This window comes from Pholcus phalangioides, unplaced genomic scaffold (assembly GCF_987345545.1).
Source record: "Pholcus phalangioides strain wild (caught in Gottingen) unplaced genomic scaffold, Ppha-v1.0 ptg000008l_1, whole genome shotgun sequence".
In the NCBI taxonomy this organism is placed as follows: Eukaryota; Metazoa; Arthropoda; class Arachnida; order Araneae; family Pholcidae; genus Pholcus; species Pholcus phalangioides.
The window spans coordinates 46,228,259-46,285,716 of NW_028301601.1; the positions used below are offsets into that span (position 1 = coordinate 46,228,259).

The window sequence follows — 57,458 nt, forward strand, 5'->3', positions numbered from 1 at the left end:
AGTCAATGAAATCTCAAACTTTTGCTTCATTTCATAGACTGAACGGGTTCCTTTTATGTATTTTATATTTATTTGTATTCAATTACATTGATGTCATATTAATACTTTATAATGCGCACAACCTGTTTTAATGCCTTTTTCTTTTGAAAATTTACAAAAAAAATTTGGTATCAGAGAAATGAGAAACTTTATATGTCATAGGATAGCGCATGCTATCAAGAACATGTGTAAAATATTTGAAATAAACCAATAGTCAAACAGTATTTTTAATGATATTTCTATTAGAGCAGAGGGGTTCCCAACCTTCAGAAGGGTATCTGATGCGAGCTCTAGCGATTTCTCCTTTTCTAGATTCGACAATGAGAAGCCGCGGTTCAAAATACTCTTCTTTGAAAGTATTTGATATCCACCGATCACTCCCATTTCCGGCTCTGAAAAATAATTTTCAAACAAGGATTTTAATCCTTCCAAGTGACCGACTGTTAAATTTAGCTCGGCTTGTGACAAGAAATCGTGAAGTGTTTCAAACACTTCCGAAAAAAAAAAGGGCTACCTCGTGCCGAAGTTCGAACAGCAACGTCCGGACTTAACCCCGGGACAACCACCTAACTTCGGTGTGCAAAAGCAAAGCGCGTTGTGAAGGCTGTCCAGTCTTCATATAACAATTTATAGTTGGTAGGATTCACCTTGACAAAGTTGACAACCTTGACCGCTTCATCAAGAACGTTTCGCAAATTTGGAGGCAACGGTTTCGATGCAGGACTCTGTCTGTGATTACAGCAGTGAGTCCATTTCATTTTGGGAGCGACTTCTGCCACGCGTGCACGACACCCTGGGTAGGAGCAACCTTCCGTGGATTTTCCTCCATCTGTTGTGAGCCCAATGCATTTTGACTATTGAATTCTTTTTTTCGACGAAATAATGATTAATTACTCAGGGCCGTCATTTCAAATTTTTCCGGGGGGGGGGGCAAAGCACATGTACTCAATGTATGTATATATATATATTTGTATATATATACCATTTTTAGTGTATTTTCAAAAGCCAGACCCCTGTTCCCCGCCCCTAAATGACGGGCCTGCAATTGCTTCAAGTAACTCTTAAACAGTCATACGACCCCTTCGATGGGTGCCAAATAAAAAGATTTACTTCGAATTCTCTTTCAAGTACTTACCAGTTACAAGTAGCGCAGAATATTGCGCAACGTCGGTACTTTCATTGACTTGGATAGAAAAAAAATCCACAACCTTTAACGTGACCTATGACTGTGCTCTCAACATCGTCTGACATATCCTGTATAATTCGAGACACCGTATTATTTGACAGAGATATTAAACTCATTATAAGAGCACGTTCCTCTGCAAACATGCATCTGAAAGTATCTTTTCACCAATAGTGTGATTTTTAACTCGTCTCGCAATACGATAGCTAATGTAGTAGGAAGCTTCGGTAGCTTTGGCAACACACCTTTTGGAAGATTCAAAATATGTTTTCACGTTTACAGAGGTGCACGGTATTTCATTTTGGTGTTTCAGTCAACTTCCGCTTCCACACAGATCCAGTTTTTAGCCACTGATCCATAGCGCAAATCACGTGAGTAGTAGGTGCTTGGTAGAAAAGTTGAAGTATAGAAAATTGTGGGATAATAACACAACACGAATTAATTCTTTGCTTTTATGCACAGTCCGGCGTTGTCAGCAATCAAATTAAAGTTCACGAATTCCGATCATAGGTTGGGCGCGGGCGGGAGGAGGGAAGGCCGATCCTTTCAGCGGACGCAACCCCTCTGTTATAGATGATTTTATTGATAGGGAAAGTCAATATATTACAACTGACAATATTAGTAAAAACCTCTGTACCTACCTTTTTAAAATTCTTTTTAATCTTTTTTAATTATTTTGTTCTTTTTTTAGATGAGTGGCCGCCATTACCATTTTCTTTTCGCGTACCCCCGGTTGGGAACCACTGTATTAGAGCAAAGTTTTTCGTCATGTTTAAAGGTGTGAGACCCCTTTCGGGCATGAAACCTTCGGATATTGTGTGCTGCATGGGAGGAGATACGGAGGGGGGCGTGGGGGGCATTGCACCCCCCCCCCCCCAGCGCTAAAGGTGAAGTTGACTGATCTAATGTATATATGCATATATGAATTGACATCATCATCGTGCCCCCCCCCCCAGACTTCTAAGTCTATCTCCGCCTATGGTGTGCTGTAATTGTTGATATCCGATTAAGAGGGGCCGATTGTACGTCTCAGGAAAACCCTCGGGCAGCGGATCTCAACCGGTGCTCCACGGAACCCTTAGGGTGCACCTCTTCATCGCTTAAACCGCGGCAGTTGCAAATAGCGAGATGATCCCGCGTGATGCTAGCCAGTGGTAGTGCACCGCTCACGGGAGCGTCCGCCTGCATGATCAGTTGGCATCATGGAGCTATTATATGGGGAATCTACACTGAAGAGCCAAAAAAACTGGTATACCTGCCTAATACCGTGTAGGGCCCCCGCGAGCACGCAGAAGTGCCGCAACACGACGTGGCATGGACTCGACTAATGTCTGAAGTAGTACTGGAGGTAATTGACACCTTGAATCCTGCAGGGCCTGTCCATAAATCCGTAGGAGTAAGAGGGGGGTGGAGATCTCTTCTGAACAGCACGTTGCAAGGCATCCCAGATATGTTCAATAATGTTCCTGTCTGGGGATTTTGGTGGCCAGCGGAAGTGTCTAAAGTCAGAAGAGTGTTCCTGGACGTGTGGGGTGTCGCATTGTCCTGCTGAAATTGTCCTAGTCCGTCGGAATGCACAATGGACATGAATGGGTGCAGGTGATCAGACAGGATGCTTACGTACTTGTCCCCTATCAGAGTCGTATCTAGACGTATCAGGGCTCCCATATCACGCCAACTGCACACGCCCCATACCATCACAGAGCCTCCACCAGCTTGAACAGTTCCCTGTTGACATGTAGGGTCCATGGATCCATGAGGTTGTCTCCATACCCGTACACGTCCATCAGCTCGAAGCAATTGGAACCGAGACTCGTCAGACCAGGCAACGTGTTTCCAGTCCTCAACCGTCCAATGTCGGTGTTGTCGGGCCCAGGCGAGGCGTGTCGTGCAGTCATCAAGGGTACACGAGTGGGCCTTCGGCTCCAAAAACCCATATCGATGATGTTTCGCTGAATGGTTCGCACGCTGATACTTGTTGATGGCTCAGCATTGAAATCTGCAGCAATTTGCGGAAGGGTTGCACGTCTGTCACGTTTAATGATTCTCGTCAGTCCCGTTCTTGCATGATCTTTTTCGGCCGCAGTGATGTCGTAGATTTAATTTTTTACCGCATTCCCGATATTCACGGTACACTCGTGAAATGGTCGTACGTGAAAATCCAAATTTCATCGCTACCTCGGAGATGCTATGTCCCATCTCTCGTGCGCCAACTATAACACCACGTTCAAACTCACTTAAATCTCGATAACCTGCCATTGTAGCAGCAGTAACCGATCTAACAACTATGCCAGACACTTGTTGTGCTATATAGGCGTTGCCGACCGCAGCGCCGTACTCTGATTGGTTCCATACCTCTTTATTTGCATACGCATGCCTGTATCAGTTTTTTTGACTCTTCAGTTTATTATGTTTTTCGTTGACAACTGATAATATTTATAATAAAATTAAACATGGAAGAATAAAGAACGTCGATGAAATGAATAGGACTCGCCTTGAAGTTGTAATGGATTTAGTGCAATCGCTAATTAATTAATTAATTAATTAATTGATGATGAATCAGCGATTTCGCGCGTTTACTGTCATAACTAATTTTCGATTAGATAAATGACAATTAATCGTTACAAAATTCCGTTGCATTTAGTTTCATCGTTAACTAATTAACGATATCACTTTTATTATGTCATAGCTAGTTAACGATTAGTATTAACAATTAACCATCGCAAAAACTCCGTTAGATTCATTATCATCATTAATTATCGTTAATTAATTATTAAATAAAGATTTCGCTTTTATTATGTCATAAAAAAAGTATTATGAATAACACCTTTTATACGTTAATAAGTATAAAATAATGATTAGTAATTATGATAATTAATCGTTACAAAAACTAAGCCGATTTACTATTCCACTCATAGGGGGAGATTGACCTGGAAGTCTGGGGGGCGGGCACGATGATGATGATGTGTCAATTCATCTATACATATATACATTAGATCAGTCCACGTTAGACTCTGGGGGTGGCAATGCCCCCCCCCCCCCGTATCTCCGTCCATGATTCCACTGTAAAACGAATACTTAGACAATTCAATTCAATTCGCCGACAATAGCCCCGGCAAATCGTCTAGGGACAATTTACTGCCGAATCCCTTTCGGGGGGGCTAATGCGGGTTTTTTTATTGTTTATGAAAAAATATTTACAAAGCAAGACAAAAGAAAAATATTTACATGATATATACATTATATACATAAAGATTTCACGCCGCTATGTAAACCGACATTTTTCATTTTTTTTTTTTTTTTATGCACAACCATTCATAGCCCTTGATCACAGTTTGTCCCGGGGGTCTCTTGGGCCGTGACTTGGTCGCTAACTTATTGTTCAATGGCGCCGTGTTGCTGCCTGTGCTGCCAGTCTGCTGGATCTTCTCGTAGGCTGATCTGGTCTAGTTGTGTGGTTGCCAATGTGAAAAACTGCAGAAAAATTGACAATAGGGATTTTGTACACGACCAAAGCCGATTGAAAGATGCTCTTAATGCAGCTTAGGTACACGACGGATCACACACAACACGCGTTCCCCTTGCACAAAAGGTCGCACGCACAAAATCGCAACTGGTTCCAATTTTTTACATGTTTTTCGTCAGTCGGAGTGGACGCACGAGAATTTTATCACGCTGCGATTCCCTTTTTTATCCCCTCCATTTTTCTTCTTTTTGCCAGAAGTGAAGCATTTGGATAGCGAGTTGATTATTATAACTAGAGCCCGGATTATATGGCCTTTTTTGGCCATATTTTGGCTTTTTTTTTGCATTAATACATATAAATGCATAAAATAAGAGAATTTCCAGAATTTTTTTCCCCGTAGGAAGGATTTGATGAATTAATAGAGATGTTTGCAATGCGGTATGTTCAAAATATCAACTGTTTTATTGTACCGTATTTTCCCGCGTATAATCCGCGGTGGCGTATAATCAGCACATCCTAGAGATAGAGATCCATCTCTAGGAGTTACTGGCATAATCCGCATGTGAAATTTGAAGAAAGAAAAACAAACCCACGTATATCATCCGCGGCAGCGTATTATCCGCAGGATTTAAAAAATAATAATAATTAAAACTTACCTTTTGTGTTTCAATAATCAATCCATTGATAATGAAATTTATTTACGAAACAACAGCCTTATTTACAGTTCAATCAAAAACCTTCAAATTCAGACTCATCAGTAGAGACCGGATTATATGCACTAAATAGTGGAGAAATATGTTCTAAAAATATGCAAATATGCACTAAAATATCCTGAAAAACGAAAAATTCCGAAATATGTACCAAAAATAAGAAAATACCCATAAAAGCAGCTTTTTTTTTTTTTTTCAAACCGAGCACAACTCAGGTCTATTGCCATAGGCAATTTACTACCTAGTGAGTTGTGCCGGAATTATGTGTGTACCTAACAGTCTGAGTGCGTATCTAGTGTTGTGTATGATTTTTCAGTTACGCCATCTATATCTCAGAAGTGAAGTGAGTGATGTGTAGTGACTGAATATTTGTACTGTTTGTAGGCCTGTTGCTCTCTCTTTGTGGCGAGACTTTTTAACGGGGAGATCGGCTCGCATTTGCGCCTCGAAGTTGGGAACCACAGAAAACCAACTTCAGCCGACCAACACTGTGGCGACGGTGGGGCTCGAACCCGGATCCCCGCCCATAAAAGAAGCTGATGAGTAACAAAATATCAATAACAAAATAATTTCGACGCTATTTCTAAAAAACCGAAAACCGTAATCGGTGAGACAGGGTTCCAATGGGTAGTTATAACCCATCAAACCCCCTTCATCATGACTCTGCCAATTCCTGTGCAGTAGTGCGCTTTGCAATGATAGTTAGATTCTAATAAGGTAGGTGAAGACGTAGGTTCACCCGAGACCCAAGGGTTTTTTTTTTTTTTTTGCTACAATTTCGTAGTTTTCAATTTCTTTAAAAAAATTGAACATTTCTGACATATCTCTGGAAATACAATAAAATGATTGATATTTTGATATTTAGAAAATACTGTATTATACAGTAGCCACATCTCTATTAATTCATTAAATTCCAGTTCCGGGAAAAAAAAGATGTTATGAAAATATTATGAGAGAGAAAAGCAAATAGTTACTTGAAACATTATTAAAAAAAAAGTGATTGAGCTTAAATAAACCTTTAAAAATATGCACTTATATTCTAAAATTCTTTGATTTTATGCATTTATATGCATTAATGCTAAAAAAGCCAAAATATGAAAATGTATATGTACATATGTATTTGCATCTAAGCCGGACCAGGGTATGAAAAAAACATGTTTTTTTTTTTAAATAAAGGAAAAATCGGATTTTTTTTATTAAAACTGACTGCTTATTAAGTAACTATAAATGGCCATAATTATCTGAAAATATACGACAACGCGTCGATGACTCCGAATCATAGGACTCTATATAGGGATATATAAGGATGGATATATATACGCACATTGCCATAAACATTTGCGCACCCAGAAGAAGTCGTCAAAATGAAACGAAATTTTACACATGTAAGTACTACGTTGATATAAGTAAGTGATTAGAAAATCCAAGAAAAAGGATCATTTATTGCAGAAAAAAGTACAGATGAACAGAAGTTTTAGTACTCTGTTGGACCCCCTCTAGCGCGAATGCACGATGCGATACGAGCGGGCATTGAGGCATACAAGTTCCGTATGATGTCCCGAGACATCTCGTTCCACAGTTGCTGTAAATGCGCCTCTAGTTCGACCAACCTCGTAGGGTGTCCAACTTGCCGTCCCAAATGATCCCAGATATGCTCGATTGGTGAGGTAATGTGGCGGAGGCAGTCTTGCGACATCCTTGCTGTGTGTGGCCTAGCATTGTCTTGTTGAAAAATGGCTCCTGGGAGCCCTGCCATGAGTGGCAACACATGTGGCTGAAGGATGTTATGGACGTACCGCTGGGCTGTCATTGTGCCATGGATCAATATTAGGGGTGACCGTGTATCGTAAGCAATGGCACCCCATACCATGACACCAGCTGTGGGAGCGGTGTGTCGCTGTAAAGCGAAGGCAGGATTGAAGCGTTCACCACGGTGCCTCCACACACGAACACGATTGTCATCACTGCTCAAGTTGAATCTCGATTCGTCGCTGAAGACGACCTGGTTCCATTCCGTTGTAGTCCAATCCCGTCGTGCTCGACACCACTCCAAACGGAGGCGTTGGTGGGTGGATGTCATTGGCAGCACACGTAATGGGCACCGCGATACCAGATGTCCCTTCAGCCAGGCGCCTTGCGATGGTTCGGGATACACAGGGGCCCGTAGTGAAGCTGCTGCCTGTGTCTGGATAGCGGCCAATGAGGCAGTTGGCTCTACGCGTGCGTTTCTGATGATGTGACGGTCTTCTCGACGACTGATCTGTCGAGGGCGTCCTGAACCTGGTCGCCGTGTAAATGACGTCTCTTCTGTCCACTGGTCCCAACACCTCCTCACAGTAAAATCAGAACGGCCTAGTTGACGAGCTACTCGCCGAGCTGACCACCCAGCTTCCATCATCCCGATGATTCTTCCCCTATCGAACTCTGACAGCTGCTCATATGGTCTTCGACGGCGGCGTAACGGCATGCCTACTTCAGCATTTCCTTTGCAAACGATTAAATACACTCCAGCAAGCTCTGCTTACCTGTTTTATACTCCAAGGAGAACGAAGTTCAACGCCTTCTAGTGGCATTACGCAATGCGCAATCACGCTGCATTTCTAATCATTTGCATATCTACCCGACATGTACCTTCAGGCCAACTTTCGCTTGGATCCCACAATTATTTCTTGGTGCGCAAATTTTTATGGCAATGAGTGTATATAGGGACCGGTGAAAGCCCGAATTTCTGACATTGGCTGGGTCAACTGGGCTGGCCCCTTCGTGAAGGGGCAGCGTCTGCCTGTCGTAATAATGTCGTAATGGTCATAAGGCGCTTATGCCTAGAACTCATATGAAGGCGTCTTACTTAAGATTAAGGAGTGTATTAAGGAGTTCTAGTCTTACTTATGCCGACACTGTGACGTCACAAAACTTGCGTTCGCGTCCGAAATATGGTCTCGTACGACCAGGGGGGTTAAGCTGCTCGAAAACAGGTTTGCGTCCAGCGGGAAAACTCTCCCGTGTGTCCGTAGCCTTAGTAGGGCTTTGTGCACTCCTCAGCGGTTCCGCGGCCGCTCGAGAAAAATTAAAAAAAAACATTAAATTTGATAAAAAAAAAATTATTATGAATATTTTTAAATAACAAAATCAGTGACTTCGATGAATAAACAAAAAATAGGCCAACGGGGCTCCGCCAAGGGCGTAGCGAGGGGGACTTGGGGGTTTGGTTTCCCCCCCCCCCCCGAAATGGGAGAAAATGACCGAAAAAAAGGGGAAAAGAGGGCCAAATCTATTGTTCTATTACTTTGGTCCCCCCCCCCCCGAACGAAATTTCTGGCTACGGCCCTGGGCTCCACAAGTAAAAAAATGCTGAGAACCGCTGTCCTAGGGCTTTTTTTTTAATATGAGATTGTGGGAAGAAACTGCACATCCCCATTGTTCGATCTAATATAACAGTGAGGTTGCTCCTCACTACAGACCACTTCCATACCACAGACGCATGTCCGTCTTCCCACAATGGAGGGAAAAATTGACTGGAATAACAAAGCAACAAAGACCACATTCCAGAAAAAACGGAGCAACTAATGAAATTGAGAATGACCCTGATAAAAGACGATCACAAAAGAGACCCAATTCCTGCCTGGACCGGGCAGAGCAACAAGACTCAGGTGGTCTCCTGAGATAAAATCTCTCTGTATAGAATCCATATAGAAAAACTCGTTTTTTAAAGCCCTCACTTAATGATGACAAAAGACAACTGTCAAGGCATTTGACTTGCAAAACATGCGCAAACTTGTGAAACATGATACAGGCGTCACTAGTAGGAACCCATGGAGGAACCCATAATAGGAACTTGGACCACCTGAGTCCTTGTAAAAATGGAGAAGCTGAGGACCCTATATGAATATATAACAATCAATAAAAATAATATAATCACAGGCGAAGATAGACATGAAAGTCTGGAGGGGCGCAATGATGACTGCTGGGGAGGACATGATGATGATGATGATGTTAATTCATATACATGCTCATACATTAGTAGGATCCACCTTTGAAGATGGACACCCCATCCCCCCACCCCCCGTATCTCCGCCCATGTGCCTCTGATTTTCTAAGTTTCAGGACACGACAAGAGAATAAAAATGAAGCGATTGATTGACTTATAATGGACATCCTTCAGCAGGGACTTTAGGCTGGGATCTTTGATGGGTCCTTGAAAAGTCTGGTCCCTCGGCTAGATTTTTCAAGGGCATCTCTCTGTAGTAAATTTACAGCGTGAAAAAAGAAAAGAATTATTAGAATCGTTCCGGACCCCGGGCTGAAGCTCTGTCAGCCGCGTGGTGGTTCAGTCATGACAAGGGATCTCTTGGATACCATGCCGTCTTCCCTATCCTGCAGCAGGGACCCAGGATGGATCTTTGTCTGACGCCAGGCCAGATTTTTTATTCCTCCCCCTCCCCGCCCCCTCTGTATAGTGAATTTATGGTGTGAAGAACAACGAAATTCAAGAATTGTCCCAGGATCTCTGGACTGGGGCATAGTCAGACTTACTTTAGGGGTGGGGGGGGGGACATGCCAACAGGAGTTGGTTCTGGCAGGGCTGTAGCCCGTGGTCCAAATTTTTTTTTTTTTTACACTGTAAATTAATTACGGAGGGGCCCATGAAATATTCTGGTCTTTTAGGCTAGGATGTGGAGGCCGTGGTTGGTTCCTCAAATTTTTCACCAACGGGTCCTCGAGTAAGCGTTTTTTTCTTCCTCAAAAACTTAACGCATTGACGCCGATTGGCAAGAAAACTTGCCGTTTGACACTGATTCTTTTTTCTTTGCCAATAAATGGTGGGAGTGGTGTTTAAAATTTAAATGAAAATTCTTGTATAGCTGGGCAGTTCAAATTTGTTTCTGCAGATGGCAGCACTGCAAATAAAAAAGGTCGCAAAAGTAGTTTAATAACCGACTGAATATCTTAGATCAGTGTTTTTTTTACCTTTTTTTTTTGCCCATGACCGCCCCCATTAGAACCATATTTTAGTCTCGTTGCCCTTCATCTTATCCAGGGCCCCCATCCGCATCCAGGAGCGAAACACTTTCAATTAATTAAATTGGATTTATTGTCAAAACTGTTAGCGACATGGCTCTCTCTATCCGTAGCTCACTAGCCAAATGTGGCCCTGGTGATGTGGCTCGCGACCCTCAAACCTAATTTCGTAAAATTCAGCTGAACGGAACATTTATAAATCACTTACGCAGGAACAGTTTCAGAAACCACTAAAGCGGCACATTCCTAGCTCACTTAAGTGACCCTCGGCACATTTACAGATCATTTGAGTGACGTGCGGCACAGTTTTAGATCCCTTTAAGTGACTAGCCACACTGTGTCGATCCAGGGCCGTCTTAATAGCATCATGGACCTCACGGGCCAAGTGGTTTTTCTGAGGCCCTACCTGGTAGAGTCTAAAAAATTTCAACCGGATCTCATTTTTGTGAGGCGCCGTGTGCTGTGCCCTGGTGGGCCCATGTGTTAAGACGGCACTGTCGACCACGTGTCCTGCGACACATTTTCATATCATTTGAGTAAACCCGTCAGTCACGGGTGGAACTGCGTCAGTTCCAGATCATGCAAGCGGCTCGCGGTACTTTTCGACATTCCCAGATCGTTTGAGTGACACGAGGCACAGATCCATATAAATTAAGTGACCCCCCGGCACATTACGGGAAGGAGGGATATCATCCCTGCGAAGAGCCTGTTTATGTTGGAGAAATTGATCTGCCGTAAAATACGGGACGATGCAACAAACCCACACGATAAATCAACCCTTCTAATTGCATAGGATGCAGCACAGCAACTTTTTTCTTATCCTATATGCGCTACATCCACCCTAGCACGACCCGGAGGGGATGGGGGGCCTCAACTGGAGGGGTCTCATGAAAATGAGATCTGATTACAAATTTCCAGAGTAAGCATGCAAATTGGTAAGTAGGCATTTATAGTCAGGTAGCGGGGTGGGGGGGGGGGGGGTGGTCAGAAAAATCACTTCTTCCGGGTGGCCCCATGATGGCCTATAATTTTCGAGGGGCCCCATATTCGAACAATATTCACTAAAAAATTGGTATCTTTCACTCTTACCATTGGACTCACCATGTTTACTTTGCTCAAGGATCCCCCCCCCCCCCACAAGTTGAATTTGGGACCTGCAGATATCAGATTTAATGATTGTTATGATAATCACTAAATCGAATAATCATTATAATCACACTTTATTAAAGTAGTATGAGTATTAAGTAGTTTATTAAAGTAGTATGTTACTATATATGACTATTCAAAAAACAAAAGCAACGTTTCCCTTCCCCAATACCTCTCGGAACCAAGAAATATCTTAAAATAACTAAAACTATAATAATAATGATGACAACGGGTGGGTCCCGAACTGGTGGGTTCCACACTTCCGTCCACACATGCACTTCCGTAGCAAGTTCGCCCCGTACTCAAACACACCACACAGACGTACACAGGTGTGCACACAGTACTAAACATCCCCTCAACCCCCCTCCAGTCTGCCCCAGTTTCCTAGAAACTCAGAAAGGCTTCCTGTCGGGCGAACGATTTCAAAGAAGAGAGAGAGAGACATTTGTTTGTTTGGCCCTTTTTGCATAACTGACCGACCCCCAAACGTTCCATTCTTCGAGGCTCCCTGGAGTTCATCTCATTCCAGTGGTAATCCTGTAAATGGAGCCCCCTTTCCCTAATTGGCACGCACGTGTTTGGACCTCCCGTTGTTGGAAAATGGATGTTTCAAAGAAGGGGGTAATAATCCATTCGGGAGACATTCAATGGAGTCAAATGGCAACAACTACAGGAGATTATAGAAATAATTACAACACAACATTTAGGAGATTATGGAAATAATTACAACACAACATTATAGGAGATTATGGAAGTAATTACAACACAACATTATAAGAGATTATGGAATGCACAGGTATGCGCCCCCCCCCCCCTCCCGGCCATGGCCGTGGGAGTTGAGTAAAGGTCAATGGAAGGTTGACGGGGGATGTCAAACTATCCGGCCAGAAATTTATGAAAAGAATGCTAAAGAAAGTGAAACGTTTAACTCTGGGTCTCCATCATTCGGGGCCCCGAAAAATTCATTATAACTTATTATTACACTAACACGGCATGTTCGGGTCCTGAGCAAATACGGCTTTTCGGGCACTTACATATATAGCATGAGGCCGGGGCGTACGCAGCGATTGAGAGGGAATCGTTTACTGAAATTTTGCCTCCGACATTTTGCTCCTGGAAATTTCGCCCTGGACATATTTCCCCTGCCCTGACCGTGTGAGTGACGAAGTGAGTGGCTGATTCAAACATATGAGGGACCAAGTGAGTGGCTGAGTGAGGGGGTGAGTGACCATATTAGTGAATGACCGCACGAGTAACCAAGTTAATGCGTGAGTGACTGCATGAGAGATCAGTTGAAGGGGATGAGCGACTGTGTGAGTGAACAAGTGAGTGTGTGATTACGAGTGACCCTATGGGTAGGTAACCGTATGAGTAACCAATTCAAGGGGATGAGTATGAGTGAACAAAGGAGGGGAGGGTGACCATACAAGTAAGTGACCATATGTGACTGTATGAGTGACAAATGAATGGCTGAGTGACCAAGTGAATGGCTTAGTGAGTGGGTGAGTGACTGTGTGAGCTAGTGAGGTTATTCATATGGTCACTCACCCAAGAACGTAGTCATTCACTCGGTCATTTATACTGTCAAGACAGAAGAAATGTCCTAGACGAAATAAACCGGGGACGAAACGTCGGGGCGAGATGTCGGAAGTGAAATTTCCTGATCAAGAGGGGAATGAAGGGCCTGATCCCTCTCCCAAAACGATCAAAAATTAATTATATTTGTTAATGTAAAAAAAATTGAAATATCGAAAGAAGATGCCTATTTTGACATCCGAATGGGGTCCCGAAAGTTTTTAGGCCCTGGGCACGCACCCCGTTTGCCCATGCGAGAAACAGGCCCGGATGACTAACCCAGTGGGGTTCCCCATCGGGAATGGTTATGGAATATTTGAAACGGGGTGGGGGGGGGGATCTCGAGTTAAATTAAGTAAGGGCAAAAAGATGTTGGGATAAAATTATCGAATGGTGTATGTGCGTGCGTGCGTGTGTGATTGAAAGACTTCAAATTTTTTATACGGATTATACGAAGGAATTAGACAAGTTCAAAGAAGACATGACGCATTCAATGGACTCCTAAACTAGGGTTACCATATTCGAAAACCTAGAAAGTAGAACGCCTGCGCGAGCACAGTGACATAATTTTCCCCAGTTTTCACAACAAGGAGGGGGGTGGCTATTCTGACCAATAAAACTCTGGCCACAACAATAATTTTTCCCCAACTAAAACAGAACCGCAAAACTGAAAAAATTCTGGTAATTTCGACGGCTACTGGTCAATGGACCTAAACACTCATGTTAATAAAGAGATATTTAGGGAAGAAAAATAATTCCGGAAACCCCCCCCCCCTGAAAAGGAGGACAAAAGAGTGAATTTTCCGAAACATATAGGAGGACGCTTGAAATGACATAAAAAAGGAGGACATCTGGTAATCTTACCCTAAACCAAAGTGAAGCATTTAATCTGTGCCTCCATCATTCGGGGTCCCGAAAAATTCATTATAACTTAATTACACTAACACGGCATGTTCGGGTCCTGGGCAAATACGGCTTTTTGGGCACTTACATATATAGCATTCTTTGAGGCCGGGGCGTACGCAGGGATCACCCACTCAGCCACTGACTTGGTCCCTCACTTTGGTGGACCCACCAGGACAGGGTTTTTCATAGATCTTTTATTTTTGACATGCCACCATTCACTCCTGCAGCAGGACCCCTACCCAGCGTCAAAGGTGGAGTCGACTGATCTAATGTATATATGTATATATGAATTGACATCATCATCATCATCGTGCCCCCCCCCCAGACTTCCAAGTCTATTTTCGCCTATGTGGGGGGGGGGGGAGGAAGCAGGTGGGTCTGGGGCTCTGGCAACACCACCTATAGTACAATAGTAATAATAATAAGTATTCCCCCCCCCCCACACACACACACACACACCCGTAGACTGAGTCTGTCCATTTCAGTGGATAGAAATATCATTGGCCCTGTTTCTTTGTACTGTATGTGGCTTCTTTATAATAAATGCAATGGTATCATAATTATATATATGTATTCCTCGAAATTTAGCGCTAAATGCATCTGAGGCCGTTATTGTGTGTGTTGGCGTAACGTTCACGAAGTACAATATAGAAGCCAAAATATCTGTTATCTCCCTGTCAGCGAACAAATGAAGTGGAAATACTGTACTTTTTTTTAATCCCGTCGTGAATACGATATCTTCCAATAGGAATCTCAGCAGGGGGCGAACATCGCGACGCCAAACTTGCATCGTAAAAGCCTGTTACACAACAACTCGATGGCCATAATCTCATAATCCCCAAATGTTTACTTTCAGACCATTCAGATTATCCTTTTTCTTTTTCAACGGACATTCCGGAGGTCTGTTGGGTAAATCTACATCGTTAGGATTAAGTCACAACTATTTATGAACGTAAAGTCACATATAACTTCGTGACACCTTCTCAACCAGTTTAAGATCAACGTGCCACATTCCATTTTTATGCATATGAATGTAGACTTTTCAGGGCATCAATCAGGCGCTGATTTTGGATGAGGTGAAAAAAATCGTCCACAATTTCACTGTCGAACGCTATCGCTAGTAATGGGCTGACGAAAACTGTATTAAAACTCCGCGAATAGTGCGTTTTCTATCCAGCACCTCCTAGAGATAGAAGGCCCTCCACAGTTTGCTTGTGACGCCAGTAAGTAGTCCATTTTCCCTGAGATTATTCAGGGAAAAAAATTCCCTGCTCGTGCCAGTATCATCGTTGCGCGGAAAAGAAATGATCTGGCTCTATAATATCTGGCTATCTTCTGTTTAGACTAGCGTTTCTTAACATTTTTTTGCACGTGGCCCCCTTTGAAACATATTCTTTTTCTCGTGGCTCCCCGTCTTACCCAGAGTCTTCGACCCTCATCTAGAAGCAAGATCCTTTATACGTATTGAATCGATTTTTTCAGTTAATTTATACTGAATGAAAATTTTGCAAATAAGATTGGCCTCCAGACCACGGAATTTATTGAGTTCCCCGCTAATCCGAGTTCTATTCAGGACCGTCTTAACATCATGGGCCCCCTAGGCAAAGTGATGCTATGGTAGTCCCATACTTAGCCGGAGAAATAAAAACAGCCTACATATTTCCGACTTTTATTTTCAAAATTTATTGTACTATACAAAATATCATAAGGTGGGGGTCACTTATGGACATGAGAACCCCGGACATGAACCCTCACAAGAGTGGGACTGACAGAGCTGCAGCCCGGGGCCTGATGTGGTTTTCATCATTTTTTGTTTTTCACACTACAAATTTAATATAGAGGAGGGGTCTGTGAAAAATCTAGCCGGGGGCCTGCGAAAAACCCAATCCTAGGGAACCTGCTGCAAAATGTAGGTGATGAGGCCTGGGTGGGTCCATGCCCTAAGACGGCCCTTGTTTTGGTGGATTCTGTAAGTATAGTCACTAATATAAAATCATTCTTTCTTCGCACCTTAATTTTTCTTCTCAGCTCTCTGCAGCCCTCCAAACGACCTGTCATGGCCCCTTTCTAAATTTTCTCCCGTGGCCCCCTTGAAGTCTCCCCAGTACCACTAGGGGGGGCCATATGGCCCCCGATTGAGAACCGCTGATTTAGACCACTCTAGAGAGAATATCGTGACTGATGCGCGATTAACGAGTAACTGTTTGAGAAGTTTGCTAGAATTGTTCAAACAGTAACAGAGCGCTATTATGGATTGACTAGGAAAAAGCAGTGTTGGTTGAACCCACAACTGTACAAATACTGAATCATCAAACTTCATTCATAGTTCGAAAAATAGATAGCAGGTGGCAGCACTCTAACAAGCGTTACACACAAAACAAACGTTAGGAAAACACAGAAACATATAGACGCACATTCCAACGTGTACTTTTTCGTTAGAAATTCCACGGAGGAATATGGTCGAAGTCTAGTAGTAATAGTGTTGGTTGCGCGAATAGCATTGCAATAATTTAACATTGGAACGCACAATGTGTCGTTTTTGGCACACAGGCGATGTTTATAAAAAAAAAATCTTCAATTGGGTAGATGAAAATTTTATTACATATAAAAATGGCAACATTTTTTACAAACGTGAAACACATGATTTCATAAACATGAAATTGTACAAATGGTCATGTATGGATCTTGTCGTCATCGTCGGATGCTGCAAATGTTGACATTGTTGGCGTTGGGCATCCGACGTTAAAGGGTACATAGGTGTCAAAGACCCCTCAGTGACCTTGACAACTGCAAGAATTGTATAAAAAAATACATAACATTACCATCATGTTCAAAGGATTCACATGAAAAATTTGAAAAAAAAGTTGCTTAGGGATTTTTATGCGGGGCCGCAACTGGGGGGGAGCAGGCGTGGCTGGTGCCCAGGACACTGGACCAGAGAGGGGCGCAAATTTCACTCTTTAACCCAGGGCCGCAACTAGATGTTTGGTCACTCGGCAAGTGCACATTTTGGCGCCCCCTGGTAATATTGAAGGAGAGGTTTAAGAATAAAATTTGCGCCCCCTCTGGTCCAGCGCCCGGTTCACGAGACCCGCCTGCTTCCCTCCCCCTAGTTGCGGCCCTGCTTTAACCACACCTCCAACATTATAGGAGGCGCCAAAATTTGTGCTTTCCCCGGCACACCAAGTATCTAGTTGCGGCCCTACGTTTAGAGACCCACTATTATAGCCCTGCATTGGAACCAGAACCAATTACAGAGCTTGAAGGGGCCCCTAAAGAAATTGATGGCAGATGGCAGCACTACTTATAACAAGCATTACACAGAAACAAACTTCATCTCAGGTTCGCAACACGTACACGCACATTCCAACATGTACCAATTCGTAAGAAGTTCCGCAGAGGAACGTGGATGAGGTGCATGTCTGGTTTAGTAGCGTAGTATTACGCTTAACAATCGATTGCGGTGTCCCCAGTGCTTTTCCAATGGTAAAGCACTGGGCTGTGATGCTGCACAGTGCAGAACGGTTTTTAAAGGAAAAGCTCACTCATCACACCAGCTACGTGTTAAGAAAAGGGTAGGGGGTGCCCAGTGCAATTGCTTTATCCATGGATCTAAGAGACCTACCTATATATTCGGCGTCTAAATAATCCATTAGGACATCGAAGTTTGACGGAACAATTTATTGAACACACAACAATCAACGAAGCATATTCTCACATGATGGCAAAGTCTTTTTCTTGGCATCCTGTTGGCTGTTGCTTCTGGGTCTCCTCTTCCTTTTTTGGATGCCTTCTTTCTTCATGGCCTGTGGTCTTTCCACCTTCGCCAGAATAGACAAAAAAAAGTAATCAAAAGCCGAGTACAATTTACTAATATATTCCGAGAAAATATTCGGTGTTTCCTCGAAAATAAGATCTCGTCTAATATTGATTTTTGCTCCAAAAGATGCATTAGGGATTATTTTCGAGTTACGTCCAATTTTTTCTGATGCAGAGAAATCACATAATCATCTGCAAATAATTAATCTACATATTTTGGCTAAAATTTCTTACGACTTCATAAGCCATTGGCCTTATTCTCTTATGTCTAACAAGGTAGCTCTTAAAATGAGCATTTCTTGTCTGTGGGGGCCACAGACCACATAATAATAATGACCACAAATTGGATTTAACCCTTGTAGAGTATAAATTTTAATTTGATCATTTATTTTTACATTGTCGGAAGCATCATGCGGCCCGCGGGCCAGCTGTTGGCTACATAAAGCATGAAGGAGGGAGATAGAGCTGGAATTTATTACAGCGAAACCTTGCTGCAACGGTACTCGACGTAATGATAAATCCCTCTGCAACGATATTTTATCTAGGTCCGCAGCAGGCCCGTACCCAGAAATTTCATTCGGGGGAGGGTGGGGGCGACCAAAATGATAGAACAATAGATTTGGCCATCTTTTCCCCTTTTTTCGGTCATTTTCTCACATTTCGGGGGGACACCAGACCCCATGTCTTCCCCCCCCCCCCCGCTACGCCCTTGGTCCCCAGAGTATCGTTATATCGAAGTTTTACTGCATTTCTCCCATCTACTCTGGACTCAGTTAACTCGCCTTGGGAAGAGGTTCAGTAAAATATAAATAATAATGATTAAACACACACACACACACATATACACATATATATGGAGAAAAAATCCATTTAAATCACAAAATGGACGTAAAGCAACAGTAGTTCTGCCTTTTGAAGAACCCATGTAAAAATGAGATGCCAAAATGGGAGTAAAACGTTTTAATCATTTTGGCGCCTTTGTGTAGAAGGAGTGTGATTATATTTTCGTAATGCATTGTAAGTTTGCAATTTTATACAGAAATGTCCCCCTAAAAAAGGATTTCTGAAATGTCACGGTTCTTATTACTGGGGGGGGGGGGGGTTCCACGTTTTGTCCCGGTTTCTCGAGCACCTCACCTGGCCACCCTAAGCCAACCAAACGGCTAACAGTGACTAACAAAAAACAACGGCCGGAAAGCAAACCGGGGGACGGCATCTTTCCGTACGGACGAGACCGGTGCGTGTGTGAAAGGGGCCCATAAACCATCTTTCCGCGGTGAGACAATACTTACGCCATGGAGCTTGAAGTAGAGGCCACAGGCATTGCAGACCGGTTCGCCGTTTCTATTCCGTCGCCACAGGGTCGTATTCGTTGTGCCACAATTCGAACAGGTCTGGTTCACTCGCCTATTCGTCGTCTATAAGGAAAAAAAAAAAATTATTACAATGTTTCGCAATTACTTCGTGTAACCAGTGCATTTAAGGGCACCATGGGTCCCGGGCAAAGTTATGTTCTATGATTCGGAAAATGCATGCTCACCTATACATGGGTATTCAGGAAAATCGCAGAACCAGAGTTCATATAATCACGAGATCCACCCCCATATTCATTTTAGATCCCCGGGCCGCGGCCAAGTGGTCCTACCCTGAGGCACGTGTTGAGAATCTTCGTCTTTTTCAAGACTTTTGATCATAGAGAAACGCAAGACCAGAATTCTCCGGTCATAGCCCTGCATCCTGCTGCGGGGCCCTAAGGGTTCCCAACTACGAGGCTCAAATGCGAGCCGATCTCTCCTTTAAAAACAATCACCTTAGAGAGCAGCAATAGGCCTAAACGGTACAATTATTCAATCATTACAATTCACTCATAGTTAAAAAAAATCGATGGCAGCACTATAACAAGAATTACGCAGAAACAATCTTCACGTTAGGTTCACAACACGTACACCCACACTTCAACATGACCAATTCGTTAGAAGTTCCGCAGAGGAACGTGGATGAGGTGCATGTGTGGTTTAGTAACAGGGCCCCCAGGCCAGATTTTTTACGGACACCTCCATAGGAAATTCATAGTGTAAAAAAAACGACAATTGATAATAATCGCCACAGGCCCTCTTAATACGGCCCTGGCTCGGATCTTGCCTTTATGGTCGAGATTTGGATTTATGAATCGACTTATGAAGTGAATTGAATTTCTAGGGGTGCTTCACCCCGTGTTACAATTTATTTTGGGTATTTGAGCACCCTCAGCAACCTCTCCCCCCCCCCCCACCTTCCCATGGATCAGTAAGAGGTCGTCCGCCCTCATGGATTCTAAATAATTTTACATTCTAATGTAAGATTTTAATTTCGAGTATCTCGTTACAATCCACCCCCTCCCCCCTCCTAGGGACCCAGGGATTTAAAGGAACTCCCTCTGAAATAAAAAACTTGTCTTGGTGCCCATGGATCCGATCTCCAATATTTGCCATCTCCATATTACCTATAAAAATATTAGGTTTGAGTTTCCCCCCCCCCCCTACAGGGCCGGAACTAGAGAGGGCAAAGAGAATAACTATCCTAGGTGGCAAACTTCTGGGGGGGGGGCGGCAAATTTTGAGAAGGAACAAAAATAACTCAATAATATAAACTCAATGATTTAATAACAATGTTTCTTTTGTTCCGGTCCCTCAAGATTTCTGAAATTGCTCCCACCCCACCCTTCCCTCCCCTCAGCTCCGGCCCTAAACACACACGGGTTGGGAATCACTACCCGCTAATAAATTAATACTTTCAGTACAAACAAATATCAACAAATTGTATAAAAATGACTCACCAGCCTTTTCTGCGGCTTGATCTGAGCACGAACAGTCCTTGAGTCCAGGCCACAGGCGTTGCAGAGGTAATGACCATTGCCATCTATTCGCCACAGTGATGTCGACATGGCGCCGCATTTGACGCATTCTCGATCCTCTGGCAATCCCACGTATTCTGTGCAATAAATTCGTAAATATGTAGTTTAAAAATTCATATAAATTGAAGGAATAGGGATACTCTCGAAGCGGTTTGCGAAAAAGTTATTCAAAAATGAAGAATGGTTTTTCTTTTGATAGAGGGCTCTTTACGGACGAAAATCGCTGGAAATATGCAAATCAGGGTCCTATAAATGCAGGGTGTGAGATTAACAACTCGTTTCTGATTTTTTCGTGTTTCTGGCACTTACATAAGGTAAATACTGTGATGTTGAACATTAGTGTATAAAAGACTATTGGAGGAGCTGTTTTAGTTCAGCGAATTTTACTACCACGGAATCCCCAGCTGAAGCTTTAAAAACGTTTCGGACACAGAAGATGTTGAAGAAATGTTCAGGTCCAGTCAGTAATGATCTGCTTTTGTGCAACGCCCTCTATGGTAAAAAAAATGAAATTGAAGTGATATTTTTTCTATAAAATACCCTTGTGAGAATAACTTTTACGTAAAACCACATTCAAATGTACCAAATTCCTTCAGTATTTATGAATTCGTAAACGTTAAGTTACGTTATTGTTGTTAACCCATTGTTAACTCCGTTAACAAAGGGTTATATACAGGGTGCGTCTCAAGAGGAATAAAAATTGCACTGGAACATGGGTGTCGCAAAGCACGTTGAAAGGATGAAAATCGCGAAAAACGCATGCGCTGGGGTAGGATCACGCGCTGCGGACGACGTAAATTAGCACTATTGCGGCAGTAAAGAACGTGTAGCAGTTATTCGTCTGTTTCAATGAGCATCGTGATGGCTGACTACACGAACGAGGAATAATACGCTGATATGCATCTGATTTACGGTCGAGCAGATGGCAATGGGCGCTTATCGCAGCGGATGTACCGACAGCAATATCCGATGAGGAGTTGTCCGCACCGTACTACCTTCGCCACGATCGATCGACTACTACGGGAGACGGGGACCTTCCACCCAGCACGGCACGAGATGCAGGGGGACCGCGCAATGTACGCACTCCTCAAATGGAAGAAACTGTACTGCAACGGTTTGCAATTCCCCGTCGACAAGTACATGAGCGGTTGCAGCTGAACTCTATGTTCGGCACCCGGCGGTCTGGAACCGCGTCTGGGAATCGTTTTTACGTCGTTGTAGACTGTGCAATGACACGTCAGTGGCCCTCCCTTTCAACAACTCTTATAAATCGAAAACAAACAAATCTTTTTGTAGTAATTAAGCCGGGTTTTCCTAGGTATAGGTGTTTTGCGCCGCGTGAAAGGAACAGTATAATTTCACGTCGGCAGCAACGTGTTAAGCGTTTGTGCTTGCCTACGGGGCGCATCAGATCAGGACGGCTATATTATAGTATATGGCCTTGGCATCAGCTACTCTGTCGTCTGCATGCTCCGGTTTGAAGGGAAGGGAAATAAAACACACAAGAGTGAAGAAAACATCGGGCAAAACGCGAGGCGCACGACGCATTTGACTCCTCCAGAAGCAGTCGGCCAATCACGCCCGACGTAAAGCGCGGTCGTGAGCCGTATTGCGCTCTGTAGGACTGCTTTTCTTATTGGTGAGTGGACGGTGTGTCACGCTGGGTGAATCACGTTGCGCGCGGCACAGGAAACCTGTTCCTAGGAAAACCCGGCTTTATTGTACTAACGTTCCAACCTGACGAATCGAAACCTACATGCGTTCTTCGCTATTTGCACCCTCTCAACGTGGTTTGCGACACCATGTTCCATTACAATTTTCGTTCCTCTTGACGCCTACTAACAACCCCCTGAGTTTTTCGGTCCATTAACAGAAACACCCCGTATAAATATTGTTACTGTAATTTGAATAAACTCACCCTGTCCCGGGTGATGACTCTTACCATCAGCGTAATAAGGCGAGTGCTGCAAACTGCTTACGGAATGATCTAAAAGGCCCCAAGGCGTCGTTGATGCGTCTGGGCTGAGATAGGGATGGCCGAAGCTAGCTCCTGTCCTGCTTGTATTATTGCGTTCTGGAGCGATGCTCTCAGTTCCAAGAGAGCTAAGACCGCACGCTAACGCTGGGATGCCGTGATGGTTGCTCCACGGGTGTCCGGTCTGTCCAATCACGGTGAGGTGACCAGAAGTGGATGGAACAGCAGGCCTAGTGTGGTGCTGGCCATCCTGCAACGTGGAGGCGTGCTTCTCTGCCAGCCAGTTCTCGCCATATGGATCCGTTTTGGGGTTCACTTCAAGCACCGTTAGATACGCCGTTTGAGCAATACTGTCGTGTATTTGATTATCTGCACCATCAATTTCTCCGGACCAGTTCTTACCGTCAGAAATCCCCACGCTATGGTCACTTTTAATTTTAGGATCCGGATCCTGAGCGGACGTCGGAACGACAGCTTCCGATTCCTCTACCTCGTCGTTGGAGACTATATTAAAATCAGATGGTTCAATTTTCACCCATTTCTCTTGAACGCGATGGTTCTCGAACCAGTGATGATGATGGTGATCACCTTGTTTCGCTGGCCATCGGTGAGCTTGGTGATGATCCTGATAAGAGTCCCGTTCAGGGTCACCATCATGTATTTGGTGCTCGCCACTGGTTGGATGCATTTCCCATAGTTCTAAAGAACTCCGGTTCAACAAGACGTGGTTTGTGGTGTTCTGAGGTTGTCCTAGGATCGGTTTCTGGTCTGAACCAGTGTCTGGATTTGGAGGGATCCACGGATCTCCACGTTCGATCTTTCCGTTAGAAGTTGAAGATATCTCCGTCCATAGTTTCTCTGTGTCAGTTTTGACTCGCGTGAGTTGATGAGACGACTCAGCCTGGTTTTGATGGTCCAGAGCATTGCAATTTTGCTCTGCGGGATGATCTGTTAGCCAAGATTTTGGCAATGGCTCCTGTATCAAGACTTCTGGGGGATGTCGATCGTATTTAGTTATTCCGAAGTCCATCAGTTTGATGCAATCGTCCTTATTCTTCGCCGGTATGTCTCTATTTATGGACGGACCAAGAAGTAGCTTGGGATCATGGACACCTTGTCCAAACCCTGAATTTTTTTTTTCGACATCGTCCGCCACAGACACTGCGGATGCATTTTCTTGATCTTCAGACATTTTATCAAGCTAAATGGAATCCTGCACATTCTTCCTGAAACATACAATAAATATCTCGTAATGACTCTGGATTAACTTCGCAAAACGAAAATCCTTTCTCAAGTAAGGAAAACAAACCCTTACATCTCTAGGATGGGATGGAATGTGAAACAAAATTTGTGAAACATATTCATTTCTGTTTTACGTTTCGTTCGGACACCATTGTGTCGTTACTGTACAGTCTCGATAATTCGAGTCCCCGGGAAAAGAGAAAACCGCGGATATAAAAGATAGACCGCGGATTATCCGGAGACCAGGGGCGTAGCCAGAAATTTCGTTCAGGGGGTGGCAACCACTTTCATTTCGGGGGGTACCCAAGTGATAGAACAATAGATTTGGCCATCTTTTTCCCTGTTTTCGGTCATTTTCATTTACTCACATTTCGGAGGGACCAGATCCCCAAGTCCCCCCCCCCCCGCTACGCCCTTGCCGGAGCCTCCATAAAGTTCGCGGTTCCGGATAATCCGCGGTGGTGGGGGAATTTTTTGAAATTCCTTCTCAAAGCGCTTTCCGTATTTCTTTTGTTTGATTTTTCTAACGAATGCAAGTAATTTCACTTTCGGGGGGGGGGGGTCTTAATCTCTCCAGTCTGGTATTTACAGTGGACTTTCAGGAGAGAATCTTCCATAGGCCCACACATGGGCCCCCCAGGAAAAGTAATTCTTTTGAGGCCCTGCAACACTAATTTACATGTATACTCCTCGAAAAATTTCACTCACAGTAAAACCTCTGGTTTGGTGGGGACCCCACCGTCGCCACAGTGGTGGTCGGCTGAAGTTGGTTTTCTGTGGTTCCCAATTTTGAGGCGCGAGTGCGAGCCGATCTCCCGTGTAAAAAGTCTCGCCACAGAGAGCAACAAGCCTACAACAGAGCAATCATTGCACTTCACTCACAGTTAGAAAAAAATGCCCAGATGGCAGCACTACACATAACAAACGTTACACAGAAACGAACTTCACGTCAGGTTCACAACACATATATGCACATTCCAAAATGTACCAATTCGTTAGAAATTCTGCAGGGGAATGTGGACGTGGTGCATGTGTGGTTTATATAGTAGTTGTAAAACCTCCTTTAACGGCCACCTTCGAACAACGGCCACTTTTTGTTGGAACCGAACGCGTCTGACCTTTCTGATTCCAAGTACCAGTAGAATGCCTGAAACAATTTGACGGACCATTTGCGTCCCGTATTACGGGACATCCTTCAATTTTGGTTTGTAAAGTTTTTTTATACATTAAATATTAAATATGTACTAAGGTCATGAATACATAACGTTTTCATAATATACAAATTATATTATGATAATTATGACAATAATTTTCAAATCAAATTTATACATTGCACTTTATAATTAATTTTTGTAAAACATATTTACCATGGGATGTTCATTTCACATATTAATGATAATTGGCAAAATGTCCCGTATTTTACCCCATTTAAGATCACAGTTTAATATTTTTTTCATTGAAATATGGTCATCTGATCATTTGAATTTTTTTTTTCTTTGTGAAATAAATTTTTTGTTTATAACGATTTGTAGCAGTCCTTCGTCTCCTCAACTTGCAGCCATTAGAAAATTGCATTTGAGTGGCAATAAATTGAATTTTTTTTTGACTGAAATTTGTGATACACCCCGTATGTATCGCATTTCGTAGGACCGCAATCCCCGACATTTTCCCGTATGATGTGTGTTGAACCCGAGTATGAAGGTATAATTTTTATTTGAACCCATATGTGGGGGAAAAAAAACTAGCATCAATATTACATAGGTTGAATAATTTTTCCTCTCATCCAGTTAGAATTAATTTTATCAAGTGTGCTTGAGGGTCATCGTCGCGGACCATAGGTTGAGAAACACTGGATTAGTTTGAAACGGATTCTTTTTTCAACCGCAATGAAAAACAAAAGCACGATCGCTAATCGAGAAAGAAACTTTTACTACGCAAATTTCGCGTGCCGTATTTCTGCAAGCGAAAGCCGAGAGACGAGGTTCATGGGCCCTGGCATCCTGGAGCAGGGCCCCTAAACTACTAAACCAGACATACATGTACCTCGTCCATATTCCTCTGCGGAACTTGTAACTAATTGGTACATGTTGGATTAAATTTATAGATGGAGCCCCCTTCTCATCCAATCTCATAAGCCCCCCCTGAAATCTCTCCTCATGGCAATAAGATGAGATCCAACTGACTACACCCCCGTGCCTATAAAATAAAAGCCACAGAACCCTTCGCAAAATAACATCCAAAAAATCATGGACACTTTTATCCCGACGACACCGTGAAATATATCCAATGAAGACCCAGAGCCTGTTTTTCACATAGGTGAACGGGGCCCATATATTTTCAGCAGCCCCAAAACCCCAAAATTAGCTGTCTTTTTGTATTTTAGGCACTTCCCACATGCCTTCCTCTCCCTGCGTACACTTCTAAACTACCCCAACAATAAATAAATAAATAAATAAATAAGTGGGGGAGGGTAAAAATTCACTTGCCCATGGCCCGAACTCATGAGAAACATGCCCTGCGTGTACCCCCTGGGTAAGCGTGAACCATCCTTTTCTAGACGGAAATTTTAGATGCTCAAAAAGAAGACCAAAAACTTACCGACATGAAACGGGGGTAGAGTTAGAGTTGGACCACTTCCTCAATGGCAACGCCGCACGGGCTGTTGATTTAGATTGACTTCCAAGTCCCAAAATGGGTCCCGATCCACTGATGTACCTCCAAACAACTCCCGTTTACACTGCAGTAAATGACTCCCTGATTCGGTTTGGTCTCTTGCGGTTACGCTTGCTTTCTAGTGGGTTGTCATGTGACGTCACGAGCACGTGGTAAATTTCCGAAGGTCAGGGGTCAAGGGGCACGTCACCCACAGGGAGGGGGGAGGGGAGCGCTACTTGTGGGAACGATTGGGGTTTTTTTAGACATATTTGTTTTCCTTAGGACATTATCCCACGAACCCGTTAAGACAAGTTATTGCCGGTGGTTGTGTTGTTATCACAGAGAGAGCTCGAGAGCTCAATCGGAGGGGGGGGGGGGTGAGCCAGGCACGAATCCTGGGGGGGGGGAGACGATCATCGCAGGAGCTGGATTAAATGCGGGCAATATTGGTCTATCCCGTAAAATACAGGAACCAAAGTACCTGAAATTATTCCCACTTTTATAGTAGTTCGACTTACAGTAGATGCACTGCACCGTCTTAACAGATGGTGCCCAACCAACCACAGACCGGGGGCCTCAAGTGCAGGGCCGCAATTGAGAGGGGAGCAGGTTGGTCATTTGCCCCGGGTGCCGGATCAGAGGAGCACAAATTTCATCCTTTAACCTCTCCTTCAACATTATTATAAGGGTGTACCAAAATGCGTCCTCGCCTCTCGCTGACCAAGCATCTAGTTGCGGCCCTGCTCACCCACGTGCATAATAATAATTTATATTTGAATAATTACATACAATAATTATTGGAGAAAATATAATTCCATAATTACATTGAAACAAATAATTTTCGAATTATATCGAATGAAATAATATCAGAATTATATGGAAAGAAATAATTTCAGAATTATATTGAAAATAATTATTTCAGAATTATATTGAAAAGAATTATTTCAGAATTATATTGAAAAGAATTATTTCAGAATTATATTGAAAAGAATTATTTCAGAATTATATTGAAAAGAATTATTTCAGAATTATATTGAAAAGAATTATTTCAGAATTATATTGAAAAGAATTATTTCAGAATTATACCAAATTCCCTCATTCCCATGCTTTTGGTCACTCACTAACCTGGCCCTATGCTCTCCGGGTCACTTTCGGTCATTCACTCATTCACAGCATTAACATGCTTGCAAACTGGTTTGATAACTCAGATACGTGTACACGCTTTAGGTCACTATTTTGCGACCTGGTCACTTGCTCTAGGTCGCTGTTTCGATCACTCACATGCTTGCGAAATCTCGTTTCTAGGTCACCCGTTTGGGCCTCACTCTCAAGGAAGAAGCAGTCATAGTTTTACCGCCGTGGGCAACACACAAATTTAGTCACTCTTCTCCCATTGTAGCATTGCCGTCTTAACGTATGGTCCCGGGGGGGGGGGGGGACTCAGAAAAACGAGAACAACTTGAATTTTTCAATAATTTTCAAGGTAGGGTCTCAGAAAAGTCACTTGGCCCTGGGGGGGGGGGGGGGCATGATGCTCCTAAGACGACCCTGCACTCAAATTCAATTTTATTGCCATTATTATTGTTACAAAAATATAAATCAAACAAAAAAAATCCTTCAAGGGATCATATAGGAATGGCACTTTAGTCTAATTTTCTTGACAGCTCATTCCTCAAATTTTTTGCTCCCCTCCGAACCATAGGCGGAGATAGACTTGGAAGTCTGTGGGGGGAACGGTCGTTATTGATGGGGGGGGGGGGGGCACGATGATGATGATGATGTCAATTCATATATGCATATATACATTAGATAGGTCGACTTCACCTTTGACGCTTGGGGGGAGGGGCAATGCTCCTCGCCCCCCCCCCCTCCCCGTATCTCCACCCATGCTCCGAACTAGCCACCTCCCCCCGTAAATACATCTCTGGCCCTGGTTATTTATGAACAAGAGCCTCTCAAAGAGCGCACCCACTACAAAAAAAATTTAATTGACGCAAATATAGGGCTACCAACCGTCCTCCTTTTTGATGTCATTTCAAGCGTCCTCCTACGTTTCGGAAAGTTCGCCTTTTGTCCTCTTTCTTCAGGTTTCCGGAATTATTTTCCCATTTTTTCTGGTGGGGGGGGGAATTTTTTCCCCTCTACCATGAAACAAATTTCTTCAATTTCTTCATTGATATGAGTATTTTTGTGTCGTCTCCCCCCCACCCACTCATCAACCCACCAATAGCTGCGTTGAAATTCCCAGAATTTTTCGGTTTCTGCCTTTTTTTTAGCGTTCTGTTTTAGAGTTGGGAAAGAAGATTATTGTTGTAGCTGATTTTATTGTTCAGACTAGTGGCGCCATCCATTGGGGAAACTGGGATAAGTGTCGGAACGTCAGTAAGATTGCGTGCACAGACGTCCTCCGTTCTCAGTCTTCGAATCTCGTAACCCTACCACGACCACCTAGATAACCGGTTATATAGGAGGTCGTGACCCTACACGCCACTAGTCACGAGCACTGTCTTGTACCTATCATCAAAAGAGCACCCTTACGCCAAGTTTGACATACAAATGCATGAAATCAGGATGATATCAATTCTTCAATGCAATTAGCACCAGGTTTTTAATTGGAACGTTGATCAAGTGCTCGCGAGCACGAGATCGGACACGAGCATCGAGCACTCTGGGTGCTTCAGGGAGCACCGTGGTGCTCGCGAGCAAAGGGTTGAAGATGCCTGCCCCACGCAATTAGGTATCTTGCCCCTCTCAATTTTGCCTCTTGAATAGGCCTCACCTCTCAAAATTTCAAATTAGAATTTTCGCTGTGTGTAGCGTCATCTATTATACTCTTTGCGAAGTTGAAATAAGAATTACAGGATTATTGTATTTATTGATTTATTCACTCTAAATTTTTTCCCCGCACAGTTTATTTTTATTAAAAAAAAAAAAATTTTAAATAATTTATGATATGTCTCTCTTTTTGACATCATTTCAAGCGTCCCCCTGCGTTTTAGGAAATTTTCTTTATATTTTATCCTTTTCAAATTTTTATATGCTCATTCTTTTACCACTTTCAAGCATACATCCTCATTAACATGTAATGAGTTGTTTTCCACTGAGGGTTACCAACCGTTCTTCTTTTTGATGTCATTTCCAGCGAACTCCAGCGTTTTAGGAAAAATTCGCCATTTTATCCTTTTTCAGGTTTCCAGAATTATTTTTCTTTCCGGTGAAAACATGTTTTTCTCCACTTTGAAACATATATACCGTATATACTCGTGTATAAGCCGACCCCCGAACTTCAGGACCACCAAAACAGCAATAAATTGAAAACCCGTGTATAAGCCCAAAAATTCCGTGAATTTCAGAGAAAAAAAAATCTTATATTTTCATGCAAAATGAATAGCTTACGAAAAATTTGCAATAGAAAATGATTCAAACTTTTTAATCCATTTCTTCTAAGTCTCCAAGCTCATGGTAATCCATCAGATCATCATGGAGGGTGGGGGAAGGGGGGGGGGGGTTGCAGCATCTTCGTTTTTATCTTCATCTAGGCTGTCATGGCCATTGTCACTTTCAAAGACGATATCATCTTCAGTTCCGTCCATCGCATTGCTGATACAACACTTTTTGAAGGATCGGATGATAATTTCGATGGAAACAATTCCACACGCCTCATGTACCCATTAGCACACTAGACCAATGTCAAGTTTCTTCAAGACACAACTTTTTTTAGTTTCTTTATCATCGGAACTCATCCATTCGATCCACAAACTCTTCAAATAGTCTTTGTTTGTTGATGCTTTACATCTAAAGGCTGTACAATCGACGTTAGCCACCTCCAACCAATGAGGTTTTCGATTTCTTTGCCTCGGCTTTGACATTACCAGTTCTGTGGGGGTTTGAACGTATCCCATACCAATAATGTTAGTTTCTTGAACACTGCTACAAAAATGACTACCGATTGCGGGGATCGATATTTTCTCATCAAAAACTGACCCGAGTATAAGCCCACCCCCCCACTTGGGGAACGAATTTTTCCAGGAAAAAACTCGGGTTATAGACGAGTATATACGGTACATATATTTCTTCATTTATTTGAGTGCTTTCGTGGTGCCCCCCCCCCCCCCACCACATTCATTCACCAATAACCATCGAAATTCCCAGAATTTTTTGTTTCGGCTTTTTTAGCGGTTCTGTTTTAGAGTTGGGAAAAATTATTGTTGTGGTCAGTTTTATTGGTCAGTATAGTGGTACAAACTAGGCTTATCAGATCCGAAAACTGAGAAAGGAGGACGTCTGCGCACATACCCTTAGTGACGTCGCTTATCCCAATTTCCCCAATAGACGGCGTCACTATTGCGATCAATGGAAACCAACCACGACAATAATTTCTCCCAACTCTTAAAACAGAACCGCTCAAAGCAGAAACAGAAAATATTCTGGGAATTTCGACGGCTATTGGTGAATTTGCGCGTACGAAAAAACACAAAAACACTCATGCAAATGAATAATTATGTGGTCCCACCCGGGCATGGCCCAAGGAGGGCCTCAAGAGAAGAGGGGCCTCAGAAAAACGAGAATTGGCCAGGTAGGGGCCTTAGTAACATCACTTGGCCCGGGGAGCCCCATGATGCTCTTAAGACGGCCCTGTCTCTAGCTCACTCATGCCTACACGCTTTCACTCCCATGCTTACACACTCTTTCGGTCCTTCCCGAGCTTGCACACGCTCTAGGTCCTTTTAGTCTCTCACTGACCTGATCTTGCTCTCTAGGAATTCCTTTGGCTACTCCTACGCTCACAGAGTCTATAGGTCATTCTTTTGGCGTCACTATCCTACTCTCACAAAATCGCTAGATCACTCACCGATATGGTCCATCGCTTTCTGTGTCACTCTTTGTTCATTGTCATGCTCGCACACTCTCTAGGTTCCTCTTTAGATCACTCACTAACCTAACAGCACCTTGTTCTGTAGATCACCCATTTGGTCACTCTCTTGCTTGAACACTGTCTTGGTCACTGAAGCGCTTTCGCATTCTTTTAATCAATCACATGCTTGTAAACTCGTTAGATCACTCACCTACTGGCAAACTCTCTTGGTCATTCGTTTAGGCCTCACTCTGTAGAAAGAGGCAGATTTATAGCTGTATTTATAGCTACAATGTATGTATTATACATTGTGTAGTCTAATTTTCTGAACAGCTCAGTCCTCAAATTTATCGCATCTCTCCGAACTGCCACCTTTAGCTATAGCAGTGACCCCCCCCCCCCGTAAATACACCTCTGGCCCCGGATATTTATAAATAAGAAAGCCTCCCAAAGATCGCTCCCCCCCCCCCCCAAAAAAAAAAATTCATTAACGCAAATAAAGTCCACACAAAATCATCTCTCGATATTTCAAGTAACAATTTTTGTTGTGGCGACATCTATACGCTTTTTGATAGAGTTAAAACAAGAATTACTCGATTATTGCATTTACTCATTGGTTCACCTCAATATTTTATGTAAACAGTTATTTATCATGTTAAAAAGCATTTTTAAATACTTTGTTAGACATTCTTTTAATTTTAAAAAATATAGTAAAAGTCAAATTTTTGTAAATTAAATATAAACATGTACATTTTTTTATGAAATGTTTAAGACCTTAAAATTGCAGTGTATTATGTTTGCAGTGTTTATGAAAAACTACTGCTTGAAGATTCATTGATAGCTGAATTTCAAGGAATTGAGTTCTATTACGTTGTCGCTGCGCAACTATTTTTTACAAATTGTGCGGGAATCCGTTAAAATTACGTTAGTTACCATCATCAAAATCAGGGGGGTGTCGAAAGTATTTTCGACCAGTGGGTGCTCACACGGGCACGAACGGGAGGGGGTGGGGGGGAATGGTGTTGACCACTCGCACCTTCTCCGTACGCCTGCGTTGAACGAAAATTAAAAATGTATTTGTAAAAAATGTATATATGTAAAGTGAAAAAAATAAAGAAAAGGTACTTCAACAAATTTTACTAATTCATAACAAGGCTGGACAAGTCAAAAAATTCACTAATTTGGACAGATTTTGTCGGGGGAAAAATCATTTTGTCCCTAATTTTTTTTTTTTTTTTTTGATTTGTCAAGTCCTGTATTATAATACCTTTGTACTGTAAATAAATTGCTTATGAATGCATTTTCTGATGGTACTAACAACGCCACATTAAAAGAGATGTCAGCAAAATTGTAAGTTTAAAATGCGTGATAAGGAGTTTCCTATAGTAACGATAACCCTAGCTTTTAACCAATACCTTTTAATCCTATCATCCCCCCCCCCCCCCACAAAGCAGTAGGCCGAAATCTGCGACGTACGTCGCAGAAAAATCAGTGCTACTGCAGAAAAATTTGGAAAAATTTTAAGAAAAGTGTAGAAAACACTATTATGTTTGTTTTTATATCGCAGAACATTTCCTGTCAGCAGAGGGCTTGTTGCAGAACAATGAAAATGCAAAACATTCTGCTTTGGGGCCGATTACCCGAACATTTTACGTAAATGGCATCCAAAGTGTTTGAAAATATTTCGTTTGACACCCCCCCGCCCCGCACCCCCAATCAATACCACACTAGAAATATCTATAGTGTGGAGTTGCCCCATCCCCCGTCAGAGAGACTTTTTGATGACACTCTAAAGAAGGAGTGACACACTGACAGAATTAACACACTTTAAGTATAACCTTATTCCCAAGCTGTCTTGCAGCACTTACTTTGGAATCTCTGCTCCATAACAACGTTTTTTTTTTCATGGTTCGTAGAATATTTTACAGTATCGTTATATGGGCATTTTACTGCATAATGGTACTGTAAAAAAAATTGCAATGTCACAAAGAAATAACTCGGATAATATTACTGAGTTTGGAAATGCAAAGCTACGATAAACTCCATTTTAATCCGCAAATTTTGTTATTATTCAACCTATTTTCTGCTAATTTCACAGTCTTGTGCACTGAATATTTAAAGAATGGACTCGGCGTGCAACTTTCTGGCTACGCGATACGAAATTTTGCCTTGAATAATAACAGAGCCCGTTTAATGTAACTAATTTAATTCGAATAAAAGATAATCAGTTCTGAAAAATGTCTAGTATACAGAAATACCTACAGAAGAGAAAAAATGTTTTCACTCTTTCGGTGTTCCGAACAATAAATTCCTTAATCACCTTTTCCCAAAGAAATTGAAGCTGTTTTTTTCCTTATGTATATGCAACAGAAGTAAATTGTTCAGACGTTTTTGAGGCATATGGCTGCGCAAATGGGTTTTGATTCGGCGCAGTGCGCTAAAAGAACGTTCTCCTGTTGCAGTCGATGCCGGCACTGTTAAAAAAATTCTCAAAAGTATCACCCCCACCTGATCCATCAACTTGCGTACTTGTGGTGAAGCATTTTTTACTGCTTGCAACACATCTTGCCGCTGTGGTGGTCGAGTGGTTATAGTGCCGGACTCGTGATGCGAGGATCCGGGTTCGAACCCCACAGTGGTGGTCGGCTGAAGTTGGTTTTCTGTGGTTCCCAACTTCAAGGCGCAAATGCGAGCCGATCTCCCCGTTAAAAAGTCTCGCCACAGAGAGCAACAGTCCTACAACGGTAAATCATTCAATCATAACACTTCACTCATAGTTAGAAAAACTGGGGACAGATGACAGCACTACACATAACAAGCATTACACAGAAACAAAAAACTTTACGTCAGGTTGCACTACACGTACACGCACATTCCCGCATGTACCGATTCGTTGGGGGTTTGTTGGGGGGTTCCGCGGGGGGAGGGGTGCATGTGTGGTGTAGCAGTAGTAGGTAGGGCCTCTAAAAAATGGCTCGGGGATCCATGATGTCTTAAGTCAGCCACCTCGTTGGGCAATTTGCCTGTTGTGGCGTTGTATTTGTATTTGTATTTGTATATTTGTATCTTCTACCGTTTGACTGTGTTCATTCTCAGTCGGAGCTGGTAGAAGAATCAACTGAGCTGAAAACCTGCTCAAATCAACATCGGTCCTGAACGCGTCCAAAGCTTCACTGAGGTCGTTTTCATTATAGCTTGTCCCTCGCGTCGCTTTAAGCAAATGGCTTCTAATCTCACCTAACTGTTTGCATTCTGGGCTGCTTTAAATCTTTCTGAAATTTCCATTATTATGATGTCTAGGATTTCAAAGTAATCTTTGCGTATTTTTTCCCCTCAACTGTAAATGTCACTGCGGTTGAAGAGATGATGATTCAAACCGTGCTGGAACTTTTTCCACTTTTGGGGGTTTTGGTTGTCTCAGCTCCAACGATTTCGTTTTCGCGAGATTTTCAGTGCCCGCCCACAAACGTTTGGGCATTGTATAGTATTTTATCATGTGTATATATTGATTATAATTTTTGTTAATTGCATTTTTAATTGGGTTGCTATATTTTTTTTGGAAGTATATGACATCCATATTTTTATGGGCATCTTTTTCTCAGCAACCTCGTTGGGCATTTTGCCTGTTGTTGTGTTGTATTTGTATTTGTTTGAAGTAACTTTCAGTCCTGAAGGTTTTTAATGAAGATATCAGAATATCAGCTGCGTGTAATGCACCGGCTGCGCTGTATGTTGGACTTCGCAGGCCTTCCACCAACTCTTCACAAGTGCCAAATATCAGCTTACATACTCAAAGAGAAAAGTCTCGAACTTTTCCATTTTGATCACGTGTCCTTTTATAGAGTGCCCTCCATGCATCACGAATGAAATCGAGATCTCCCAGAATTTCCTTTAATGTTGCAATTACACGATCATAGTTTTCGAGAAGTCTCTTTATTGCACTTACTCTCACAGTCTACCTTGTCGGACACATGGGCAGCAAATTGGAACAGTTGATTCAAAAGACTTTCAAAAATCACCCTCTACCAGTTTTGAGAGTGAAAATACAGTGTCACCGAATATATAAGAAATCTACACTTTTATACGGTCCCCCTGTCCCCTAATTTCCAATTAGAAAGTTGTTTCGACAAGAAAAAACATTCAGTGTTTCTAAGTGCGATATTCGCTGAGATATTCGAATTCAAAAACCGTAGAAAAGTTATGAAAGAACAGCAAAAACTAACGGACAACGCTCGCTCCTTTTTCCCTCATTTATGCTGTACTAGCGAAAATACCCGGCACTTTTCTCGGGTTTTCTTCAATTATACAGGGAGGTTTGAAAAAGTGACAAACCATTATAAAGAAATAAACTGTAAAACTGGCAGCATCAGAGAGAAGTGACAAACCATTGTAAAGGTATGTGCATGTCGGAAAACGCATTGTTAGGGAACCACGACAACTGAAATAAACATTCCGAAAGTGACACTGTTGGGGTCCAGGAACTATTGTTCCCCGACGGTTTCTTGCCCATTTCGGGCATTTGCCCAGCTCTGACGAAATTTTAAAGTAGCCTACGGTTCAATCCCGATCCTGTTCGGTATATACGCAAAATTTGGTGACGATCGGCCTAAAACTGTAGATTTGTATAAAGGGGCCGTTCAATTATTACGTAAGCAAATTTTTAGCCATTTTTGACCCCTCCCCTTGTCAGCAAAATTTCGTCATCAGCTCTGCCCGTCTGAATCCTAACGCATATTGGTGGGATCAGAGACGTATACGGGGTGGGAAGGGGCATGGGTGGGGGGGGGGAAGTCGTGCCCCCTCCCACGATCAAAAATTTATTTTTTTAAAAAGCAAAAAAAACTATTTTTTTGTAAATTTGAAATTTCGGGAGACAATGCCTTTATATATTATAATCAATTTTCTAATTTCAATGTTATTTGAAAGCTATGAACTCAAATTTCTTTTAATAGCTTCATTGCGACCCACCTTCTAAGCCATATATGGTAAATTGCATAAAGGCCCTTGGCCCGCGGAAAAAATATGGCCTTGGATGTTATCTGATGACGCCCCTCCGACTCCTCAAACCTAATTTTGTAAAAATGAACTAAGCGACACATTTTCAGATCGGTCAAGTGTACCATGGTACCATTCCAGAACATTTAAGCTGCCCGTGGTACAATTCCAGAACATTTAAGCTGCCCGTGGCACATTTTCAGATCACTTAAATGACCCGGGACACAGTTCCAGAACACTTAAGCGATCCGTGACACATTTAGAGATCCTTCGAGTGACACGTGACGTAGTTTTAGAGCACTTAAGTGGCCCCCAGTGCGGTTCTACATCTCACTCAAGTTACCCGCGACCCATTCTCAGATTATTTAAGTGATCCACGGCATAATTACGGATCACTTGGGAAATGCGTGGCACAGTTCCAGATCCTTTGGATCCGCGAAACATTTAGAGGTCACTAAAGTGGCTCTGTGTAGGTAACTTATCAATAGGGGGGATGTCACTTCAAGTGCCCACAAACTATCGAAAGGTTTTTCTCGTTTTTGGCGCACCGAGTAAGATGCCATTAAGAATATTTCATATTTTCATAAAGGGTGGTTGATGACGTAAGCATTACCCTAACCCTCCCTACCCCCTTGTCACCAAAGTCAGCAAATCGGAAACCCCCCCCCCCCACATCGATGATGACGTAATACTTGAACGGCCCCAAAGGACAAACAAACAAACATACATACATATAGGGGTAATTTTTGAAAGCTTTTTTGAGCATTTCTTAAATTATAAGCATTACCTATACGACGGGCGGTTGATGAGATAAAGGCCGCATTAGCACTAACACAGGATACTCCGTATGTACAGGGTGCATAGGTAACAGGGCGTAGGATATTTTACTCGTGAACCAGAGGATATATTGATCCTAGAGGAACAATTGTAATTAAAAAGTATCCAAATAACGTGCAGTACTTAGACATGTCATTCAGGTTGAAAAGGGGTTTTGCATAGGTATTAAAATAAAAATGTTAACTTTTTATACGGACACCCTGTGTTCAAGAAACCAATTACAAAGTTGTTTCCCTGTCTCTCCTAATGCCAACCAAAAAGAAAATTCAATGTTTCTAAGTGGAATATTCGCTGAGAAACGGTTAAACCGTTTCACCCGCAATTAACGCTGGTTTTTTTTTTTTTCGAATTCGAATATCTCAGCGAATATTGCACTTAGAAGCGTGAATTTTTTTTGGCATGATTAGAGACTGGGCAAAAACTTCCTAATGGGGTTTTCGGGCACAGGGTGTCCGTATAAAGAGTTAACATTTTTATTTTAACCACTATACATACAATCCCTTGAAACATGAATGACGTTATCTGAGTTCTACACGTTATTTGAATACTTTTCCTAATTGCAACCGTTGATCTAGGTCGCCAGTAAAATACCCTACTCCAGTGCCGTCTTAACGCATGGGGCCCCACCCGGACACGGCCCGAGAGCCTTAACAGAAGAGGGGCCACAGAAAAATGAGAAGTAAATGATTTTTTTTTTTTGAAAATTGGCCTCAGAAAAGTGACTTGGCCCGGGGTCCCCATTATGCTCTTAAGACGGCCCTGCCTGATTCACAGATTCATCATCGCCGAGCCGAAACCGCTGAAACGACAACTGCCAAGGTAAAGGTGAAAACGAATGGTCGCCACTTGGCGACTAGACATTCGATAGTGGAGGCCGAGTTTTTGCTTTAATCCTATACCAATTTTCTACAGTTTCACAATAGAAGAGAGAAAGTAAACATCTAATCATCAAATGAGAAGGAATCGTTTCATGGGTTACGTCACATATCAGTGGAGAAAAAAAAAAAAAACAGTGGTCGGCTGAAGTTGGTTTTCTGTGGTTCCCAACTTCGAGGCGCGAATGTGAGCCGTTGTATACTTTTGTAATTGTAACTTTTTAAATCTACATCTACTTTTTTTTATATGTGTTTTATCTTCATACATTATATATGCATAATAAAGTACCCAATACCGCCTAGCCCCCCCTCGTCCGGGGCAATGGCTAAAATTGGCAATGGTCGATAGAGCCTGGGTGGTGCACGGTATGAAATGATTGATTGGGCACTCTCGCACCTTCCGGCACAACTCAATCGGTATTAAATTGCCTATGGCGATAGCCCGGAGTTGCGCTCGGTTTGAATGAATGAATGTTGGGGTCTGGACCTCTTCCCAAAATGCCGGGGAAAGCGCCGGTTTTAATAAGGATCACATTCGGACAATTTAATCGATTTTTAGAATAAAGGTATTGTTAAGAATTTTCCACAAACTGTAACTCGAATTCTCCCTTGCCCTATTCCTTCATGCCGGTACGCTCATTTCTTTCATTAATTCGGACATTTCATCATTTCTGAATCATATCTTTCATTAATTCTCAATCATTTCTTTCATTAATTCTCAATCATTTCTTTCATTAATTCTCAATCATTTCTTTCATTAATTCTCAATCATTTTTTTTCATCATTTCCGAATCATTTCTTTCATTAATTCTGAAATTTCATCATTTCCGAATAATTTCTTTCATTAATTCTCAATCATTTCTTTCATTAATTCTCAATCATTTTTTTTCATCATTTCCGAATCATTTCTTTCATTAATTCTGAAATTTCATCATTTCCGAATCATTTCTTTCATTAATTCTCAATCATTTCTTTCATTAATTCTCAATCATTTCTTTCATTAATTCTCAATCATTTTTTTTCATCATTTCCGAATCATTTCTTTCATTAATTCTCAATCATTTTTTTTCATCATTTCCGAATCATTTCTTTCATTAATTCTGAAATTTCATCATTTCCGAATAATTTCTTTCATTAATTCTCAATCATTTCTTTCATTAATTCTCAATCATTTTTTTTCATCATTTCCGAATCATTTCTTTCATTAATTCTGAAATTTCATCATTTCCGAATCATTTCTTTCATTAATTCTCAATCATTTCTTTCATTAATTCTCAATCATTTTTTTTCATCATTTCCGAATCATTTCTTTCATTAATTCTGAAATTTCATCATTTCCGAATCATTTCTTTCATTAATTCTCAATCATTTCTTTCATTAATTCTCAATCATTTCTTTCATTAATTCTCAATCATTTCTTTCATTAATTCTCAATCATTTTTTTTCATCATTTCCGAATCATTTCTTTCATTAATTCTCAATCATTTCTTTCATTAATTCTCAATCATTTTTTTCATCATTTCCGAATCATTTCTTTCATTAATTCTCAATCATTTTTTTTCATCATTTCCGAATCATTTCTTTCATTAATTCTGAAATTTCATCATTTCCGAATAATTTCTTTCATTAATTCTCAATCATTTCTTTCATTAATTCTCAATCATTTTTTTTCATCATTTCCGAATCATTTCTTTCATTAATTCTCAATCATTTTTTTTCATCATTTCCGAATCATTTCTTTCATTAATTCTGAAATTTCATCATTTCCGAATAATTTCTTTCATTAATTCTCAATCATTTCTTTCATTAATTCTCAATCATTTCTTTCATTAATTCTCAATCATTTCTTTCATTAATTCTTAATCATTCCTTTCTTTCATTAATTCTTAATAATTTCTTTCGTTAATTCTGAAATTTAATCATTTATTAATCATTTCTTTCATTAATTCTTAATCATTTCTTTCATTAATTCTTAATCATTTCTTTCATTAATTCTGAAATTCCATCATTTCTGAATCATTTCTTTCATTAATCTTTAATTATCTCTGTCATTAATTCTGAACTTTCATTAATATTCTTAATCATCTCTTTCATTAATTCTGAAATTTTATCATTTCTGAATCATATTTGTCTTATTATTCTTAATTATTTCTTTCATTAATTCTGAAATTTCACCAATTCTGAATTTCTTTCATTAATTCCGAATTTTCGCAAATTCTGAATAATTTCTGTTATTAATGAAAGTGAGTATTTATAATATGCAAACGTGCTCCACGAAACCAAAACACGCTGGTATGTATTGCAAACACTCGGTTTATTACGCAACACGCGGTTTCGTTATTTTCTATTTCATTTTGCATGTTAATCAACGCGTCCGAGCGGACTCTCATCGTCACCGACTTGCGTACTCGAATTTCCATTCGGCGATATCGCCACCTTTAACACACAAGAACGTTCTAGTCACGTGTTAACATTTAAGTGGATGCTGCGATCATCAAAACAACATATAACAGTAACCAGAGGGGGGGGGGGGATGGGACCCACAGATGTTATCAACACGAATATTACCGTGTTAAAAGACGTTTCAAGTGGTTCCGAGTGGCACTTGAGCACCTGTTTACCGACCACAAGATACAAAAAAATAAAGACAAAAATATATCTAATGCGGCCTATCTTTGGTATTGATAATTTCCGTACGTAAGTTGGTAGCCTGATACGGCCTGATCTTCAATCCCCACCTTCCACCTTGACGTTTATCGTATAATTATGCTATGCCCAACAACGGGTCTGTTTCTAAGTAGAGATGGTCTGCCGTTGTTATTTTTATGACTATTTTTCTGGACGGCCATCTTGGATTAGGTCATGGCCACGCACAAGGTCTGAGAGGCCCGGTGATTGGTTTCCATATCAAAAAAAAAAAATTAGTTAAGTAATTAAATTTGTAAATTTATATTAGAAAATCTATATACAGGATTTCCTGTAATTGCTAATGCGGCCTTTACCTCATCAATCGTCCATCATAGAGGTGTATTTTCAATTTAAGAAATGCTCAAAAGGCATTCCAAAATTACCCTGTGCCAGTTTTGAGAGGGGGAATATAGTGTGTAACGAAGTAAAAAATCTAATGCGGTCCCCCTGTCCAAGGGTGGCGAGATGTCCCGGTTTTTCCGCTATTAGCTTCACTGTATCGAAAAAGGACTTCGGGACGCCTATTTATTTACCCCTGTTTTTGTTTGCGCAATCAAAGATCGAATGAAATAGAGTCATTTTTGAAACACAGTCCGTCCCACTTAATTGGGAAACAAATGAAATTCCCCGAAACCGAAATTTCTCCCATAAAGACAATGTTAAGGTACCGCGCTTAGCGGTATCAGCATCGATTGGGGGGGGTTCCGATTTGCTGACTTTTGATGACTGGGGGGGGGGGGAGGTGGTTTCGATAATGCTTACGTCATCAACCACCCTTTATAAAAATATGAAATATTCTTAATGGCATCTTACTCTTTGCACCAAAAAAAGAGAAAAACTTTCGATAGTTTGTGGGCACCTGAAGCAACATTCCCTCTGTTGATAAGTCCCCTATAGATCCACTTTAGTGATCTCTAAATGTTTTGCGGAAACAAGTGATCAGGAAATGTGTCCGGGCCACTTAAGTGCTCTGGAACGGCGTCACGCATCACTTAAGTGATCCGTAATTATGCCGCATATCATTTAAATAATCTGGGAATGGGTAGCGGGTAACTTGAGTGAGATGTAGAACCGCACTGGGTGCCGCTCAAGTGCTCTAAAACTGCACTACATGCCGCTCAATGGATCTCTAAATGAGCCACGGATCGTTTAAGTATTCTGGAACTGTGTCACAGGTCCCTCAAGTGATTTGTGAGTGATCTGAAAATGTGCCATGGGCCGCTTAAACTGCTTTGGAATTGTGCAATGGGTGACTTGAACGATATTTAAATGTGCCGCTTAGTTCATTTTTACAAAATTAGGTTTGGGGAGCAGGCCACATCAGATAACCCTCAGAGCCATATTTGGTCCGCGGTCCAAGGGTTTGCCATGTATGGCTTAGAGGGTGAGTAGCAATGCATTTCTTAAAAAGAAGTTTTGAGTTCTTCAAATACCATTGAAATTAACAGAAATTAATTATAGTAGCACATATAAAGGTATTTTCTTCCGAAATTTTGATTTTTTTAAATATTTTTGCATTAAAAAAAATAAATTTTTGATCGTCGGAGCCCCCCCACCCCCCTCCCCCGACGCACGTCTCAGATCTCACAAATACAAGGCCACAGCAGGCAAAATGCCCAACGTGATGGGGCTGGGAAAAAGATGCTCATAAAAGTATGTACCATGTATATTATATTTATAATATATATATATAAAATGTATCCTATATTACTAAAATACAGCAACCCAATTAAAAATGCAATCACAAAAAATTACTTAATTACAAAAATTATATATATATAAATGATAAAATATTATACAATCGGTACAATATTATACAATCAAACATGCATAAGGCTGGTATTACAATATAAACGTTTGATGAAAAATAAGGGCGCGGTAGCCCGGTCGATAAGATGCTCGCCTGAAGTACCAAAGGATGTTTAGAGGTGTCGCGAGTTCGATATCCTGTTCGTTCTTGACAGAAAATTTTCCTGACACAGGGGTACAACAAGAAACGGCGACTTGACCGCAGCAAAAAATTGCTACCGCAGGGAGTCCCCCATTGAGGGATTAGCGCACCAACCTCTCGATGAGTATAAAAAACAAGCCTGCCGTTCGGAATCGGCAATAAATTGTAGGTCCCGGTCTAATTAGCCCTCGTGTACAGAAAATGACCGTGGGGCGACAAAAATGATCAAATGATAAAAAATAATTTAAAAAACTTATTCGAGCAAACTTTACTAATCCGCCTATTGGTTGCGTTTTTCAAGTTTTATGAACGAACTTTTATTAAACTTTTATAGTGTAATGCCGGCCTTAGGAGGCGGGGTGGGGGCAGAGCTAATGACGAAATGTTGCTGACAAGGGGGGAATCGGGAAACATTTTGCTGGCTTAATACTTGAACGGCCCAAAATGTGTATTAACCATTTATGTATATGAATATTTCTATTAAATAAAATTTAGGGCTTGGGGCTTGATATGTCTAAGGCCGGGATTACACTATAAAAGTTTTAGTAAAGTCCTTTTTTATAAAACTTCAAAAATGCAACCAATAAGGCCATCGGTTACATTCCAGCGAATGTAAGCAATATGCTTACTGGTTGTTGGTTTTTTTTTGTCAATTTTTGTAAAATATATTTTATAAAACTTTTGTAGTGTAATCCCGGCCTAAGTTGTCTTCAGTACACATTTGATTACTTTATCTCTTCTTTGTTCTCTGTAGAGCCAATTGAGGGCGCTGACATTTTCAATAAAAGCAAAAATCGCAAAAAATCTGCACGAATCATATCTTCATGAAATGTCTAGAAATTAGAAAAATGGTCGCGAAAAAATGGTTTCTCTGTTTGTGCAACTAATTTTAAAGTTCTGAATGCAATAAAAAAAAATCCCCCCACTTCACGGTGTACGCCTTTCATTCCCGTATATACGGGACGTCCGACATTCATAGCCCTGACGTTTTACTCATTTTGGCACCTTTGGGTTGAAGCAGTGTGATAATATTTTCGTAATAAATTGTAAATTTGAGATTTTATACTTTCATGTCCCCAAAAAAGGGGTTTCTAAAATGTCACGTGTTCTTATATTTGGATTCCGCGTTTTGTCCTAGTTTTTATCTAGGATTCTGGGATTTTTCCCGGTTTCTCAGGTACCTCATCTGACCACCCTACCCTGTTCTCCAACTTCCAATTAGAAAGAAGTTGCTCTGTCTGTGCTGACGCAAGGGCAACAGTTTTCTAATTAGAGAAGTTTTTCTAATTGCAATTCGCTGAGATATTTGACTCCAAAACCTGGAGGAAAGTTGGGAAAGAGAAGCATAATTTGTGAGCATGTATTTGTATTTGTATTTGTATTTGTATTTGTATAAAAGAGCATCCTTCCTCTGCCCAGACAGCAAGGGGAATACATCAGTGAGTGACCTAAAGAGTTTGCAAGCACGTGAGCAAAAGAGTGAGTTAGAGCGTGAGCAAGCATGTGAATGTCCAAAAGAGTGTGTAAGCATGTGAGTGACCAGAGTGTGCAACCACACGTGAGTGACGTAGGCAGAGATATGCCTGAAAGCGGAGGGGGGGGGGATGCATGATGAAGATGCCAATTCATATATATATATATATGAACATACCAGCTCCGTCATTGACGCTGGGACGCCCCTCTTTCCGTATCTCCGCCCATGGTGAGTGACTAAAACAGTGTGCAAGCATGTGAGTGACCAAAACAGTGTACAGACATATGAGTGACCAAAACAGAGTGTAAGCATGTGAATGACTAAAAGAGTGACTTAGAGAGTGTGCGAACATGGGAGTGAACAAAAGAGTGACATGAAGGCACAGGTGTACTTGCAGGAGTGGGGAGAGACCAAGCGAGCTATAGCACAACGTGGTGTATTCGAAGAAAGATTGGCAAAAAAATTAGACTAGAATGAGAGATGCGCGCCAAAATTCGTGTTGCCCACAGGCGGCAAAACCATAAATGCTCCTCTGGGGTGTATTGTCACCTAATGGGTTTAACCGCCTTCCCCCTCTCCCCCAATACATAACCCTAGATTAACGCCTAGCTAAAGGGGTCCCGAAAAGATTGGAGCTCGCTCCCACCTCCTCCGAACAAGTTAAAACATCCCTGGTGGTCATGAAGCTAATGAAAATTTTCTACTCACCATTATTCCCAATATCCTTCGCTAAACAATCATGTATTATAAACTGGATGGGATGGCACAAAGGCTCGTCAATGGGAGATTCTTCGTGCACACCAGTCGCATGTCCATGATCTTTTGAAAGCAAAATCTTCGCACGGACCAGACAAAACTTGTCATCACCATATAGCCAATAACACACCTCAAAATGGTATCCAGAGCTCGAAAAGGTCGCACCACGGCACCATGCGTATATCATAAAATATATAGCGTCCATCCATACCATGAAATGAAATAATAAAAACAAAAACCTCAACCGAGACGTATTTTTTGGCGGTCGAGGACGTGATGAGTCCAACCAGGCATCAATTGAATATGAGCGACACGAACGTGCAAATGAACAGGGAAGACATCTTAGTGTCACGTCGGCCATTAATAACGAGAATATGGCCGAAAAAACGAGATTATTTTTCATCTTATTTTGTGCCAACCAGTCGTAATTCCTAGTTTCACCACTTGAATAATGTGTCACGTAAGTACGTACCACGGGAATGACGAGGTGCCCCAACGGCACCGACAACGACAAAAAAATGAAGTCATACGAAATACAAACGCGTAATTCGAGGAGCGTTTCACGGTCACAGATTGCAAGGTAGGAAAGGATTAAAACTCCCCAACAGTAGTCACAAATATTACACGACCATAAATCAGTGCGAGATGTAGATCTGGACTTGACTTAATGGGTGTTTATAACTCATTCGACAAAAGAGGAGTCGGGGTTTCCCAAATTATTGCTCGTCGTCATCAAGATTTATTATCGAATGGCCTGAACACGGGACTCGAATTTGATAGCCGGTCTCGATCAAGACATGATATGACGGCCTCCAGATACAATCCTTCCACTTCTAGGGTGGAGATTCCTTGGAAAGTTTTGCGGGGTTACCAGACATTCTCATTTTTTATGCTATTATAAGCGTTACGTACGTATGAAGGAGGCAGTCCGAAAACAGTTCTATCAGTAAAATTCACCGACAACAGTTCGTCACCAGTAAGTGACTGAGTGATTCAACAAATGAGTGAATGTGCGAGCGAGTGAGTGGCCAAAAAAAAATTAGTTAGTGAATGAGCTAGCGGATAAGCTAATGACCGAGGGAGTAACCGTAAGAATGACCGAGTGAGTAACCGTGGCACCGTATGAGTAACTGCGTGAGTAAACGTTTGAATGACATAGTGAGTGAGTGACTGAGTCAGCAAAAACGAGTAATCGAGTGAATGGGTGAATTACCGAAAAGAGTCAGTAACCGAATGAGTGATCGAGTGAGAAAAGGTGTGAGGGTTCAAATCCGCAATCACCGACAAAGTAGTGATTAGCTGTAGACAGACCCTTCACCACCACTCAATGATGTACTCCCGTCCTATATACAAGCAAATTTGTTAGAAAATATAGAAATAATTAAAAAAAAAACAGCAATATAAAATATACAGTATATATGTCTACGCCATCTATACGTGATGTTAAGAACTTCATGTCAAAAAGAGAAAAAATCCATATCATCGCAGGATGATTGTGCCTACGCTGATCATCTGGGAACGATGGGAGCATTTTGAGGGATAAAAACACCCTTTGTAAGAAAGCAACCCCCCAAAAAATACTGTACAAAGGTACTGTACAAAGATCAAAAGCTGTTTTGTTTTGATTGAAAAACAATTGTTCTTTCTTGATATAGCAGTGCCATCTGTTTTGAACACATGCAATTGATGTTGTCGAGGTTGAGCACATGCGTCTTTTTCATTTTTATAAGTTTCGTAATCTGGTAACCCTAGTCCCACGAGATACACTGCTGCTCAAAATTAAAAGTACGAACAAATATTTTCGAATTTCTCATCATGAATGAATGCCAGGGTCTCCGCCACCGGACTTATCCCTTTGCCCAGCTCCGTGGCAGAGTCTGGAACAAAGTGAGTGCACCTAACAGTCTGAGTGTGTAGCTAGTGTTGTGTATGATATTTCAGTGCTGCCATCTATTCTTCAAATTGTGAGTGAAGTGTAATGATTGAATATTTGTAACGTTGTAGGCTTGTTGCTCTCTGTGGCGAAACTTTTTAACGGGGAGATCGGCTCGCATTCGCGCCTTGAAGTTGGGAACCACAGAAAACCAACTTCAGCCGACCACCACTGTGGGGTTCGAACGCGGATCCTCGCATCGCGAGTCTGTCACTATAACCACTCGACCACCACAGCGGCCGAATTCCTCATCAAGAAAAAAAAGAACCTAAACCGTAAAACATAATGAACAATGATGCAATGCATGGCCCCCACATGTTGGAGCGGGGCCCCCTAGGCTGAAATCTTTAGCGGGCCCCCGGTCAGACTTGATGACGTCGTTGTTGATGAGACAGGAAAGTAGTGTTTGGAAGAAAATATTCACATGTTGAAACTGGGAGTTAGACACCTAATAATTGGGACAAGATACAGGTGAAGGTCTAGAAATATTTTTGGTCGATGTATTGTGCAAATTAACCATGGGTGGAGATACGGGGGGGGGGCGTCAAAGGTGGAGTCGACTGATCTAATGTATTATAGATGAATCGACATCATCTTGCCCCCCCAGCAATAATGATCGTCCCGTACCCCAGACTTCCAAGTCTTTCTCCGCCTATGAAATTAACGCAAAAATTAATGAAAACTCGTAATCGATGGAAATTTGAAAATAATGAAAGAAATAATTCCAGAACGGATAAAAATTGCGAATTAACGAAAATTCATAATTGGTGAGAGAAATAATTGAAAATTAATGAGTGAAATCATTTAATTATAAATTTTAACTTATTTCTCCCATCGATTCTGAAGTTACATCAACTCTGGAATGATTTCACTCATTAATTTTCAATTATTTCTCTCACCAATTATGAATTTTCATTAATTCGGAATTTTTATCCGTTCTCTGGAATTATTTCTTTCGTTATTTTCAAATTTCCATCGATTCCGAGTTTTCATTAATTTCTATGTTATCGACCAAAAATATTTCTAGGCCATCCCTTCACGTATACCTGGTCCAAATTAATTAAGTTTTTAATTAATGAGAGGAACCCACTATAGATTTAATGAAAATTCCAAATTAATGAAAAATATTTCAAAAACTTATAACGCGAGGAACTAATAAAAAATTAAAAATTAACGGAAGAAATAATGAAAAAAAAACTTATGGAGAAAAATTGTTCCAGAATAAATGAAAATTCAAAACTTTGAAAGAAGTCTTATTCCAGAATTACCTATAGTTCAAAAGTCTTCGATAATTTAGAGTTGCCTGCTTGATTCTTATCCCTGTTCTGTTGCCCAACCGTTCAAAATGCCACTGCACTGTCGAAGGGGACCAGGTATTACTTTCGCATCAGGTTCCGCGTCTGGCAAAGGTACTAATTTCAAACTCAGTGCATGTTCGTTCACACTAGGCTTCGCGTCTGGCAAGGGGTGTCCTGATTTCAAACTCAGTCCATGTAAGCACTTGGCCTCGCGTCTGGTAAGGGTTGTTCTCATTTCAAACGCAGTGTATGTTCACAATAGGCTCCGCGTCTGACAAGGGTGTCCTAATTTCAAACTCAGTGTATGTTCGCACCAGGCCCGCTTCTGGCAAGTGTGGTATTGATTTCAAGCTCAGTGCATTTTTGCACTAGACCCCCAGGCTTGTCTTTATTTCAAACTCAGTGCATGATGTTCGCATCATGCCCCGCGTCTGCAAGGGTTGTTCTGATTTCAAACTCAGTGTATGTTCGCACTAAGCCCCGCGTCTGACAAGAATTTTCCTGATTTCAAACTCACGGTGCATGTTCGCACTAAGCCCCGCGTCTGACAAGAATTTTCCTGATTTCAAACTCACGGTGCATGTTCGCACTAAGCCCCGCGTCTGACAAGAATTTTCCTGATTTCAAACTCACGGTGCATGTTCGCACCAGGCCCCGCGTCTGGTAAGGGTGGTCGTGATTTCAAACTCAGTGCAGCGTCGGGCAAGTGTTGTCCTGATTTCAAACTCACGGTGCATGTTCGCACCAGGCTCCGCGTCTGGTAAGGGTAGTCTTGATTTCAAACTCAGTGCAGCGTCGGGCAGGTGTTGTCCTGATTTCAAACTCACGGGGCATGTTCGCACCAGGCTCCGCGTCTGGTAAGGGTAGTCTTGATTTCAAACTCAGTGCAGCGTCGGGCAGGTGTTGTCCTGATTTCAAACTCACGGGGCATGTTCGCACCAGGCCCCGCGTCTGGTAAGGATGGTCTTGATTTCAAACTCAGTGCAGCGTCGGGCAAGTGTTGTCCTGATTTCAAACTCACGGTGCATGTTCGCACTAAGCCCCGCGTCTGACAAGAATTTTCCTGATTTCAAACTCACGGTGCATGTTCGCACCAGGCCCCGCGTCTGGTAAGGGTGGTCGTGATTTCAAACTCAGTGCAGCGTCGGGCAAGTGTTGTCCTGATTTCAAACTCACGGTGCATGTTCGCACCAGGCTCCGCGTCTGGTAAGGGTAGTCTTGATTTCAAACTCAGTGCAGCGTCGGGCAAGTGTTGTCCTGATTTCAAACTCACGGTGCATGTTCGCACCAGGCTCCGCGTCTGGTAAGGGTAGTCTTGATTTCAAACTCAGTGCAGCGTCGGGCAGGTGGTGTCCTGATTTCAAACTCACGGTGCATGTTCGCACCAGGCTCCGCGTCTGGTAAGGATGGTCTTGATTTCAAACTCAGTGCAGCGTCGGGCAGGTGTTGTCCTGATTTCAAACTCACGGTGCATGTTCGCACCAGGCGCCGCGTCTGGTAAGGGTGGTCTTGATTTCAAACTCAGTGCAGCGTCGGGCAAGTGTTGTCCTGATTTCAAACTCACGGTGCATGTTCGCACCAGGCTCCGCGTCTGGTAAGGGTGGTCTTGATTTCAAACTCAGTGCAGCGTCGGGCAAGTGTTGTCCTGATTTCAAACTCACGGTGCATGTTCGCACCAGGCTCCGCGTCTGGTAAGGGTGGTCTTGATTTCAAACTCAGTGCAGCGTCGGGCAAGTGTTGTCCTGATTTCAAACTCGGTGCATTTTCGCACTAGTCCCGCGTCTGACAAGGATGGTCCTGATTTCAAACTTGCTTCAGCGCTTGTTTTAGAAGAGCTTTTATATCAGAGAGCGTAAACACCACTCCCAAGGAAGCCAACAGTGAATGTCTTTGAAAATAGAGAGAGAGAGAGGGGAAGGCCAAAAATAACCATCGCATTGGTCAAAGAAAAGGATACGAAGTCCAAGTTTCAGAATTGTCTGAACAAGAGTGACCTTTAACGAGAAAACACCACCATCTTTTCTATGTTTTCGTATAAGTGTCAAACAGTAATGGTTAATGGACAAACAAACAAATCTTGACATAGTCGACCTAATAGAATTGACCGCGATCGACAAGATGACCGCTTATCTCTTCGAAAAGATACAAGATGGTGTCGACCGTGTTTGCAGGTTTTTTTTTTTTTTAGTGGTCATATGTGTCTTTCATCGTATAAGTAAACGAGGTTACGGTAGTTATCAGAGGGTCATAAACGAAAATAACGTCAATGATACGTATAAGAGCCCCGGATGAAGAGGGAGGAGTGGATGGGGAGCCCCAAGATAAACTAATAAGATGCTCTTCTTTTCGGGCTCTGCCTCGGTATCTTCCTCCTTGAAGGACGAATGCAAAATGACCTCTTCATCAAAAAATAAATGATAATTCTGAAACACACACACGCAAAAAGAAAATCATCTCACGATTATCTACAAGCAAACATGAGACTTCTCGTATCTCTCTCGCCATGTTTTACATGATAAGATAATATTGAGATTTTTTTTTATTGCGTAGGGTTTTTATCTCGTTCTTTAATTGTAAAACGAAGTTTAAGAGAATATGGCGGGTTTTTTTTACGGCTATCTCTCTAAAAACTGGACGTTTCGCAGTCTAATAAAAGCTTAATGAAGATAATAGAGATAACTTTCTGATACAGGAACTATAGTAAACGCAAAACTGTTCTAAGATAAGGATATTAAGGGGTTTTTAATCACGCTTTTGTAAAGAAAAAATTTCGACTTTTTGTCTACTCGCATATACCGCATATCCATCTATAAGTACAGGGTGCCCTATAAATTCATAAATATAGTCCAATCCCGTTATAACCAGCGTTATAACTTCGCTATCCCTTTCTTTATCACTTCGTTATAAAGAAATTTCCGATTTTACGAGTTTTAACATTCGTTAAAAAAAAATACGTTGTAGCAGAATTTGATTCAAAAGCCGGGTTTTCCTAGGAGTAGGTTTTTTTGCACCACGTGAACCGAATTGGGCCATTGCGCATCGGCATAAACGTGTTACATAATCACGCTATGCGTTTGTGCTTTCCTAGCGTGTTTAGGCGTTTTCCTTGGCGCATCAGATTAAGGCGTCTATATTATAGTATATGGCCTTGGCATCAGCTACTCTGTCGTCTGCATGTTCCGGTTTGAAGGGAAGGGAAAGAAAACACACAAGAGCGAAGAAAACATTGGCAAAACGCGCGGCGCACGACGCATTTGACTCCTCCAGAAGCAGTCGGCCAATCACGCCCGACGTAAATCGCGGTCGTGAGCCGTATGGCGCTCTGTAGGATTGCTTTTCTTACTGGTGAGTGGACGACGTGTCGCACTGGGCGATTCACGTTGCACGCGGCACAGACAACCTGTTCCTAGGAAAACCCGGCTTAAGGAAAAAATTGCTTATTTGCGTTGCCAGTTAATAAAAAGAATGAAATTAAATTTCAAAAATAACTCAAACCAACTGAAATCAGACATTGAATAATTTTTTTCTTTTTTTTTTTTGGACAAGTTTTACATGAAAGTAAATTTGAAGCAAACAATAATAAATAAAATAATAAATAATTAAGGTTTTTTTAAATACAAGCATTATAAAAGCCGAGGAAGCAACAAAATCCTGTAAAGTATACGCATGATCAAACGCGTGAAACATTTCGCATCCAAAGTTCCACAGTCTTCTCTCATATGAGTGGGCTGGTAACTGGCACATTTCGGAAATGAATGTCCCGAAACCCTGTACTACGCTCACACCCACAGCACCCGCGGCCGCCGACGCCACTGCCTCTTGTGCTATCTCATAGTCACTCGTGTGCAGAAAATTCGTTGACAGCAATGACTACTGGGAAAATTTACCGCTATGCAATTCTAACTGTAATTTTTAGGAGCTGTAGACTAAAAAACACAGTGAACGGATTATCGGCAATTAAGAGCATGGAATGACTCATGGAATGGTCCCATTTTCAACTACACTGGGCTGTTAAGCGGCTGAAAATATGGAGGAGCCCGTAAGGAACTATGACCCAACATGACAGATTGAAATCGAACACGTTAATCGTGATTCGATTATGGCATGATGCAGAGCCGTCCAAACACACGGGCTCAACCCGGGAAGAAATAACTCCGGAAATTTTTCGCCCGCTTTAGTTCAAAAACTAATCCTCCGATAAATTTTGTCGTATTAAAAATAACATTTGCTTTCGTTGATTCAAAAATAAGATAGCGTCCAGCTTTAACCTAGTATAAATGCAAATTTTTGAAACACTTCGGAAAATGATTTATTTATTTCCCAGTCTCTTCGCGGAGCACAGTTTGGGAACCCCAGGTCTAAAAGGCTGAAGACCCCTGGTCTATGCCAAAAAAGAATTACTGAATAGAACAGAAGATTATCTTTAAAAAAATCATTTTGGAGATATTTCATTGTAGTTGCCTTAAAGCAGAGATCTTCAACATTTTTCCGGTCGCGAACACTGCCTTTTACCCATCATCAAAAGAAGAGCACGCTCACGGCAAGTTTGTAAGCAATAAGACAACCATAAGTATTCTTTATGGGCATTGTATAGTATTTTGTCATGTGTATATATTGATTATAATTTTTGTTAATTGCATTTTTAATTGGGTTGCTTTATTTTTTTTGGAAATGTATGACATCCATATTTTTATGGGCATCTTTTTCTCAGCCACCTCGTTGGGCATTTTGCCTGTTGTGACGTTGTATTTGTATTTGTATAAGTTTGACCTACGAATGTGTGAAATCAAGATGATTTCAATCCTTGAATGGAAATTTTTACAAGGCGTTTGATTGGAGCTTTGACCAAGTGCTCGCCAACACGAAATCAGACACGGGAATCAAACTTTCTGGGTGTTTCAGAGAACACCGTGCTGCTCGCGAGCAACGGATTGAATATGCCTGCCTTAAAGACTGTTCTTGTGGAGCAAAAAGCACGTGTTACAAGAGTTACGACTAGGAAGAAAAAAATTCCATAGGGGTTGAGGAAGAGCACATAGTGAATGAGGAAGAGGATAGAGAAAATATGACCGAAGGGATCAGAAATGTAACGGTGTAATGATGATGATCCCTCCGCAGAAGAGGGCAAGAAAAAATGAGAAACGGACCAATCAGCAGATAGCGAAAATCAGAAGATTGAAATAAAAACAAACAAACAAAGGTTTGTTCAAGTGGCGCCACTCCTTGAGTGTCCTCTTTCTTTCCTTCGCCTCGCCCTCGAGTATGTGCGGTGTAGAACAAAACAACAAAATTGTTATCATCGTAGTCTCTATTATACTCACCCCGTACTTCTTGGTCTCCGCACTATGTGCGCGACCTAAGAAGAAGGAAAGGGCATTAATCATTCTACAGAGTTTTCCGTTCACCATTTCCATCAAGATTGCCTTGCTTTCGATGGCATATATTTGAAATTGGCTATTCTGCGGCGGTTCCCATCCTCTCATCCACTCTACATTTATGTATCATTGTAGGCCAGACTTTACTCTCTTTCCTGTTCATTAACCTTCATTCCATCCGATGCCTTTGTTTGTGTGTAAGGTTTTTTTTTTTTTTCGTTTTGCTGTCATATCCGAAATTCCAATGCTTTTTTTTTTTCCTTTGGGATTTCTCGCCGGCCATTCACAATATCATTTAGCTTCCGACCAAATTTGGGGGGAACGCGCACAAACAAAACAAGTCCCTCCAGTTCCGTTCCGAAAGACAAATTTGGCCGCGTTCCGGCAACTTGCAGCTCACCCAATTCCGAGAAAACACACGCAACATTTTCATATTTCGTTTATTATACGGAGCCTTTCCCTAGACTCCGGTCTTTATATGAGTTATGGAATCACGTGATTGTTCCTCCTTATAACTATCTGAATGATTTACGATCACACTGGCGATAGGGAAGAGAAGAGAGACACATGCGAATTCCTCTCATCAGAATACAGAATGCATCCGTTTTGAGCCGCCACCATGTTATGCCCTTGAACGTTTTTTATTGTCATCTAATAAACGCACTAACCACTCGCTAACTTCGCAAGGGAGAATTTTTCGGGTTTCTCTCAGTCGATATTATATGTTTCTGTTTTGAAGTTCCAGAAATTCCTTTAGAAGTAACGATATTATTTGTCAATAATATGGGCTCGGATATATTTTGCAGAAAAACGCAATGAAAATTCGTTTTTGTCATTGATAATTCCTAAATATTCTCCTGATAGTCAACTGTCTGATTTTTTAATAGGTTCTTAAAAAATTGATTCAATAAAGTTGCCAAATTATCGGATATTAAAAATTCTTTAATCTGATGTACAGTCCACGCCGCTTAATGTGATCACATCGAAACTCAGGGTTTCTGATAGCAATAACCGAATAGCAAATATGTCCGAAAAGTCCTGTTAGCAAGTATTGTACCATACGTTCCATTTGGTGACCCGTGTGTTGAACGGGACGTACGGTAAACGGGTTTACGGAAAATTCACCGCCATGCTATTCATAGCTAAGAAAATTCACCGACAATTCGGCACGAATCAGCCAGTTAGTGAGCGAGGGATGACCGAGTGAGTGACAGCGTGGTTAGTGCTGGTGAGTGAGCAAATAAGTAAGTGACCTAGTGAGTGAGTGCGCGACCTAGTGAGCGAGTGGGCGACCTAGTGAGCGAGTGTTATGATGAGCGACCTAGTGAGCGAGTGTTATGATGAGCGACCTAGTGAGCGAGTGTTATGATGAGCGACCTAGTAGTAGACCGGGGGATCTAGTGAGTGAGCGAATGACAGAATGAGTGACTTACCTAGTGAGTTAGTGAGTGACCTGGTGAGCAAGTCAATGGCCTAGTTAGTAAGTGAGTGAGTGATATAATGAGTAACCTGGAGAGTGAGCGACAGAGACAGCGACCAAGCGAATAAGTAATAGAATGAGCTACCTAGTGATTAACTGAGTAACCTTCTGCGTGAGTGAGCGAGAACGCATTAGCTCTAGTGATTTCGCTCATTTTCATTCATTCACTCGTTCTCACTTGCTCACTCGTTCATTCAATTATGTGAAACCGATCTCGGTGAATCCTTCAAGCGGTGAATTTTTGGTCGGTGAATTTTCCTAGTGGTGAATTGTTGTCTGCGAATTTTCTGGAGGTGAACTGCTAGCGACGAATTTCCCGGACACACACATGGGTGAAATGGGACAACTGGGAGTTTTTCCTTTCCCACATAATTGGCTGCAATATATTTTCAAAATCATTCTTTCTGTTTTTGCATTCTATTCCACAAAATGAGACCTTTTCCCCCCCCTAAAATTTAGCATTTTTGTTCATCAGCGATTGCGAAGGGTTCGAATGAAAATGTACATCACAAATTACGATGGGTTTTTTTTTTTCACCCAATGCATTTCAGCGAATAATTACTATGGACTGATTACGACATTAAAGTACGGAAATGTTTGTCAACAAGAGCGGGGAGGCACAGAACATTTTCGAAAATCCTTTCTACCTAGTCTTGTAGTCTGATAACGATAACTTAAGGAGGGGGGGGGGGGAATTAAGTTTGGTTAAACTTTAGCTTCAAAATGCCCAAAACAAAAAACTTTTGGCGATAAAAAAAATTCGATAGCATTACCTGAAGTCCCGATAACAATAAACGAATTTTTCCCATTGGTACGTTCCACCCCTTGCGAAAGTGATAACGATATCCGAATGATAACATTATCAGTGATTCTAATAAGCGTCGTTTACTGTATTTCACTGTCAGCTAATTTTTAATGTTTTCAAATAAATATTTCATTAATAACCACTTATTTCATCGCTCTATAATAGTTTTCAACTACTGACTGTTCGTTGGTTTAAGATATGACTATAACAAAATTAACTGTATTTCAATTCATTTTGTTCTAGTTTATGTCGAATTTATTCTAAAAAATAACTTTTTTTTGAGCTGATGGCCATGTTTCGCCCAGGATTACTTTTGCGAGCTGTAAAGCATGAGAGAAAGCTGAATAACATCGGGGGGGGGGCCGTATGTGTGGAAGCTGGACAATTTTTTCCAAGGGCCGTATGAAAGCTTAATATGTATCTTCTTCTTACGTCGTATTGAAGTTGATTAGTTTTTCTGATAGGCCGTATGGAAGCTGGATAATTTTTTTGATGCCCCTGTTAAACTGAATAACATCTTCTCATGGGCACTATGAAAACTGAATATGTTCGTCAGAGGATCGTACTGAAGCTGAATAATTTCTTTATAGGATTTGTGGAAGCAGAATAAAAAACTTCTTCGAATTTCATATGAAAGCTGAATATACTTTCCGTAAGGCCGATGGAAGTTGAATATTTTTTTTATGTCCGTAAGGGGAAATCCAAATAAATACTTTGAGAGCCGTATGAAAGCCAAATATCTTCTTTGAGGACTGGATGAAAACGAATAATTTTTTCTTTGGCCGTGTGAAAGCTGAATAATTTTTTTTTTTTTGATGGTCATATGTAAACTGAATGACTTCTCTTCTCTCGAAAGCTAACTTTTTCGAGAGTCATATTAAAACTGAATAGCTTTCTTAGTAGGCCGTATGAAAGCTGAATAAATTTTCAAGGTGTGAAAACTGAATGTCTCCTTCGATATCGTGTGGAAACTGTAAAAATTCTTCAAGCGCACTAAGAAAACTAAATATGTTCTTCGAGAGGATCGTGCGGAGCTGAATAATTTCTTTGTAGGCCGATGGGAACTGAATATTTTTTATGTCTATATGAAAACTGAATAAATCTTCGAGGGCCGGATGAAAACTGAATAAATCTTCGAGGGCCGGATGAAAACTGAATAATGTTTTCTTGCGCCGTGTGAAAGATGAATAATTTTTTTGATGGCCATATGTAAACTGAATGACCATGTGGAAGCTGAATATATCCTTTGAGACCATATGGAAGCTGAATATATCCTTTGAGACCATATGGAAGCTGAATATATCCTTTGAGACCATATGGAAGCTGAATATATCCTTTGAGACCATATGGAAGCTGAATATATCCTTTGAGACCATATGGAAGCTGAATATATCCTTTGAGACCATATGGAAGCTGAATATATCGGCCGTTTCGAAACACGCTAGTGCGTTTGCGTTTCTTGTTAGACCATGCATTCTTTGATGACAATTGTTTGTACTGGTGTGTAC

The 57,458-nt window shown here is 41.6% G+C and overlaps 1 protein-coding gene across 5 annotated transcripts; it reads right to left on the reverse strand.

Annotated features, from left to right (window-relative positions):
* Positions 1–16,624: 16,624 nt before the first annotated feature.
* On the reverse strand, positions 16,625–45,143 carry LOC149084403 (uncharacterized). Of its 5 annotated transcripts, none has more exons than XR_016192970.1 (6): positions 26,572–26,739; positions 22,699–23,957; positions 20,679–20,833; positions 19,156–19,281; positions 17,670–17,865; positions 16,625–16,831 (listed from the first exon to the last, which is right to left on the reverse strand). XR_016192970.1 is itself a non-coding variant. In XM_089234793.1 (6 exons), exons 2-6 carry the CDS (start codon positions 23,921–23,923, stop codon positions 16,668–16,670), a joined length of 1,797 nt encoding a protein of 598 aa, XP_089090919.1. In that variant the 5' UTR covers positions 23,924–23,957; positions 45,012–45,143; the 3' UTR covers positions 16,625–16,667. The 5 variants fall into 5 exon arrangements, 3 of the variants coding, with proteins under 3 accessions (XP_089090919.1, XP_089090920.1, XP_089090918.1); XR_016192969.1 differs by having other exon boundaries at positions 22,675–23,957; XM_089234793.1 differs by lacking the exon at positions 26,572–26,739 and adding an exon at positions 45,012–45,143 and having other exon boundaries at positions 17,763–17,865; positions 22,675–23,957.
* Between the last annotated feature and the right edge of the window lie 12,315 nt (positions 45,144–57,458).

Excerpts from the sequence above, each read along its gene's own strand:
- LOC149084403 (XM_089234793.1), bottom strand. The coding sequence starts at position 23,923 with ATGTCTGAAGATCAAGAAAATGCATCCGCAGTGTCTGTGGCGGACGAT. Across the intron at positions 20,834-22,674 it reads GAGTCATCACCCGGGACAGG|AATACGTGGGATTGCCAGAG; the intron begins GTGAGTTTATTC and ends TTTATTGCACAG. Across the intron at positions 19,282-20,678 it reads TCAAGCCGCAGAAAAGGCTG|ACGACGAATAGGCGAGTGAA; the intron begins GTGAGTCATTTT and ends TTTTCCTTATAG.